Below are 72,089 nucleotides of genomic sequence, written 5' to 3' on the forward strand. Positions count from 1 at the left end.
GTCTTGTGTTGTGGATGAACGGTTGTCCGGTTAGCGCAGTGGTTAGTGCACTCGCTTCTCCCCTAAGCGATCGAGGTTCGATTCCCGGCCTAGGCGCATGTGAGTTTGGTTTGTGGTCACCAAGATGGACAAGTGGGTTTACTCCGGGTACTCTAAGTGGCTTTTCATATAATATATTATCCAAAATATTACAGTAGAAGTCTCGATGTATTTAAAAAAACATTGTCAGTAAGTTTGAATATCTCGCTTGCACCGGAATATTAAAAGCGTAATTATATTTTCAATTAACAGTAAGATACATTTAATGATCCCTAACGGCCAAGTCCTCAAGCATTCACTGTCCACGTTTAGTGATCCCTGGGGACCAGTACCTCAAACATTCACTGTATATATTTAAAGATCTCTAAGGACCAGTACATCGAACTTTCACTGTATATATTTAGAGATCCCTAGGGACCAGTACATCAAACATTCACTGTCTATATTAAGAGATCCCTAGGGACCAGTACATCAAACATTCACTGTATATATTAAGAGATCCCTAGGGACCAGTACATCAAACATTCACTGTATATATTAAGAGATCCCTAAGGACCAGTACATCAAACATTCATTGTTTATATAAAGAGATCCCTAGGGACCAGTACATCAAACATTCACTGTATATATTAAGAGATCCCTAGGGACCATTACATCAAACATTCACTGTATATATTAAGAGATCCCTAGGGACCAGTACATCAAACATTCACTGTATATATTAAGAGATCCCTAGGGACCAGTACATCAAACATTCACTGTATATATTAAGAGATCCCTAGGGACCAGTACATCAAACATTCACTGTATATATTAAGAGATCCCTAAGGACCAGTACATCAAACATTCATTGTTTATATAAAGAGATCCCTAGGGACCAGTACATCAAACATTCACTGTATATATTAAGAGATCCCTAGGGACCAGTACATCAAACATTCACTGTCTATATTAAGAGATCCCTATGGACCAGAACAGAAATCATTCACTGTATATATTAAGAGATCTCTAAGGACCAGAACAGAAAACATTCACTGTATATATTAAGAGATCCCTATGGACCAGTTCATCAAACATTCACTGTATATATTTAGAGATGCCTAGGGACCAGTACATTAAACATTCATTGTTTATATTAAGAGATCTCTATAGACCAGAACCAAAAATATTCGAATAATTATTTTTTTTCAAATGAGAGACCAACACATATGAGTATGTATTCATCTAAAACATCTTTAATTCAATCTTATTAGTAAATACATATACAGTCGACTGAGGACACAAGCATATAATTCAGGTTGTTTTGCATTTTGAAAATAGTTTCAGCTGTATACATAAAATGTTATAACACATGATAAAAGAATGTACATATCAACAAGAAAAATATATTTCAATAGATAGACTGCAATTAAAATGTATACAAACAGATGAAAAACACACTGATTCAATACATGGACAGAATTTTAAGCATATCGATGTAAGAAAAGAGTAAAAACTTGGACGGTAAATTAAGATTATATATTTATAAAAAAAACACACTACATTGTATTAAAATACATGGACGGAATTTATTGTAGCTCGCACATGTTTTGTACTTTTTTAATAACGAAAGAAAGTGTGATTAATCATAAGTAGTGTTTTTTACAAAAATGCCAAAAGATGGAACCATTCCGAATATGTTGATATTTGCATTTTCATTAGCATTTATATCGGCTGTGGTTTTACGTGATTGGTTGATTGACATTATCAAGTGATATTATGAATGTATCCTTAACAGGTCAACACATCCACCACCTTTATTAAAGTCCCGTTTACCGTGTGGACTAGCCGGCTGTTTTTTTAATATTTTTTGTTGATTTTACAGGCGTCGGTTCAAACCCCACAAAGCCAAAATACTTTTTTTATGCTAAAACTGAATTATTTCTGAAATTTCGATATCATATAGTAAAATAAAGATAAAATAAGTGTTTTTAGATGTATTACCGGGAAAACTAACTTTTGGTCGGAAACATGAGCGAGTCACTTTAAGTATTATATACCAATATAAAACACACATTTTTAATACATGGATGGAGTTTTTAACATGATGATAGCATCTGTTGTCACAATATCACAGTTTATACAATGCAAAAAATCTAAATAATAAATAGATACCTCTACTGGCGTTAACCACAGTGAACAATGACATCATTGTCAACATTCCAAATATACTATCAATGCAAATATAAACACGTAAGTAATATAATCTTTAATAAAACTAAATAATACAAAATTGTGTGTGGTACTATATAGTAATCTTTGTCACGCAAAAGCGTTTGTTATGGCCTTCATCTAGAATAAGTAACTGCAAAAACTTTAATTATCATTAAGACATAAACGTATACATTGGCATACACATGTATGTACACATCAACGTACACATCAACGTACACATGAACGTACACATGAACGTACACATTGGCGTACACATGAACATTCAGATGAATGAACATATGAACATATGAACGTACACATGAACGTTTACATTGGCATACACATGAATGTATACATCAACGTACACATGAACGTACACATAAACGTACACATGGGCGTACACATGAACGTTCACATGAATGAACATATGAACATATGAACGAACACATGAACGTATACATTGGCATACACATGAACGTACACATCAACGTACACAACGTTCACATAAACGTACACATGGGCGTACGTACGGACGTTCACATGAACGTACACATGAACGTTTCTTTGCGAGTTTGTCTCGACCTCGCTTCTCTGTTTACTATATATCCCCTATATACTGGGAAGTTTACAAGCCTACCTCGACGACACCCCAATATACTGGGAAGTTTACAAGCCTACCTTGAAGACACCTCTATATACTGGGAAGCTTACAAGCCTACCTCGACGACACCCCTATATACTGGAAGGTACACAAGCCTACCTCGACGACACCCCTATATACTGGGAAGTACACAAGCCTACCTCGACGACACCCCTATATACTGGGAGGTACACAAGCCTACCTCGACGACACCCCTATGTACTGGGAAGTACACAAGCCTACCTCGAAGACACCCCTATATACTGGGAGGTACACAAGCCTACCTCGACGACACCTCTATATACTGGGAAGTACACATGCCTACCTCGACGACACCCCTATATACTGGGAAGTACACAAGTCTACCTCGAAGACAACCCTATATACTGGGAATTACACAAGCCTACCTCGACGACACCTCTATATACTGGGAAGTACACAAGTCTACCTCGAAGACAACCCTTTATACTGGGAATTACACAAGCCTACCTCGACGACACCTCTATATACTGGGAAGTACACAAGCCTACCTCGACGACACCCCTATATACTGGAAGGTACATAAGCCTACCTCCACGACACCTCTATATACTGGGAAGTACACAAGCCTACCTCGACGACACCCCTATGTACTTGAAGGTACAAATGCCTACCTCGACGACAACCCTATATACTGGGAAGTACACAAGCCTACCTCGACGACACCTCTATATACTGGGAAGTACACAAGCCTACCTCGACGACACCCCTATATACTGGGAAGTACACGAGCCTACCTCGACGACACCCCTATATTCTGGGAAGTACACGAGCCTACCTCGACGACACCCCTATATTCTGGGAAGTACACAAGCCTACCTCGAAGACACTTCTATTTACTTGGAAGTACACAAGCCTACCTCGACGACACCTCTATATACTGGGAAGTACACAAGCCTACCTCGACAACACCCCTGTATACTGGGAAGTACACAAGCCTACCTCGAACACACCCCTATGTACTGGGAAGTACACAAACCTACCTCGACGACACCCCTATATACTGGGAAGTTTCTTGGTAGGTATAAGTCCACCTCAGCGGCATGGAATTCAGTCTCGCTCTCCAGATTGGAGTTGTACACAAACTGTATCCCCTCCTCGCCTTTTGCTCTTAATGTTGCCACGGAAACCAACTTCGATGACGTCACCCTCGTTGATGCTGAGAACCTGGATGAGACGTAAAACAATGCATGAGTTCATTATTTATTATTGTGCTCAGGAGGAAAAAAAGACAAATGTAAATTATATATTTAATTTGGCCGTAATAATAGGCTGCTAGATTGAAAATAATATTAGCATAGATAATAAGGTTATGTCAAAAGCAGCCATAAATCCTCCATGTAAGGATACACCACATCAGAAAGCATAATAAAGTAAGAACATAATACAATGTTTAATATCCTAAAATAATAGTCGATTTTTTTTAGAATTCACCATAATAGCAAAGTTAAGATAAAAAATAATAATAAAAGAACTGGGTGGGAGGGAGGGAGAAAACAAACGTCCAAACCAAATTAAAACTAAAGAACAAGTGAGGAAGGCACCAAATGAAGAGGTCTAGACAATTTGAACCTACAGCAATGAGAAAGAGTTCCCTTTCCTTAAAGCTGCACTTTAACAGATTAACCATTTGACAACTTTTTTTATTTTTGTGTCTTTGAAAGAGAAATTTATTGCGTAAATATCTGCAAACCAATGATATAAGATTGCTGACAAAAATCAGATTGCAGATTTGCATATTATTGTTAAAAAATACTGTTTTATGGCCTAAACCGTTACTAACGGTTAAAGAAAAACGCATAAAACATCAACTTTTGAACTTAAATATAAAAATATGCGATCATATTTTGGTCAGCAGTCTTATATAACTCATTTCCATGGATATTCTCAAAATTGACTCGTTCCAAATCAAAAAATAAAAAGTTGCCAAACGTTCAATCTGTGACAGTGCAGCTTTAATATTGATTAGATGTCCTTAACATGTTTACAATTCCTCATATAAAAACATATTTGTATTCACATGTAGCCACACATACACATGTGATTGTTTACAATATAGTAGGGTAGAGTTGTAGTAGTTGTGATATTTTACGAATTTACAGTTTTAACTACACTAAAATATAAAATAAAGATTTTTACTTCCCCCAAAAAACTGATAAAATTCCATATTTCATCGAAAAGCATGAAATAAATTAAAATATGGCTAATCCAGACCACATGGTGCATATTCTAAGTAAAGCAACTGGTACCTGCGATGGCTTCGATCCATCGTCATACCCCTCCTCCGAAAGCTTCTTCAGGGTTTTCTCATTCTTAGTAGATGGCACTACCGACATCACCGTGTCAAACGGGTCGTCGCTCCTCGAAACAACATTGTGTTTAGTTCATATTTCAAACAATGATAAAGATTACGCTACTGACATCACCGTGTCAAACTGGGCTTCGCTTCTAGAATCAACATTGTGTTAAGTTTATATTTCAAATTAGATAAAGATAGCGCTACTGATCGTCACCGTGTCAAACGGGTCGTTGCTCCTAGAATCAACATTGTGTTAAGTTTATATTTCAAACAATGCTAAAGATTGCGCTACTGATATCAACGTGTCAGACTGGGCTTCGCTTCCGCTCAATATAGTGTTTAGTTTAAATTTCAAATAACGATAAAGATGGCGCTACTGACTTCACCGTGTCAAACGGGTCGTCGTTCCTAAAATCAACATTGCGTTTTGTTTATAATTCAAACAATGCTAAAAATGGCGCTACTGACACCACCGTGTCAAACGGGTCGTCACTCCTAGAATCAATATTGAGTTTAGTTTATATATCTTATAGTGATTAATCGTATAGTAAATATCGTATAGCAACTGATCAAGTCTTCTTGAAATTGGAACGCATAAGTTACATCATTAATCAAATTTAAGCAAGTAACTTAATAAGTCAAAGAAAATTTGGAGACTGTTTCATTGTGATGAAATACAAATGTAACTCACCTCTGTTTAAGGATGACCTGCACCAACTTCTGGGAGAGGAAGTTTGAGACCTGTAGCCATGTAGCCTACAGTATCTTCCAGGACATTGGTCTTTGTACGCAGAACCATGAACCTAGGAAAACAAATAAATAATTAATTATTCGACTTCGAAAAAACGGATTGATAAATATGTGTGAAATACCAAATCGGGACCGTATTTTTTACTTCGAAATAGTGATTATATCGAAAAAGCGTTTTCGGAATATTGATGAAAAAAGTTAATTAAAGGTAGAAGTATTGAAATCGGGACCGAAAATTTCGAAAAAGCGATAATTTCGGATAAACGGTGTTCGGAATAGCGATGTTTAAATGAAAACAAAATGTTTTATACCGAACGTTCGGTTTTAACTTGATCTTCATGAAGATGATGATATTGATCTGTGTTAACAGAAGCATGAACTTGGGAAACAAATAAATCATGAATATAAATACTATATAGGTTGGGGTTTAACTTGATCTTTATGTAGTTGGGTACATTTGGGTTTTTTATTCATTGCCAAGTGCCACTATATTTGCGATATTATTTGGCCTTATATTTGCATCGTTCCTGAACTTTTAACAACGCTCCAATAATTTTCTACTTATTTTCGAGTGATTATAATAGGCTCGCAATGTTTCCTGTTAAACTCATTGTTCAGATGTCAAGACATACTACCCAATCGGCTTACAATTCCTTATTCTTTCAAAACTTTATAAAAAAATATTTTCCTAAGGGTCTCAATGCTTTCACTATAGTTCCCCAGTAAATCTAAGTGTTCTCAATTTTTCCATCATTTCCTAATGCTTTCATTCATTTTCCAAAATTTTCTCAATATTTCCTACTTTTTCCCAATGCTTTTATATATATTCCATTTTTTTTTCAATATTTCCTACTTTTTCCCAGTGCTTTCATATATATTCCTAAATGTTCTCAATATTTCCGACTTTTTCCCAGTGCTTTCATATATATTCCTAAATGTTCTCAATATTTCCGACTTTTTCCCATTGCTTTCATTTATTTTCCAAAATCTTCTCAATATTTTCTACTTTTTCCCAATGGTTTCATATATATTCCAAAATTTTCTCAATAGTTCCAACTTTTTCCAATGTTTTCACAATACAGTTCTACCCCGTTGGCTCGAACTCGCTTGGCTCGAATAACTCATTGGCTCGAACTAGATGTCAAGGATCGATTTATTTAAACCGAAGGTAAACAATCCCGCTAGGCTCAATTTTTTCGAGGCTCGATGATTTTTTTCCGATCCCTGGGAGTTCGAGCCAACGGGGTTCGACTGTGCATGTTTCTCAATCTGACTCATTTGTCTAAGAGTGTTTCCAGGTCAAACTGTAGCAGATCTAACTTCACCTGCATGATGTTTACGTTTTCAACAGGTGCCCACTTGTTGCCATGACTACTGATCAGGAAAAGGTTGTCGTTCTCGTCATCTGAACCGGAAAATTATTCAAAAATGTCCGGTGACAGGAAGCGAATGTGTCATACGGAAAAAAATGAGTATTTTTATTTTATTTTGAGTTTAACAAGCTTTTAAATGTTAAGGATAACAAAAGTATTTACATCCACTATGTGGTTAATTTTGGCTTTAATTATATCTCAACTTAGTCTTTTTGATCACCCTATGCAGAAATGGATCTCATAGTAAACACTATGTCATCATAGTCTATCGCTATCAAAAATAAAGCTAAAGCTGACCAATGGTGTGAAAAGTATCAAATTAACTGTTCCCTGCGTACTTTACACAAAGTTACAGTTAATAAAGCGATAAATGTAGATAATACAGAATACAATCATAGCAACCACTTGGTCGGTTTAGGTTCCTCCAATACATGTATACCTACCCTCGTTCACATCATAATCTCACATGTACCACTTCGTCGGCTTAGGTTCCTTCAATACATGTATACATACCCTCGTTCACAGCATAATCCCCCATTTACCACTTGGTAAGCTTACGTTCATCCAATACATGTATACCTACCCTCGTTCACAGCATAATCTCCCATATACCACTTGGTAGGCTTAGGTTCCTCCAATACATGTATACCTACCCTCGTTCACATCATAATCTCCCATATACCACTTGGTAGGCTTAGGTTCCTCCAATACATGTATACCTACCCTCGTTCACATCATAATCTCCCATATACCACTTGGTAGGCTTAGGTACCTACAATACATGCATACCTACCCTCGTTCACAGCATAATCTCCCATATACCACTTTGTAGGCTTAGGTTCCTCCAATACATGTATACCTACCCTCGTTCACAGCATAATCTCCCATATACCACTTGGTAGGCTTAGGTTCCTCCAATACATGTATACCTACCCTCGTTCACAGCATAATTTCCCATATACCACTTGGTAGGCTTACGTTCATCCAATATACATGTATACATACCCTCATTCACAGCATAATCCCCCATGTACCACTTACTCGGCTTAGGTTCCTCCAATACATGTATACCTACCCTCGTTCACAGCATAATATCTCATGTACCACTTGGTCAGCTAAGGTTCCTTCAATACATGTATACCTACCCTCATTCACAGCATAATCTCCCATGTACCTCTTGGTCGGCTTTGGTTTCTCCAATTCATGTATACATACCCTCGTTCACAGCATAATCTCCCAGGTACCACTTCGTCGGCTAAGAATTGTGTTCCTCCATTACATGTATACCTACCCTCGTTCATATCATAATCTCCCATGTAGCACTTAGTCGGCTTAAGTTCCTCCAATGCATGCATACCTACCCTTGTTCACAGCATAATCTCCCATGTACAGCTAGGTCGGGTAAGGTACCTACAATACATGCATACCTACCCTCGTTCACAGCATAATCTCACATGAACCACAAGGTCGGCTTAGGGTCCTCCAATAGATGTATACCTACCCTCGTCCACAGCATAATCTCCCATGTACCACTAATTCGGGATAGGTTCCTACAAAACATGTACATCTATTCTCGTTTAAGCTTTATCTCCCATGTACCACTTGGTCGGTTTAGGTCCCTCCAATACATGTATACCTACCCTCGTTCACAGCATAATCTCTCATGTACCACTTTGTCGGCTTAGGTCCATCCAATACATGTATACCCACCCTCTTCACAGCATAATCTCCCATGTACCTTTTGGTCGGCTTAGGTCAATCCAATACATGTATACCCACCCTCGTTCACAGCATAATCTCCCATGTACCTTTTGTTCGGCTTAGGTTCCTCCAATACATGTATGCGTACCTTTGTTCACAGCATAATACAAGGAAAATTGGAGTTAATCGCCTCTCACACTACATTGTAAGACGTATAAGGGGGGAAGTATTGAATTGTACAATTACGATATTGCCTGGAGTGAATTGCCTCTTATACTATATTGTAAGACGTATAGGGTGGGGATTGAATTGTACAATCAAGATATTGACTGGAGTTAATTGCCTCTTGAATTCGTATGTAAGAAGTTTAACGGGCTACAACTCTTGAATCTTACAAGGTAGATATTAACTGGAGTTAATTGCCTCTTGAATTCGTATGTAAGAAGTTTAACGGGCTACAACTCTTGAATCGTACAAGGTAGATATTAACTGGAGTTAATTGCCTCTTGAATTCGTATGTAAGAAGTTTAACGGGCTACAACTCTTGAATCTTACAAGGTAGATATCAACTGGAGTTAATTGCCTCTTGAATTCGTATGTAAGAAGTTTAACGGGCTACAACTCTTGAATCTTACAAGGTAGATATTAACTGGAGTTAATTGCCTCTTGAATTCGTATGTAAGTAGTTTAACGGGCTACAACTCGTGAATCGTACAAGGTAGATATAAACTGGAGTTAATTGCCTCTTGAATTCGTATGTAAGTAGTTAAACGGGCTACAACTCTTGAATCGTACAAGGTAGATATTAACTGGAGTTAATTGCCTCTTGAATTCGTATGTAAGTAGTTAAACGGGCTACAACTCTTGAATCGTTTAAGGTAGATATAAACTGGAGTTAATTGCCTCTTGAATTCTTATGTAAGTAGTTTAACGGGCTACAACTCTTGAATCGTACAAGGTAGATATTAACTGGAGTTAATTGCCTCTTGAATTCGTATGTAAGTAGTTTAACGGGCTACAACTCTTGAATCGTTTAAGGTAGATATTAACTGGAGTTAATTGCCTCTGGAATTCGTAGGTAAGTAGTTTAACGGGCTACAACTCTTGAATCGTACAAGGTAGATATTGACTGGAGTTAATTGCCTCTTTCACTCTAATTCTTTGTGCATACTTACTTTACTACATTACTTAACTGTTAAAATATAATTTTGATTTATTTATTATGTTATAATATGGTAAAACCTATTTTGAAGTTTGACGTATTTGTCTTTTTTTTCTAGTTTAAGCGTTACCTTTTATACGACAAATTTTCTCTTTATAAAAACAAGTTTTTGATAGTGGTGTATAAATTCCTTTACCACTTTTTAAATCCTATTATCATAAAAATCCGAATTATACTAAAAGTTTTATCTTATTTAAATTATTTAATCTACTTGCTTGATAATTTTACGTTGCATAAGGATTTGCCGAGGCAATAAAGTGTGAGTAGAGTACAAAGGTAACCATGGGGACCTCTCACATTCCCCATACCATTTTTTCCCTTCTACGTTTTTGTTCAAGATCATTTTTATCACTCGATTTTTTTCAATTCGAACTTAATGATGGTTTGTGGCGTGTTTATACTTATGTGAAAAACTACAGAAATAAGCTCAGTAGCAAATATTTTAAACATAAACCCGGTGTAATGGCACTAGGTAAACGCCAAAGAAATAGAACACAAAAGCAAAAAGTTACAAACAAGAAACATGGATGAACAGCACAAAACTCCACAAACAGCACAGTGCATACATACTATATATAAATATTACTAGGTATGTTTATCACGGTTTGTTAGGTACCGCCTTGGAACGGTCTTTTAATATAGATTTATTAGGGGTTTAAACCAGTTTACGTGCACAAACTTCACTCTTATCCCAACAATTCTTAATAAAGAAAAAAATACGTTAAAGGTAAATCTTATCAAAGAATGCATTAACTTGAGGAAATAATAAAAAAAAAAATTAAATTTATAGGTAAACCCCAAGTGTTTTAATGATAAGAGATCCCAACTCTATCTGCAGACGGAGGAATACAATTTAGAAAACCTAATGCAAAAACGTTTCAAAGATACGATGAAGTCAGTGTTTGAAACTATATGAGCATCACACACAGTCTGCCTTATTAAATAAAAAGGTTAAAACTGTTTAAGTCACATTTCACATTTCACATTGAGACAGTGAGCCCTGTCCACGTATGTATAACTTATTTGGCATGCGGCATGCTTTACGCTTTTATCGTCTTTGACTATGTTTATCTTATGCAGCTGTTGAAGTTCTTGCGAATCATAGTTTTTTCTTATTAATACAGAAAATTCATGTCTGAGAGGATATTATAATAAATTTGATGTAACGAACCAGATTTGAACTTATACATAGATTTGATATTATATATTTGAAGAAACACAATGCATAAATATATTACTTGTTATAAGAAGCATAGAAAGGTATTGCATATCCGATTTGTTTTGATGTGTAAATTAATAAAATCAGTTAAAAAATATTTGCACAGAAATTGCAATATCTTCATAGCTATTTCACATAAAAGAACACAAATATTCACATGCCCCTTTTCCCTGTCTGTCTGCCTGCGTGTGTGTTTGTCTTCTACCTTTTTTTCTGAAAACAATGAGATAGTGTAAAATTGAAATTCCTGTTTTCCAGTTATAGTAATTTAAAGTTATTTTTTTTAGATTCTTGATAGATTGATATATAAAGTTAACAACCCTACGTGTTAACATATCTCCTTTTTTACTCTAAATAATCGCAGTAAAATTTATCTTTAAGTTTTATTTGAAATCAAAATGCACATAATTGTTTCATAACCATTGAAACAGTTTAATCGTTTTTGTACAACTGTTTTATCATGTAACCTAAGTTGCCATATGAAATGCCCCATTTTCTATGCATTCCGCAGGGGTACCCTCGTAAAGACAAAAAACCCAGTTGAAGAATATGCAGAAAGGCGAGCCAGACAGTTTGTTGTACGCAGCGAAAGACCCAACACATACTGGTTTAAAGACCTCTTGCCCGTCGACATCTCGGACCAGGGTCGTTGTTGTGCCGAGCGAGCCGAAGGATATGGAGAGACCCAACACATACTGTCTTAAAGACCAGTTGTTCGTCGACATCTCGGACCAAGGCCGTTGTTGTGCCGAGCGAGCGCAATTGGTATGGAATGCAGTTTGAATGGTGGTAAGGGAGATAATTCTTATATTCTCCCAATGCTTTTTATCATATGATTTTATGTTATGCAGCTTGAAGCTTGTTAACACAGTTGCCCCGCGATATCTCTGACCCCAATAATCAGAAAACCATGATGGTGGTAGATAGAGGAAATGAGTATGCAATTATTATATGTTATGCAACTGGGGCTGCTTGACAATTTCTGTGCATAAAAGAAATCGTTTAAAGTTTATAGAGAGATGATTGCCTTTAATGGGGATAATTGCTTCAGAAGCAGTAAAATGATTTAACTTCTCTTCACTCCTACATTCTGCAGATCAGTGTCGATATTATATATTAGATTTACATTGTAGAGTGCATCATTCGAAAATGTTTTTAAATAAAAAATAGTTCATCAATTAAAGACAAAAATATATACCTAGTTGTGAAAGTAAGAATTTTAAACTTGATTTTCATTACCTTTTATTAAGATCGGTCCTTGACCATTGATAGTAGTCTAGAGGGGGCGTCGGGAAGCATAAATGTGTGGTTGTAGTCTTATGCTTCACCCCAGCGATTGTCTATGTGAAAGGTACATTTGGGATCATAAATAGACAGACAGACGACAGAGTTGAAATTGATATTACGCAGCTCTAAAATTGTGATATACCTAAAATTCAACTTAAAATATTAAAATAATCCTCTTGCACACTCAGAAAAAGAAATGAAATTAATTCATTTCAAAGCAGAGTGATGTTTATGAGGCTAAATCTGACTATTATCAACTGAGTTAGAAAATGTTTATATGCTAAGCACGATGTACTTATTTCTGCTCATGAAGCTCCATTTAAACATCGACATGTTTTAACAAATAAAACGTCAGCTTCACAAATCAATGCACAACATGCAAAAAAGTTATATCATCAAAAACATATGTTTGTACAACAAACTGGCTGCATCTTGTAGCACTTAACATCTTTGCATTTCATGTTAACATTTAATTTAAACAGATTTCAGAGCAAAAGATATCAAGGTTGCAGAATTGCATGGAAATGTTGCAGATAAGCAGCCTACTCCCGTCTGATAAGCACAAATCTACACCGAGCCTGTATATTTTACAGGTTTTCAACTATTTTCGTATCTGTGGAAACACATCATCATTAAACCTGATAGCACAGAAATATAGCGGCAAGATAGAAACAGAACCTTACACTAGGAAGTTTTGAGCTTCATATACTCTCAAAATAGCAGTTTCAGAATCTTTATATATTTCTTTACTGAACCTAATCATTTTTAAATAAGGGTGAAAATGAATATTCTCTTTTTGGCGAAAAGGTTTATTCGTGGAAATATCAGGCAACCTACCTTGATTTATGAACACTAAGTATAGTACGATATAGTATATACTCTTATTTAAAACAACATTTGGTTAAAACAACACTTTTAGATAAAATGTGAGCATTGAACATGTCATTGGGAAACAATCACTTTGTCCGTTTATTTGGTGGGCAAGCCATGATTAATCTGTCCAAATGTCACTTCAGCGATAAGAAAGACATGCACAAATAATAAATGCATTCCTTGTTCTAACGCCAAAGTTCGTTCAATCATACGTCACGATATAATTTTAATGAGATTGTGGTTCGTTATATGGACAGCGACAAAATCAACAATACTTACTTTCACATCACAACACAATATAATGCATACATCAAGAACAGGTGGGGAAAGTATATCATAAGTATAATCCATAGTAATTATAAAATGTTTTATAAATTATTTGTCCTTAAATACATACATCGCTAGTTTTCTATTCACATATATATTTTGATTGGTAAAAAGTTCTATTAACAAAGAATAATTTTCACACATTTGTCGGTATATAAAAAATCATATACATAAGTTTTGCTTATATCAGTATAAAGTTTACATTCAGTAAAACATGATATTAATCATCAATCACATGATGCGCGTATCTAGCCAGCAACCCTATGTATTATGAGATAATATTGGTTTCACATGTGCAAGATAAGAGCGTTTATATTTGATGTATACGTACGCGCATATCAGGAAACATCAGTTAACAAACTATCAAGTGTCTCAAGTTTTTCGCCGCTGAACACTTACAAAACATTAAGAGAGCTCTTAAGTTGACGTGCATAATTGAGATTTCTTCAAGCACGTTCTGTAAGTACTCAGTTTATACTTACAGTCAAGTGTAGATCCACAATAAGCCGAAACGGGGTCTAGTTGTATTACTTTTGTGTTTAACAGTGCCTTGATTATGATGCTTTGTGTATATTTTGGTCCTCGTAATGATATGAAAACTTGGAATTAAAGATATACCACATTTTAGTTGAGTTGAGTTGAGTTGAGGTTATTTCAAATCGCCATTGTTTGGTATAGGCTAAAGTAATTTCATGATCGGAAATTCGACTTCTGTTGTGTAGGTTTCAATGTTATACCCTGGAGGGACACGACATCAAAATAGAACAGCCAACATTACTTTTGTAAAATTTAACTATACATGTAAAATTTGTTTGGTAAAAAAATCCTTCATAAACAATTGTATTGACTGATTAAAGAAAAAAAAAGAAACATTAACACACAAAAATGTATGTCTTATACCTTTATTTAAAACCTTTGCACACTTTAAAGTATTTAATAACTTGTCCCAAACTCGTAGGCTACGGGTTTTTGATAGCTTTATTTACGATCCTCAATATCCAATATTCACCAATAAAAGCTCAGAAAATAAGTTCGGAGTTTGTTTTGCTTATCAAAAATAGTCTGATTTTTAAATTGTTTTAATGTTTGATGTTTATAGAATAACAATACAACTTAATTTTGTATTCCATTTATTCATCTACATATGTACTCAAAGAACGCAGCAAGACAACTGTGTGCCTAGCAGTATAACAGTTAATTAAACTCTAGATGTGGGAGTATCATATTACTTAAGTTTAACATTCAATATCAGAACATCTCCCTTCTTTAATTGAATTTAGATAATTCTTAAATGCATATAAATAAAAACAAATGACCGTGTGGCATTATTTTCATCAGTTCATATTGTTGTCTGGAAACGTCTGTTCTGTTAATCAACCACAAAAGTCACAGTGTTAATTTCTAATAAAATTACATTACTCAACAACACATTAAATAAACATGGTAACAATTTTCATTTCACTAGTAGCCAATTTTCCTATTTTCCTGCTAATGTCATACAACCAACAGTTTATCAAAACTTATGTGATTATAATTGAAACAATACACTTTCACATAGGAATAATCACTTTGGGTTTAACCTGTCTGCCATATTTTGTGATATACACTGCCTTGACAGATTCATTCACGAGCATCTTTGGAGAATTTGACGTGTGAACATTTTCACGTGGTGACAAATCTTGATTATCAAAGTTCGAGGGTGTCACAGGAGGGTTTTCAGCTTGTGCTGAATTGTCATTTTCGCTGTTACCCTGAAAGTCAATCTCTTGTCGTGAAATAAAGTGCTCATTTGTTTTTAAAAGGTGTTTTCTATTACGCCTTTAACAAACACCATCCTCCGTTTTAACAACATACGAGCGATCATTTTTCTTTCCAGTCACAACAGCTTTACGCTAACGGTTATTAGAGCCCGGAATTCTAGCTGAATCCTCTATATTCAAAATCGGCATTTTTTAGCATTTCTATTATAAAATACTTTCTCCTTGTTTTCTGCCAATTTAGATCTAACTTTATGTGAAGAAATATACTGAGGATGTATTTTCACTTTCTGAGTTGGCAAAAAATGACCTTAATTGCCTTCCCATTAATAATTCTGCAGGGGAGTAGTCAATATTAAGAGGAGTGGACCTGTACTCTAAAATGGCAATCAAAGGATCTTTATTTGTCCTTTTGGCTTTCATTAAGATTTTCTTGCACATTTTTACATAAATTTCTGCAAAGCCATTTCCTTATGGGGGGTTTGGGAAACTTGCATTGTATTGTGTTTAAATTCCCAATCATTAGAGAATGTTTGAAATTCTCTTGATGAATAGCCTGGCCCATTATCAGATATTACAATTTCTGGAATGCCATTTTTTGCAAATATGGCTTTCGTACGGCAGATAACCGTACTACTTTTCCAGCTTGGCAATTTCTTTATCTAAAAGAAATGTGAGTAGTAATCTACAACAAGTAGATAATTCTGAGTGTCTATTGAGAACAGATCTGTGGCTACCATTTGCCATGGATATTCTGGGATATCATGTGATTGCAATGGTTCTTTTGCGCTCTAAGCATATTGGACATCTCAAAACTAATCTTTTAATTTCCTTGTTTTTCTAAGTGAACTTGTTATAACAACTTTTTTCCCTTCATAATGATTCCATCAACTGCCGTAATTTCATCTCTATGATTCCAGTAGTCAATTTTTTCTGACCTACAATTATTTCTGTTGTTAGGCCAACCTCGTTAAATAGCTTGTTCCAATAGCATGTGTTGCAGCCTTGCTGGAGCGTTATTCAAGTTTTTCTTAAATATCGGTATAAGCGGCATATGGTCAGTTTTAACAATAACCTTACGTCAAGTTACCCAGTCATGGTGACGTTTGAGGCCAAATAATATACCTAAGCACTATCATATCATAATTCTTTTGACTTGATGTCAATGATTTCGATGCATAGGCTGACCTTCTTGCAACAGTGTAGGACCCAGTCCTGTTCGACTACTGTCTGTTTGCAATATCAAAGGTTTCTTTGGGTCGTAGTAACCTTGTACAAGACCTAGCATGGTGATAATTTCGTTCACCTTGTTATTTTCAGAAGGAGTTAAATTAAACGAAATTTACATAATGCCTTACATAGCTACAATTGTTACACACATTTTAGTTCAAACAATAAATAGAATCATACCTACAAACAGATACTAGTTTGAATTTAATGTTGTCATAATTTCCAGTTTTACAGAGATTGAGCAAGATAGTCTTTAGTTTACATACTCGTAACCTTGTTGTCTTTGGAGTTGCCATTAAACTGGGTATAAACCTCTGTGCTTGTTTGTCATATAAATATTAATGCAAATGCAACTTAATCATATGCGGGTTGTGTTCCAGCAATAAAGAAACAATAACTGGTATGTTTTAGGGGTGCATTATAATACAATATATTTGGAATAACCTGTAAGACCTCTTCAGACTAATAAAAGGGTATAATTGTTTAACTAAATATATTAACAGTTGTATTTGTAGTTCACACAGATACAGGTAGTAAATATAGCAGCACAATCTTTTTTTATTCTATTAATGAATTACTTCATTTTCTGTTCAAAATACCGACAAGTGATACCAAACTTTTGTTGCTTTCAAAAATACTTGCACATACGTATAGATATTGATCGTGAAATAGCCATCATGAAAAACAAATTAATTAGTCTTTCGCATATATTATTTTTTTTTACATGAAATATAGCAAGATAAACAACCACACATAAATACTAGTATGTTGTTCCCCCCCCCCCCCCACTCTCTTTAAAGTAAACTTATGCAGAACCATTCAATGTCTAACATGAAAAGATACCACGACGAATAAGCTTCATATCGATGCAACATTAACAAATATGATGATCTGAAATGATATTGCCTTTTTCCTCTTCTATGTATGTTGTACTTTGTTTTGTACTGACATTGCTATTGTTTACATATAAAGTATAATAAAAAACCCACACCAGCTTGCTTTAATACTTGAACTTTGTACGCGCTCTTTGAAGAAGAAACTTGAATGTGTACTTAAATATAAACTACGTAGAAATATTTCGATCATTAGGATCATAATGTTATGAGAACACTTAACACAATAAGTAGGCAAGCCGAGGACTTCTAAGTGTCTTTACATGTTTGCGAGTATACATGCCATGAGTCAAAGTGCTTAACAGATCCTAAACACAATGTTTGATCGATAATCATTGTTTAAAGATGCACTCTTACTACCATATAAGAATTGCCTCACATAATACAATTGTTTTAATATACCAAAATGGATGAATAAATGTATAAAACAATGGTTCTTATGAAGGATACCGAGTTTAATTTCAAAGAAAGGTGCAGAAAACATGGTATTTCTACCTTATGAAACGATAGTATATCACAGTAAACTTTATAGCACTCACCAATCATTTAATATATTTGCTTTTTTAGCTATTAAATACACGGTTACAATCTCATTATCAGTAATTAATGTTTTCCACCAATGTTATATGCTAGAATCTGTTACCACAAGATTTCCCTCCCCCCGGTAGTTGTCCTTTAATTGATGAAACTTTTTTTACTGCTAGACATTTCTTTAAATATAAAACCTGCATCAAAAGATTGTTGCTAAAATGGTATGTGTTGGTCGGAAAGTTTTTATAGGCGCAAAAGTAATAATTTTAAGTATTAGGTTGTTATAATGCATACATGACAACAATAATAGCGACGATGACACAAACAAATAACACACAACACTCCGAACAACCACCACCACCATTACCCGCACCACCAATACCACAATCCGAACTACCAATACAACCATTACTCGCAACACCACCACAACCACCGCCAACATAACCACTACCACCCCACCACCCCCACCACCACAACCGCCACCATTACCCGCAGCACCACCGTCACCACTACCATCGAAACCAACACGACAACAACGACCACAACCAACGCCACCATTACCCGCACCACAACCACCACCATTAACTGCACCCAAACCACATCCAACACCACCACAACCACAACAACAACAACCACCACCACCACAACCACAACCATTTCCAGAATATCAAACACCATTATTAATTGCATAACCATCATCATCATTATAGGCACAGCCAGAACCACCACATTAAGCACATAAACAGCATCACCATTACCCGCACATCAAACAACAACATTACCCACACCACCACCATCACCATTACCCGCACGACTACCATCACCACTATCACCATTACCAGCACCACTACCATCAATATCATCATCATCATAATCACCATTACCTTACAACTACCATCATCACCCTTACAACCATCAGTACCACAATTTTCCGCACCATCACCATCATCACCATTACCAGCACCATCATCATCATCACCCGTACCACCACTACCACCACAATCACCACCACTCGTTACAGCACCACCTTTTCCCGCATTACCACAATCACCACCTTCCACGCACAACTGACACCACCACTATCACCAGCACCACCACAATCACCACCATTACCCGAACAACCAATACCACCACCATTATCTGCACCAACACCATCATCAGCCCCCCCCCCTTTTATCCGCACCAACAAAATCACCACCATCACCACCATTTCCAACACAACCAATACCAACACCATTACCCGTATCATCTTCACCACTATCATAAACCACACTACCACCTTTACCTGCATCAAACCCCACCACCACCATCACATTCACCACCACCATTACTCTCACAACCAACACTACCATTACCCGAACCAACATTATTACTTGTACCACCACCACCACCACAACCATCACCATTACTTGCACCACCACAACCACCACCACAATTATCACCATTACTTGCACCACCACCAACACAACCATCACCATAACTTGCACCACCACCACCACCACCACAACTATTACCATTACTTGCACCACCACAACCACAACCATCACCATTACCAGCACAACAAACACAATAATTACTCACACAACCAACACCACGATAACTCGCACAACAATATTCACCATTACACGCACAACCAGCACCAGCACCACCATTACGCACACAACCAGCATCACTATTGCCCGCACAGCATTATCAGCACAACCACCACGACTATTACTCGCACCACCACGACCTCCATTACCCGCATCGCCACCATCACCACCGTCACCATTACCCGCACAATTACCACCATCATCATCATCACCCATACCATCACAACCACCACTATCATCCGCACAACCAGTACCACTAACACTTCCCGCACCACCACAATCACCAACATTACCCACAAAACCACCACCACCATCACCATCATCACCATTACCCTCACCATCACCATCAACACCATAATCATTACCCGCACAAATAACACTAACATTACCCACACCACCACCATCACCACAATCACTATTTACCGCACAACCAACACCATCATTACCCCTTCAACCACCATCATCCACACCTACACCACCACCATTACCTGCACAACCACCATCACCACCATCGCCATTACTCGCACAACCAACACCAACATAACCCGTACCATCATCACTACCATTAATTTGCACCAGCACCATCACCATTACAGCCATAACCCGTGTATGCCCTAGACTGTAACTGATTGTAGGTTATTTATATCGCAAACTGTCACCGCCATAAAGTTATTGTATGTCGCGCGCTTCCACTACCATACAGTTGTATTATTGTGCAGATTACAACTGTCGCACATTCTCTATGTCGCCAAAGATCACCACCAGTCATATCCTACCCAATTTGACATATCTTCATCAAAAATGCCATTACTTATGTCGGTACCTTGGATTATAAGGTATCTTGTAGAATACTGCCATGATTATAAAAAAAAAAATGTAATGATTCTATGTCAATCCGTAAAAGAAGTAAACACTAAGATTTCATACGAGATTTGGAGTTCATTCGTTAATCTTGAGCCGTTTTATAAATTTGTTTAAAAAAATTGACGAAAATCATGACTAATATAAAAATTATATAAGTGAAAATAATACCAATCTCACGAAAACGTAAGAAACGATGTTGCTTAAACACTGCAATATCGAACAAAGCAAGTCAATATCATACTGTTGTATGTGGATATATCAGTTTCACAGATCCCAGACAAAGTAGCTCAAATTTGAAATTTACGTTCAAGTATATCAGGAAACACCTGATAAGGCATGTGTTTCAGGCTTTCCACAGCTGAACACTTAAAAACCATTAAAACAGCACTCAAGTTGGCAGGCATAATCAAGATTGCTTCAAGCATGCCTCTCAACTATACAGTCTGAATAATTGTAGGACCACAACAAGCAGAAACGTGCCATGTTTTTCTTTGCTTGATATCTTTGTTGTTGTTTGTCTTTTATTCATCCTTGTAATTGAATGCAAACTGGACGTAAAATTAAAGCTCTTCTTAGTTGAGTAGATTTGAGTTGAATCTTTGATGTACATGTAAACAGGTCATATTGCTTTTCTGTTTGAATTCGAGTTGTATGTCTTGTATTCGTCCTCACAAACTGGACACAAAATTAAACTTGTTTTTAGTTGAGTTGAGTTGAGTTGAAACGTTCAGGAAAACCGTTTTTGGCATTGAGTACCTAATGCGTGTCATTTAAAAAAACAAGGGTCAACTAACTTAAATGTGACATAGACTTGGCTAAATACGCAACACTATTGACGCCTCGATTCGGTTGTAAATCAAAGGTTACCATTACAGCATATTTCACGATCGCGCCAAATTAATTATAAGACTCATTTCTGCTCATTTTTGCTCATAGCGGCTCATCATAAATTTTGTGCGAATTCCATTTGGTCTCATTTGTAATTTCACCTGGATTCTCACCAGAAGGTTTCAACATGGCTGTGTGTAAGGCAAACATGCTTTTTGTGATACTAACAAGTTACACTGTGCTGTTAAACCGATGCGCAAATACCAATGAGTTGTTGATGCAAACATTTTCAAAAGTGTTATCGCTTGATAACGAATTCAGAAAGTCACATGCCTCGCTTGATGAAAGAATGGATAAACTGGAGATAAAACTCGAGAATTCGCTGTCTGCTTTGCAGACGCAGTTAACGGAAGGACTGGAACGTATTGCACAGACACAGAAAAACTACGAACCCAAACTAGGTGGAATTACAAATAATTTTCAGTCGACAATTTCCAACACCGTGACGCAAATGATGAAGTCCCAATACACTGCAATAAATACTGCGATGAAGCAAGAAAAAGTGGCTTTAATGAGTTTGAAAACTGAGATGAAAAACCATATGAAAAACATAGATGACGAGTTTCAAAATGCACAAAGCAGTTTGGATGAGCGTTTGGCAAATCAAACCAACGCAATGGACTATAAGCTTGAAAGACATTCTAAAAGTTACAAGTCGTCATCCGATTCGATTAAGTCAGATTTAAGGAGTCTTACGAGCCGCGTATCCTCAATCGAAAACATGCTTCCGGGTAAACACTTATATTGCCATCTCAGATACGTAATGAACACTTTTTCGTGCAAATGCCAATGTCCTAGTTTTTATGATCTATTACTACGTTGAAACAACAGCAGCAACGGTATTTTAGCTTTTTCAAGTGAAATAGAAAATGCTGCACTGATAAAACATGATTTTATAATAATGTAATTTTTAACCAAGAATATTTTTTTTTATATTATTCATAGTAATGTTATCACTTGCAGCGTTAAATACATAAAACGTCGCTATATTCTCATGTTCAACGTTATGCCGTAATGCTGTCACATCAAACGTAATTACACTGATTATTTATAGAAAATATCTTATAAAGTTCTTGGCTAGTCATTTGAATTAATATAAGTAATTATTTGCATTGTTAATATAAAGAATGACCTCTTTTTTGTGTGTGCGCAAGCTGTATAAACGCTAAGACGGTATACATGGAATTTGATCACAAGCCATTACACATAGTTCCTTTTCGCCGTATTTTGATAACAAACACCAATACCAGGCCATTTTTGGAAATGAAGAGTATATCAAAAGTTCCGGGTCGTTCAATGGGAAGTATTTTACTAATTTTGAAAATATAGTTTACCATTGACATGAAACAAAGGAGGCTACGCATGCATTAACAAGTACATATGTTTTAATACATAAAGGGGCTACTTACCGATTTCGAACGGTAACCGAAAAAGGTTCACTTGGGATTTAATTTACAGATATTAATGATTTATTTTCTGCTAGTGGATGGCCAATGGGCAAACTGGATGGGATGGACGAAGTGTGACACCCGATGTAAGACAGGACAAATGTATCGTTTAAGGGAGTGTAACAACCCTGCCCCGCTATACGGAGGCGCCAGTTGTCCCGGAGAGGATCTAGAAATCCGAGGTAAGAATCGTGTTTGAATTTATTAAAAAACCGCATGATTGATCTTGCACATTTGTTTTGCCTTCCTAAAAGAAACGAGATATCTGTGGAAACAATTTCAAGAGGAAAGTTTATCTGAACACAACATGGTCCTAGTCACAACATCTATCAATAGTATCACAATAACAAATATAACCCTAACAAATTATATTCTGCTAGTAGACGGACAATGGGGAATTTGGATGGGATGGACAAATTGTGTCACTCACTGTGAAAAGGGAAAACAATTTCGAACAAGAGAATGTAACAATCCCGCCCCGCGACACGGAGGCTCCAATTGTACAGGAGATGGAACAGAAATCCGAGGTATGCTTCGTGTTTGATCAAATTAAAATGATATAAAAATAACTTGAATAAACATGCTAGAATCGTTTGCCCTGGTCATAGTATTTTGGTAGTTTTTTTTATAGTATCCGTTGCCCGTGAAATGTTGTTTTCATAGTTAATCGGATTCATTACATACGATTCGTGGTTACATCCGTTGCCCGAGCAATGGTCTTCGTTAAGTTTTGAAATATATTACATCCACTTAATGCTTGTCTTCGTTGTCCTGAAAATAGTATTCTTGATAGTTTTCAAATTTATTACATTGACTTTATGCAAGCCTACGTTAGTGCTACAATTGATAAAAGGGCATTACTTGTAATATGGGGATGTTTTTGATGATATGGGAGTGTTTCTAGTGATTTAGAAAGTGATATATCTGCGTTGCTGGTGATATTTGGAAGATGCTGGATACATTGGAGCGTTGCTTGTGATATGATGGGCGTTTGTGATGATGTTAGGGCGTTGCTAGTAATATGTATGCGTTGTTTGTCATAAGTGGGCGTTAGAACTAAATTGAAGACGTTGCTGGGAGCATGGAGGCGCTGTTCAAGATATTAGGGCGTTGCTGGGGATATGATGAAGTTTATGGCATTTATGTGTGGTCATAGGAACTTTGGTAGTCATATCTGGGCACTGCGGTTCAAATGAGGCCGTTGTTAGTAATATAGGGACGTCGGTGTACATATTAAGTCGTACCATGTGTTAAAGGAGCGTTTTGTGCGTTCAAAATTGAATTGAATGGGGCGTAATATATTGGCGTTGCTGGTGATATTGGGCCTTGTTCGTGATACGGGGACATTGCTGGTGATAGTAGGGCCTTGCAAAGTCTATTTGGGCGTTGCTGGTGATATGGGGGCGTTGCTATTGAAAGGCGGCGTTGAAAGAAGCATTGCTACATTGACGCTGATGTGGAGACGTTGCGTGTGGTATGGGTCTATGTTGGTAATATGAGGGTCTTGCTGATGATATGGGGCCTTGCTGATGATATTGGGAGTGCTGATGATATGGGGGCATTGCTGATGATAGGGAGGCATTGCTGGTGATATGGAGGCATTGCTGGTGATATGTAGGCATTGCTGGTGATAAGGGGGCATTATTGATGATATGGAGGCATTGCTGATGATATGGAGACATTGCTGATGATATGGAGGCATTGCTGGTGACATTTAAGCATTGCTGATGATATGGAGGCATTGCTAATTACATGGAGGCATTGCTGGTGATATGGAGGCATTGCTGGTGATATGGAGGCATTGCTGGTGACATGAGGGCATTGTTGATGATAAGGAGGCATTGCTGGTGATATGGGGGCATTGCTAGTGATATGGAGACGTTGCTGATGTCATGGATGCATTGCTGATGACATGGGGGCCTTGCTAATAACATGGAGGCATTGCTGATGATATGGGGGCATTGCTGATGGTAGGGAGGCTTTGCTGATGACATGGGGGCATTGCATGTGATATGGAGGCATTGCTGATGATAGATATGCATTGATGATGACATGGGGGCATTGCTGGTGATATGAGGCCTTGCTGACGATATTGGAAGTGCTGATAATATGGGTTCTAGCTGATGATAGGGAGGCATTGCTGTTGGCATGGATTGCTGGCGATATGGGGCATTGCTGATGATATAGGGGCATTGCTGATGATAGGGAGGCATTGCTGAAGACATGGGGGCATTGCAGGTGATATGGAGGCATTACTGATGATAGATATGCATTGCTGATGACATGGTGGTATTGCTGGTGATATGAGGCCTTGCTGATGATATTGGAAGTGCTGATAATATGGGTCCTAGCTGATGATAGGGAGGCATTGCTGATGGCATGGGGGCATTGCTGGCGATATGGGGCATTTCTGATAATATAGGGCTTTGCTGACGATATAGAAGCCTTGCTGGTGATATGGGGGCCTTGCTGATGATATGGGGGCCTTGCTGATGATATGGAGGCTTTGCTGTTGACATGGGGGCTTTGCTGATGATATGGCAGCCTTGCTGATGATATGACAGCCTTGCTGATGATATGGGGCTTTGCTGATGATATGTGGCATTTCTGATGATATGGAGGCTTTGATGATGATATCGGGCCTTGCTAATGACATGGGGCCTTGCTGATGATATGGAGGCATTTCTGATGATATGGAGGCTTTGCTGATGACATTGGGAAATTCTGTTTATATGGAAGCATTGCTGATTATATGGGGGCATTGCTAGTGATATGGAGGCGTTGCTGATGTCATGGATGCATTGCTGATGACATGGGGCCTTGCTAATGATATGGAGGCATTGCTGATGATATGGGGGCATTGCTGATGATAGGGAGGCATTGCTGATGAGATGGGGGCATTGCAGGTGATATGGAGGCATTGCTGATGATAGATATGCATTGCTGATGACATGGGAGCATTGCTGGTGATATGAGGCCTTGCTGATGATATTGGAAGTGCTGATAATATGGGTTCTAGCTGATGATAGGGAGGCATTGCTGATGGCATGGGGGCATTGCTGCCGATATGGGGTATTGCTGATGATATAGGGCTTTGCTGATGATATAGAAGCCTTGCTGGTGATATGGATGCATTGCTGGTGATATGGAGGCATTGGTGACGACATTGGGGCATTGTTGATGATATGGCAGCCTTGCTGATGATATGACAGCCTTGCTGATGATATGGAAGCCTTGCTAATGATCTGGCAGCTTTGTTGATGATATGGAAGCCTTGCTGATGATATAAAAGCCTTGCTAATGATATGGAAACTTTGCTGATGATATGGAAGCCTTGCTGATGATATAAAAGCCTTGCTAATGATATGGAAACTTTGCTGATGATATGGCAGAATTGCTGATGACATGGGAGCTTTGCTGATGATATGGCAGTCTTGCTGATGATATGGAGGCATTGCTGATGATATGAGGTTTTGCTGATGACATGGGAGCTTTGCTGATGATATGGCAGTCTTGCTGATGATATGGAGGCATTGCTGGTGATATGGGGTTTAGCTGATGATATGGGGGCATTGCAAATGACATGGGACTTTGCTGATGATATGGGGCATTTCTGATGATATGGAGGCATTGCTGATGACATGGGACTTTGCTGATGATATGGAGGCATTGTTGATGATATTGGGCTTTGCTGATGATATGGGGCATTTCTGATGATATGGAGGCTTTGATGATGATATCGGGCCTTGTTAATTATATCGGGCCTTGCTGATGATATGGAGGCATTTCTGATGATATAGAGGCATTGCTGATAACCTTGGGAAATTCTGTTGATATGGAAGCATTGCTGATTATATGGGGCTTTGTTGATGACAGGGAAGCATTGCTGGTGATATGGCAGCCTTGCTGATGATATGGGGCATTGCTGATGATATGGAAGCCTTGCAGATGACATGGGGCATCGCTGATGACATGGGGGCATTGCTGATGACATGGGGGAATTGCTGATGATATGGAGGCATTGCAGATGATAAGTAGCCTTGCTGATGATATGGGACATTGCTGATGATAAGGAGCATTTCTGATGACATTTGGGCATTGCTGATGATATGGAGCATCGCTACATTGACGCTGATGTGGGTTCTAGCTGATGATAGGGAGGCATTGCTGTTGGCATGGATTGCTGGCGATATGGGGCATTGCTGATGATATAGGGGCATTGCTGATGATAGGGACGCATTGCTGAAGACATGGGGGCATTGCAGGTGATATGGAGGCATTACTGACGATAGATATGCATTGCTGATGACATGGGGGTATTGCTGGTGATATGAGGCCTTGCTGATGATATTGGAAGTGCTGATAATATGGGTCCTAGCTGATGATAGGGAGGCATTGCTGATGGCATGGGGGCATTGCTGGCGATATGGGGCATTTCTGATAATATAGGGCTTTGCTGACGATATAGAAGCCTTGCTGGTGATATGGGGGCCTTGCTGATGATATGGGGGCCTTGCTGATGATATGGAGGCTTTGCTGTTGACATGGGGGCTTTGCTGATGATATGGCAGCCTTGCTGATGATATGACAGCCTTGCTGATGATATGGGGCTTTGCTGATGATATGTGGCATTTCTGATGATATGGAGGCTTTGATGATGATATCGGGCCTTGCTAATGACATGGGGCCTTGCTGATGATATGGAGGCATTTCTGATGATATGGAGGCTTTGCTGATGACATTGGGAAATTCTGTTTATATGGAAGCATTGCTGATTATATGGGGGCATTGCTAGTGATATGGAGGCGTTGCTGATGTCATGGATGCATTGCTGATGACATGGGGCCTTGCTAATGATATGGAGGCATTGCTGATGATATGGGGGCATTGCTGATGATAGGGAGGCATTGCTGTAGTTGTGTAGTTGGTGATATAGGTGCGTTGCTAATAATATCAGGGTGTAGTTGGTGATGTAGGGTTTTTGCTGGTAACTTTAGTGTGTAGTTGGTGATATAGTGGCGTTGCTGGTAATATGAGGGTGTAGATTATGATGTTGGGGCGTTACTGGTAATATGAGGGTTTAGTTTGTGATATAGGGTTTTTGCTGGTAAATTTAGTGTGTAGTTGGTGATTTAGTTGCGTTGCTGGTAATATGAGTGTGTAATTGATGATGTTGGGGCGTTACTGGTAATATGAGGGTGTAGTTGGTGATATATTGGGCGTTGCTGGTAATATGATGGTGTAGTTGGTGATATAGGGACTTTACTGGAAATATGAGGTTGTAATTGGAGATAAAGGAGCGTCACTGGTATATGAGGGTGAAGTATGTGATACAGTGGCGTTGTTGGCAATATAAGGTTATATTCAGTGATATAGGAGCGTTGTTTGTACTATGAGGTTGTAGTTGGTGATATAGGAGGGTAACTGGTAATATGAGGTTGAAGTTTGTGATATAGGGGCTTTGTAGGTAATGTGAGGTTGTAGTTGGTGATATAAGCGCGTTGATTGTAATATGAGGGTGTAATTGGTGATATAGGGGCGTAAGTGGTAATATGAAGGTGTTGCTGGTGATATAGGAGCGTTGCTGTGAATATGAGTATGTAGTTGGGGATACAGGGGCGTTTCTGGTAATATGAGGGTGAAGTTTTTGATATTTGGGCGTTAATGGTAATATAAAGGTGTAGTTGGTGTTATATGGGCGTTACTGGTAGTATGAGTGTTTAGTTTGTGATATAGGGGTGTTGCTGTTAATAAGGGAGTGTTGTTGGTGATATAGGGACGGATTAGGGTGAAGTTGGTGATATAGGGGAGTTCGTGTTAATATTAGGGTGTAGTTGGTGATAAAGGGGCGTTACTGGTAACATAAGGGTGCAGTTGGTGATGTAGTAGCATTACTGGTAATGTGAGGGTGTAGTTGGTGATGTAGGGACGTTGCTGGTAATATGAGGTTGTAGTTGGTGATGTAGGGGCGTTGCTGGTATTGTTAGGGTGTAGTCGGTGAAATAGGGGAGTTGCTGGTAATATGAGGGTGTAATTTGTGATATAGGGGCATTACTGGTATTATGAGGATTAAGTTGGAATTATAGGGGCGTTGCTGGTAATATGGGGGTGTATAATATTTCAACATTTTCCTGATGTTCAATAAAAAATATTCTTTTTAAACAACCAATCTAGATAATTACATTTCCAATTTATTTTTTGTTCCTCCAACTGGAAAATGGTGTGTTGTGGTAATACAGTATACATTCTATGTTAATAAAGCTTTCGTGTTCAAACGTGCAATTCCGGCATTTGTTTTCTTTCATTATACATTAAATTCGTAAACAATCACATAATGCTAATTGAAATGAAGCAATGAACATGCTTATCATGCTTACTATAAGTATAACTACATTGTAAATTGACATGACAAGGCCAGCAAGTCAAACCAGCCATTCGATACCTGAATGAACAATCAGTGTCTAGATTTGTCGCCGCTTGTCAGTTGCCAGTTGCTATCCGCCTTTACCTGCGTCAATCTGCACGTATCAACAGTAGCGTAATACGTCGATTTATATGTACTTATTTTCTAAGTAACACAACGGCATAAAATAAGATATATTCCTTATTACTGTGAGAAAGTTTAGACAAATATGACTTTGTTACAAAGTTTCGATGTTATTAAGTAATGGATTATGTTCACGTTTACAAATCAAATTTGTCTTTCTGAATATGGAATTTAATTATTATTAAGCTAATTGAATGTATACTTGCTTTAATTGTTTCGGGTTACTACTTTTAATTATATTTTTGATATCTGATTGCCAAGTATATTTTTTGTATATCATTATCGTCTGCTTCTGCGTCAGTAAACTAAAATCGTTTTTATGATCTTTATGCTATGCCCATATTCATACATTTGGCTTCATTGGAAAGGAAACCTTGCGCATATTTTAAATGTATTTGTTCTTTCTTATCTCATTCCGCTTGCAAAATATTTTGATTTGACCCGTTTATAATTGGGATCATACGTATTTTGTATTGCATGTAATATTTCGTGTCCAATTGTTCATACTTCTCACGGTAAGTTGTAAATGAATCCGTATGATGATAGAAATCATTCCATGGACGATCTCAGTGCTAAATAACTTCACTTAGTGTGGCTGGTGATATATGGGTATTGCTTCAATATTAGGGTATTGCAGGTGATATATTGGGCATTGCTGATGATATATGGCTATTGCGTTTGATATTAGGAAATTACGGGTTATATAGTTGGCATTGCTGATGATATATGGGTATTGCGTTTGATATTAGGAAATTACGGGTTATATAGTTGGCATTGCTGATGATATATGGCTATTGCGTTTGATATTAGGAAATTACGGGTTATATAGTTGGCATTGCTGGTGATATATGGGTATTGCTTTAATATTAGGGAATTGCGGGTGATATATTGGACATTGTTGGTTATATTTAAGACGTTGCTTATGATTTATGAGCGTTCCTGATTATATTTTGTCATTCACTTTAGATAAAGGCGTTCTATGTGATATGTGTGCGTTTTAAGTTATAATGGTGCGTTTCGAAGTGATAAAGGGGCGTTTCTTTTGATTTCAGGATTATGTATGTGATATATGTGCGTTTCTTATTATATGGGGGCCTTACATGTTATAACGGGACGTGACTTCTAATGTGAGGGCCTTGCTGTAGATATGGGGCCGTTGCTTGTGATATGGTGTCGTCTCTTGCGATATGTTGGCGTAGCTAGTTATATTAAAGCGTTACAAATGATAAAGGACGTTGCTCGTAATATGGGACTCTGCATTTTATATAGACGCGCTGCCTATGATATGGGGGCGTTGTCTGTGATATGGGTGCGTTGCTTGTAAAATGGGAACGATGCAAAATGAAGGGGGCGTTGTAGGTGATGTGCACACGTTCCAGGTGAGTTGGAAACATTTGTGTCTAAATTTGAGGGCGTTGCTGGTGATATGCGGTGGTGCACGTGTTATCTGCTTTGCTGTTGATATGGGGTGGTGCACGTGGTATTGGCGTTGCTGGTGATATGGGGGGGGGGGGTGCTGGTATAGTTTTTATTTAAATCATATGTTAATACAAACATATCTTTTTTCCTCATTTTTTGTTCTTTTTATCCATTTTTACAGAGATGGAATTATTGGAGGTTATCCCGCAGTGTTACGTCTGTAAAAAGTCGCCAACTGTATAATGACATGGATTTCTTTTCTGGTGTTTCGGAACCATTTGAAACGTCATATTTTTTCTTGAAAATAAAATTAAGGTTTTCGCTGATGATTGGATACGTTGCTTCAGGTAATGAGCAGTTTCAAAAGATGTTCTTCTTTATTTCACTTTGTGTTTCTAGGTTACACACCACCATTGTTATTCCCTATATAATTCAATGTAAAATTATAATTTTTAGACAACATTTAAAGGCATTTCGAGCGAATGCAGGCTCTAATAACCACATATATTCTTAAAGTACAAGCTTTAAATTACCTTTTAAGCCAATAAAAAAGGGCGGTCAAGTTATTCCTAAGAAAAATCACTCCACTTGAAAAACAAACTCTAAAAAAAATTGCACCGTCCGCCATGACAGATCTTCCAAAATGACCTTTCAACTATAGGGCAGCGGTTTATGCTTTAATCTCTACTCTAAATGATAAATCAAGCAAGAATAGATACTTAAGGTATAAAAGTTTCAGGAATAATAATAGTTTTGATTTACAGTGTATTGAGCATGTGAAAACATGTCTATCAATCATAAGAACATTTTATTTTTATTGAGAATTTTCCACACAAGGGAAGTACATATGACGTAATGGTGACGTCATTCCAATATAGGATCCATCAACATTTATTTTCTTCCAGCTTTTGCTGACTGTTCGGAAATAAGGCAGAACCTTGGAAGTGTGCCCTCTGGCGTCTATCATATCACAACATGGAAAACAAACCAACATGCGAAAGTGTTCTGTGATATGGATACCGATCAAGGAGGCTGGACCGTGAGTGTTTACATAATTATTCACAGTGTATGTAGTAGATACTATATAAAAAGATCATGGTTTTATATGAACACATGTTGTTTAAAAGTCAGCAAAAGACATCGTGGTTTAACATCTTTAACGTTTGAAGGTGTTTCAACATCGTGTGGACGGAAGTGTGGATTTCTATCGCAATTTCTCCTCATACGAGAATGGGTTTGGATCTCTGCAGGGCGAATTCTGGTTGGGTATGTAAGCGTAGTGATCAAAATATATATACACATATTAATTATATTCGATTCTTTGACGAAATGTTGGTGAAATGCTTTTACCTCCCTATTGGATTTTAATATTGTTTGAATGTAGATCATCCGAATAACTTTTTTATTACATATTGCTGATTAAAGAAGTATAATCGTTTTAATTCTGATACATATTTTTCGGAAATAAAATAGAACAGTTTCAATAAAATGAATGACAATCAAAATACAAGTGAGTTAACAAATGCTGAATTTTACATTGGCGAATTCCGATTTAAAAAACTGCAAAGTTCACATTTTTTAAATAAACTAAATATAAATCGCTGAGTATAATAAAGCGTGAAGTAGGAAAATACATAAATGATACAAAGGCCAACTGGCACCACACAAATCTGATTCAAATATCAATGTTTCTCAGGTCTGAAATTGATGCATGAGATGACATCCCGGACAACACATGATTTAAGAATTGACATCACACGCGCCAATGACAGCACCGCCTATATCGTATACGCTGACTTCAGTGTAGGAGCCGGGTCTAATTATACCTTACATGTAGGAGATGCACTGTCAGAAAGAGGACGTAAGTATACTTCTGAAAAACTTTGAATTGTGGTTAAAGGTCAAATAAGTACATAAAGGTAAGATGTTGATAATTCAAATTATCAGAATAGCATTGGAAATCAAACTATAATAATAAACGATTGTTGCGATGTCGCAATTTTGGTTATGACGATACCATTTTACCATATCGATGCTTTACGGATCCGAAAAGCGTAGGAAACAAGTTGTTTTCCTTGTGTATTGAACACTCAAAATGACATAATATCAGAATTTTTTTGAAAACTGAGTCAAAGAGTTGAAATAAAATTTGCAAATTAATCACGTAGTTGTTTCATTTTATAAATCATTTTTTGTAGCTTTGAAGTGCACTAAAATATTATAATAATATCTTATTAGCATGGAACTGCATTACGTGCCGTAAAAAACTCTATGTAAACATAAAACGTATATAACCATTATGTCAAAGCAATATTAGTTCAATGTAAACGTTTACAATGCCACCTTTCGAATAAAAAATATCAATTGCAGTACATATGCAAACAATTAACATTTGTTTAATAAATCCAAATATTAATGTTTAGTTCCAGTGGTTCCGGATAGGTATCAGTTTAATTCCTATGCAAACGGTTCTGCCTTTTCCACATTTGACCATGACAATGACCATTCGTGGAGTAATTGTGCCGTTGACTATCATGGAGCATGGTGGTACAGAAACTGCATCTATTTGGCGAACCTGAATGGCTTGTATTACACACCCGGAACTTATGTCAGCAACAGAACCGCTATGATATTTGATAGCTTCGAATCTTTAAAAACTAGCAGAATGATGTTTAGACCTTCTGTGTAGTAATAATTCAATCAACACGTGCTATTTTTTTTTCTAGCTAAATATTAGTTTACATTCAATTGAGAATTGTTCTACACAAATGATAAAGGGCAAATTTTTCATAAAATTAATTAAGAATTTTGTACACAAATGATTAAGGGGCAAATTTTCATAAAACTTTATCAGGAAATGTTTGTTTGTTCTTAATAGTTCTAAAACTGCACTTGCACAGATACACCATTTTTACAACTTGTTTTGCACAGATACACCATTTTTACATCTTTTTATTTTTATTTTTTTTGTCTTGGAAAGAGCAAATATTTTCGTAAATATCAGCAAACCAATGATAAAAGATTGCTAACAAAAGATAAGATCACAGAGTTTTATATTTTCGTTCGAAAATCAATGTTTTGATGCTTAAACTGTTACTTACGGTTTAAAAAAATGCACGGTTTCCAATGATTTTCGCAAAAGATGGCACGATCCCAGACTAAAAAAAGTTGTCGAAACGTTCAATCTGTGAGAGTGCAGTTTTGTACAATGACAGGTGTGACTTCATATTGCCACGTGTATATTTAAACGTTAAATATATAATACCAATATGGTTGAATCAGAGTATAACTTTTGTGCAGTTGTCCTTTGTTTACTGACATGAGAACTAAATATATCCTGATTTAATCTATTAACACTATAAATAAATTTGTATCCATCATGTCTAGTACTAATAGTCGGACTATTAGAAATCTTTCAAAATTTAATCCCAAGACAAAACGTACTGATGCTCTTGCTGTCGTTTCTTCTTTATTTCATGCATTGCTTTATTCATTTGAGATACAGTAGAATCCCGTTGGCTTGAACTCACACGGATCGGCAAAATTTCCTCGATCGGAAAATTCGAGCCAAGCGGGAATGCTTACCTCTGTATATAGACATCGGTCTTTTACATCTCATTCAAGCCAACGAGGAATTCGAGCCAATCGATCTGGAGCCAACGGGCTTCGACTGTTTATAAGTAGTTTGTTTATACTTGTCAGATATTACTTTGTTTATTTTTTTCTTTTGAATAGCGATATGTGTATACATTAGGATGATTGTGTTTGGCAAAAGGCGTGTATTTGCTGCTATTGCCACTAGCCTGAAACTGAAACTGTAAACGCATTGAGCGATTGAGGTCTGACGTCACCAAGTTTTTTAATAGCAATATGTTTTTCCTGTAAGAAAATCATTGGCTAGATTTAGAACCTATTGTTATAACTCCATATTAAAAATGGTCGATTTTTTAGTATTGATAGAGATGATCGCTTCTGTATTTATTGTTTATTTTACAAAGACATACTTGTTATTGAAGATGAATATCAAGTTTTTTTAAGTGTTCAAGATTTAATGACATCCGCGAAAATTATTTGTTTTTATGGTAGAAATACTGACATTTTTCATATCTATAATGTGATGGCATTGGAAAATGTTACCCATATTATATCTTTTGGTTTTTACGTTCATAAACTCAAGTTAGCTATAGATAACACTTAACTTTTTTTAACCAAGAGACACTACTCGTATTTAGCTACAAATATGTATTTTTGATATTTGAATTGCAGTGTAACATGTATTATGGGCTGGAGGCCTTTTAATGAATAAACTTTCGTTTGTTCGTTCGATATAGGAGAAAATGGTGACTGTAAATTTTAATAAATTATAAAAGTCAATATGTACACAGTTGAAAACAAATGTTTGCCAACATGCATTATCTGAAAGTAATCCCTTTCATTTTGTATTTTGACATGTTTTTGTACTATGTATTATTTCTTATATTTAGGATGTGTTTAGTCATTCTCATAAATATATATGTTGGATGAAGGCTTTTGATCCTGTTGTATCACCAGTTGCTGTTTTCAAAAAAAACCCAACATCTTAGTGACATAGGGATTTATTTAAAAAAAGTTGAATTCGACGAAAATAAACTATGTTTTTCCACCAGAAATGTGTACAAACCCTTCTAGAATTAAAAAAAAATCGACTCAAACGCGATAATTACCAATTCAAACATTTTGATGAATGTTAATAATAAAAATAAAAATTGCTTAAGCGTAACTTTTGAATGATTATCAAATCACTATCTTGAACTTGTATAGACTTTGTTTCGTGGCGTAATGTTGATAATCATTGCAATCAAAACATGTGCATCTTTATTTTGCAAACACAATTGGCTGTTGTTATGTAGCAACATTAAATCGATTACTTTTATGTTGTGTTGTTGTTGTTGATTTTATTCAGCTAGTCTTGTTGTCCGTGTTGACATTTCGAATGCTTGTTGTGTTCGTCCATGCTGGCCGCTCTCTAACTTTGACCGGTGATAGAAAATCGTAAACAAATAATTCTGGCGTCGCACGTAAAACAGTAGACTGGTACCCTGATAATCTTGACATATTTTGAAGAAGTAATCGTCCGTATCTAGATCATAACATTTTGAAAACTTAAATATCGGGCATGTAAATACCATCTTAACAGCAAAGTGTGTTAAAAATCAATACATACACATGTATAACAGAAATCAATTTTGAATGATACACCTTTTAATATGATTATTAATGCAATAATGGAAATTATTGTTAACTGATAACCAGATTTTATCCGTGTATCTAATAGCTGAACACGTAACAATATTTAATGATTGATGAGTGCTAAAATATTTATTGTGATTACTTTCGAAATACGTGTGTATTCAGCACATTTCTGTCAAATAAACTCAATTGTCTTCACCATAACCATTTTCTTCGACATTTATTCATCAAATTTGGTATTTTAAAACATTTGTATTTATCGTGGCTAATCTTATTTTGGAGTTCGAGTGCATCTTCACTGTTTTGATCTACTTGGCGTGTGCCAGTAGTTTAGGTTTATTTATGACGTAAAATATAAAATATTGAAAAATATTGAAGGTTCATGCTAAGGCACCTTGTATTAAAACTTGTACAGGCCATTGGATACCTGATTAAGCAGGGACGATATAATTGTGCTTATTAGTTTAGTTTAAACTTATTTAATTTTACAACGAATGTGAAACAAGCTATTACACCTTAAATTTATCACTCTTGTTGGCATAATGTTGCGAGTGAGTGTGGTCTTGAGTTGTGGGGAGGAAAGGTTGTACGGTTAGGGCAGTGGTTAGTGCACTCGCTTCTCATCTAGGCGACCCAGGTTCGATTCCCGGCCTGGGGGCATGTGAGTTTGGTTTGTGGTCACCAAGTCGGACAGGTGGGTTTCCTCCGGGTACCCTGGTCTCCCCCACAACAGCGCTCATTATAAACACATTATTCCTATTTATGAGAATTTCATTAGAAAGTGATTGTTGATATATCTAAACTATTACAGTAGAGTCTCGATGTGTTTAAAACAATCAATAACAGTAAGTTTCAACACCTCGCTTTAACCGGAATATTAAAAGCGTTATTAAGTTTTCAATTAACAGTAAGATACATTTAATGATCCCAAAGGGCCAGTACATCAAACATTCACTGTCCACGTTATGTGATCCCAAAGGGCCAGTACATCAAACATTCACTGTCCAAGTTAAGTAATCCCTAGGGACCAGTACATCAAACATTCATTGTCCACGTTAAGTGATCCCTAAGGACCAGTACTTCAAACATTCACTGTTCATGTTAAGTGATCCCTAGGGACAAGTACATCAAACATTCACTGTCCACGTTAAGTGATCCCTAAGGACCAGTACATCAAACATTCACTGTCTACGTTAAGTGGCCAATACATCAAACATTCACTGTCCACGTTAAGTGATCACTAAGGACCAGTACATCAAACATTCATTGTCCACGTTAAGTGATCCCTAAGGACCAATACATCAAACATTCATTGTCCACGTTAAGTGATCCCTAAGGACCAGTACATCAAACATTCACTGTCCACGTTAAGTGATCCCTAAGGACCAGTACATCAAACATTCACTGTCCACGTTAAGTGATCCCAAGGGACCAGTACATCAAACATTCACTGTCCACGTTAAGTGATCCTTAGGTCCAAGTACATCCAACATTCACTGTCCACGTTAAGTGATCCCTAAGGACCAGTACATCAAACATTCACTGTCCACGTTAAGTGATCCCTAAGGGTCAGTACATCAAACATTCAATGTCCACGTTAAGTGATCCCTAGGGACCAGTACAACAAACATTCACTGTCCACGTTAAGTGATCCATAAGGACCAGAACATCAAACATTGACTGTCCACGTTAAGTGATCCCTAAGGGCCAGTACATCCAACATTCACTGTTCACGTTAAGTGATCCCTAGGGATCAGTACTTTTAACATTCACTGTCCAGGTTAAGTGATCCCTAGGGACCAGTACATCAAACATTCACTGTCCACGTTAAGTGATCCCAAAGGGCCAGTACATCAAACATTCACTGTCCAAGTTAAGTGATCCCTAGGGACCAGTACATCAAACATTCATTGTCCACGTTAAGTGATCCCTAAGGACCAGTACTTCAAACATTCACTGTTCATGTTAAGTGATCCCTAGGGACAAGTACATCAAACATTCACTGTCCACGTTAAGTGATCCCTAAGGACCAGTACATCAAACATTCACTGTCTACGTTAAGTGATCCCTAAGGGCCAGTACATCCAACATTTATTTTCCACGTTAAGTCATCCCTTAGGGCCAGTACATCAAACATCCACTGTCTACGTTAAGTGGCCAATACATCAAACATTCACTGTCCACGTTAAGTGATCACTAAGGACCAGTACATCAAACATTCATTGTCCACGTTAAGTGATCCCTAAGGACCAGTACATCAAACATTCACTGTCCACGTTAAGTGATCCCTAGGGACCAGTACATCAAACATTCACTGTCCACGTTAAGTGATCCTTAGGTCCCAGTACATCCAACATTCACTGTCCACGTTAAGTTATCCCTAGGGACCAGTACATCAAACATTCACTGTCCACGTTAAGTGATCCCTAAGGGTCAGTACATCAAACATTCACTGTCCACGTTAAGTGATCCCTAGGGACCAGTACATAAAACATTCACTGTCCACGTTAAGTGATCCATAAGGACCAGAACATCAAACATTCACTGTCCACGTTAAGTGATCCCTAAGGGCCAGTAAATCCAACATTCACTGTCCACGTTAAGTGATCCCTAGGGATCAGTACATTTAACATTCACTGTCCACGTTATGTGATCCCTAGGGACCAGTACATCAAACCTTCACTGTCCACGTTAAGTGATCCCTAGGGATCAGTACATTTAACATTCACTGTCCACGTTAAGTGGTCCCTAGGGACCAGTACATCAAACATTCACTGTCCACGTTAAGTGATCCCTAGGGATCAGTACATTTAACATTCACTGTCCACGTTAAGTGACCCCTTTGGAGCAGCACATCGAACCTTCACTGTCCACGTTAAGTGATCCCTAAGGGCCAGTACATCAAACATTCACTGTCCACGTTAAGTGATCCCTAAGGGCCAGTACATCAAACATTCACTGTCCACTTTAAGTGATCCCTAAGGGCCAGTACATCAAACATTCACTGTCCACTTTAAGTGATCCCTAGGGACAAGTACATAAAACATTCACAGTCCAAGTTAAGTGATCCCTAGGGACCAGCACATCGAGCATTCACTGTCCACGTTAAGTGATCCCTATGGACTAGTACATCGAACATTCATTGTCCACGTTAAATGATTCCTAAGGACCAGTACATCAAAAATTCACTGTCCACGTTAAGTGATCCCTAAGGACCAGCACATCGAACATTCACTGTCCACGTTAAGTGATCCCTAGGGACCAGTACATCAAACATTCACTGTCCACGATAAGTGGCCAGTACATCGAACATTCACTGTCCACGTTAAGTGATCCCTAGGGACAAGTACATCAAACATTCACTGTCCAAGTTAAGTGATCCCTAAAGACCAGTTCATCAAAAATTCACTGTCCACGTTAAGTGATCCCTAGCGACCGGTACATCCAACATTCACTGCCCACGTTAAGTGATCCCTAGGGACGAGTACATCAAACATTCACTGTCCACGATAAGTTGTCAGTACATCAAACATTCACTGTCCACGTTAAGTGATCCCTAGGGACGAGTACATCAAACATTCACTGTCCACGATAAGTTGTCAGTACATCAAACATTCACTGTCCACGTTAAGTGGCCAGTACACCAAACATTCACTGTCCACGTTAAGTGATCCCTAGGGACAAGTACATCAAACATTCACTGTCCACGTTAAGTTGCCAGTAAACCAAACATTCACTGTCTACGTTAAGTGATCCCTAGGGACAAGTACATCAAACATTCACTGTCCACGTTAAGTGATCCCTAGGGACGAGTACATCAAACATTCACTGTCCACGTTAAGTGGCCAGTACACCAAACATTCACTGTCCACGTTAAGTGATCTTTAGGGACAAGTACATCAAACATTCACTGTCCACGTTAAGTGATCCCTAAGGGCCAGTACATCCAACATTCACTGTCCACGTTAAGCGATCCCTAGGGACCAGTACATTAAACATTCACTGTCCACGTTAAGTGATCCCTAGGGACAAGTACATCAAACATTCACTGTCCACGTTAAGTGATCCCTATGGACAAGTACATCGAACATTCACTGTCCACGTTAAGTGATCCCTAGGGATCAGTACTTTTAACATTCACTGTCCAGGTTAAGTGATCCCTAGGGACCAGTACATCAAACATTCACTGTCCACGTTAAGTGATCCCTAGGGACCAGTACATCAAACATGCACTGTCCACGTTAAGTGATCCCTAGGGACCAGTACATCGAACATTCACTGTCCACGTTAAGCGATCCCTAGGGACCAGTACATCAAACATTCACTGTCCACGTTAAGTGGCCAGTACACCAAACATTCACTGTCCACGTTAAGTGATCCCTAGGGACCAGTACATCGAACATTCACTGTCCACGTTAAGTGATCCCAAAGGACCAGTACATCGAATATTCACTGTCCACGTTAAGTGATCCCTAAGGACCAGTACATTGAATATTCACTGTCCACGTTAAGTGATCCTTAGGGACCAGTACATCAAACATGCACTGTCCACGTTAAGTGATCCCTAGGGACAAGTACATCAAACATTCACTGTCCACGTTAAGTGATCCCTATGGACAAGTACATCGAACATTCACTGTCCACGTTAAGTGATCCCTAAGGACCAGTACATCAAATGTTCATTGTCCACGTTAAGTGATCCCTAGGGACCAGTACATCGAACATTCACTGTCCACGTTAAGCGATCCCTAGGGACCAGTACATCAAACATTCACTGTCCACGTTAAGTGGCCAGTACACCAAACATTCACTGTCCACGTTAAGTGATCCTAGGGACCAGTACATCGAACATTCACTGTCCACGTTAAGTGATCCCTAGGGACCAGCACATCGAACCTTCACTGTCCACGTTAGGCGATCCCTAGGGACGAGTACATCAAACATTCACTGTCCACGTTAAGTGATCCCAAAGGACCAGTACATCGAATATTCACTGTCCACGTTAAGTGATCCCTAAGGACCAGTACATCGAATATTCACTGTCCACGTTAAGTGATCCCTAGGGACCAGTACATCGAACATTCACTGTCCACGTTAAGTGATCCCCAGGGACCAGTACATCAAACATTCACTGTCCACGTTAAGTGATCCCTAAGGGTCAGTACATCAAACATTCACTGTCCACGTTAAGTGATCCCTAGGGACCAGTACATAAAACATTCACTGTCCACGTTAAGTGATCCATAAGGACCAGAACATCAAACATTCACTGTCCACGTTAAGTGATCCCTAAGGGCCAGTAAATCCAACATTCACTGTCCACGTTAAGTGATCCCTAGGGATCAGTACATTTAACATTCACTGTCCACGTTATGTGATCCCTAGGGACCAGTACATCAAACCTTCACTGTCCACGTTAAGTGATCCCTAGGGATCAGTACATTTAACATTCACTGTCCACGTTAAGTGGTCCCTAGGGACCAGTACATCAAACATTCACTGTCCACGTTAAGTGATCCCTAGGGATCAGTACATTTAACATTCACTGTCCACGTTAAGTGACCCCTTTGGAGCAGCACATCGAACCTTCACTGTCCACGTTAAGTGATCCCTAAGGGCCAGTACATCAAACATTCACTGTCCACGTTAAGTGATCCCTAAGGGCCAGTACATCAAACATTCACTGTCCACTTTAAGTGATCCCTAAGGGCCAGTACATCAAACATTCACTGTCCACTTTAAGTGATCCCTAGGGACAAGTACATAAAACATTCACAGTCCAAGTTAAGTGATCCCTAGGGACCAGCACATCGAGCATTCACTGTCCACGTTAAGTGATCCCTATGGACTAGTACATCGAACATTCATTGTCCACGTTAAATGATTCCTAAGGACCAGTACATCAAAAATACACTGTCCACGTTAAGTGATCCCTAAGGACCAGCACATCGAACATTCACTGTCCACGTTAAGTGATCCCTAGGGACCAGTACATCAAACATTCACTGTCCACGATAAGTGGCCAGTACATCGAACATTCACTGTCCACGTTAAGTGATCCCTAGGGACAAGTACATCAAACATTCACTGTCCAAGTTAAGTGATCCCTAAAGACCAGTTCATCAAAAATTCACTGTCCACGTTAAGTGATCCCTAGCGACCGGTACATCCAACATTCACTGCCCACGTTAAGTGATCCCTAGGGACGAGTACATCAAACATTCACTGTCCACGATAAGTTGTCAGTACATCAAACATTCACTGTCCACGTTAAGTGATCCCTAGGGACGAGTACATCAAACATTCACTGTCCACGATAAGTTGTCAGTACATCAAACTTTCACTGTCCACGTTAAGTGGCCAGTACACCAAACATTCACTGTCCACGTTAAGTGATCCCTAGGGACAAGTACATCAAACATTCACTGTCCACGTTAAGTTGCCAGTACACCAAACATTCACTGTCTACGTTAAGTGATCCCTAGGGACAAGTACATCAAACATTCACTGTCCACGTTAAGTGATCCCTAGGGACGAGTACATCAAACATTCACTGTCCACGATAAGTTGTCAGTACATCAAACATTCACTGTCCACGTTAAGTGGCCAGTACACCAAACATTCACTGTCCACGTTAAGTGATCCCTAGGGACAAGTACATCAAACATTCACTGTCCACGTTAAGTGATCCCTAAGGGCCAGTACATCCAACATTCACTGTCCACGTTAAGTGATCCCTAGGGACCAGTACATTAAACATGCACTGTCCACGTTAAGTGATCCCTAGGGACAAGTACATCAAACATTCACTGTCCACGTTAAGTGATCCCTATGGACAAGTACATCGAACATTCACTGTCCACGTTAAGTGATCCCTAGGGATCAGTACTTTTAACAATCACTGTCCAGGTTAAGTGATCCCTAGGGACCAGTACATCAAACATTCACTGTCCACGTTAAGTGATCCCTAGGGACCAGTACATCAAACATGCACTGTCCACGTTAAGTGATCCCTAGGGACCAGTACATCGAACATTCACTGTCCACGTTAAGCGATCCCTAGGGACCAGTACATCAAACATTCACTGTCCACGTTAAGTGGCCAGTACACCAAACATTCACTGTCCACGTTAAGTGATCCCTAGGGACCAGTACATCGAACATTCACTGTCCACGTTAAGTGATCCCAAAGGACCAGTACATCGAATATTCACTGTCCACGTTAAGTGATCCCTAAGGACCAGTACATCGAATATTCACTGTCCACGTTAAGTGATCCTTAGGGACCAGTACATCAAACATGCACTGTCCACGTTAAGTGATCCCTAGGGACAAGTACATCAAACATTCACTGTCCACTTTAAGTGATCCCTATGGACAAGTACATCGAACATTCACTGTCCACGTTAAGTGATCCCTAAGGACCAGTACATCAAATGTTCATTGTCCACGTTAAGTGATCCCTAGGGACCAGTACATCGAACATTCACTGTCCACGTTAAGCGATCCCTAGGGACCAGTACATCAAACATTCACTGTCCACGTTAAGTGGCCAGTACACCAAACATTCACTGTCCACGTTAAGTGATCCTAGGGACCAGTACATCGAACATTCACTGTCCACGTTAAGTGATCCCTAGGGACCAGCACATCGAACCTTCACTGTCCACGTTAAGCGATCCCTAGGGACGAGTACATCAAACATTCACTGTCCACGTTAAGTGATCCCAAAGGACCAGTACATCGAATATTCACTGTCCACGTTAAGTGATCCCTAAGGACCAGTACATCGAATATTCACTGTCCACGTTAAGTGATCCCTAGGGACCAGTACATCGAACATTCACTGTCCACGTTAAGTGATCCCTAGGGACCAGTACATCGAACATTCACTGTCCACGTTAAGTGATCCCAAGGGAACAGTACATCGAACATTCACTGTCCACGATACGTGATCCCTAAGAACCAGTACATCGAACATTCACTGTTCACGTTAAGTGATCCTTAAGGACAAGCACATCATACATTCACTGTATGTATTTAGAGATCCCTAAGGACCAGTACATCAAACATTCACTGTATATATTTAGTGATCCCTAAGGACCAGCACATCAAACATTCACTTTATATATTTATAGATCCCTAGGGACCAGTACATTGAACATTCACTTTATATACTTAAAGATCCCTAAGGACAAGCACATCAAACATTCACTCTATATATTTAGAGATCCCTAATGACCAGCACATCAAACATTCACTGTATATATTTAGAGATCCCTAAGGACCAGCACATCAAACATTCACTGTATATTATTAGAGATCCCTAAGGACCAGTACATCAAACATTCACTCTATATATTAAGAGATCCCTAAGGACCAGCACATCAAACATTCACTGTATATTATTAGAGATCCCTAAGGACCAGTACATCAAACATTCACTTTATATATTTAGGGATCCCTATGGACCATTACATCGAACATTCACTTTCTATATTTAGAGATCCCTAAGGACCAGCACATCGAACATTCACTTTCTATATTTAGAGATCCCTAAGGACCAGCACATCAAACATTCACTTTATATATTTAGAGATCCCTAAGAACCAGAACATCAAACATTCACTGTATATATTAAGAGATCCCTAAAGACAAGAACCTCAAACATTCACAGAAAATATTTTCTTTCAAATGAGATACCAACACATATGATTATGTATTCAGCGAAAATTATTTAATTTAATCTTATTAGTAAATACATATACAGCCGACTGAGTACACAAGCATATACTTCAGGTTGTTTTGCATTTTAAAAATATTTGTATTTGTATACATAAAATGTTAAAACACATGATACAAGAATGTACATATCAACAAAAAAAAATATTTCAATAGATAGACAGCAATTAAAATTGATACAAATAGAAGGAAAACACACAATTCAATACATGAACAGAAATTTAAACACATCAGTGTAAGAAAAGAGTGGACGGAAATTTAAGTATATATCAATAAAAACAAACTATTACAATACATGGACGGAATTTAAAGTAACTCGCACATGTTTTGTACTTTTTTAATTGCAAAAGAAAGTGTGGTAAATCATAAGGGGTGTTATAACACAAATACCAAAATCTGGAACCCTTCCGCAAATGTTGAAATTTGCTCAAATATCGTCTTTGAAGACCACACTTTTTATTAGCGTGTATAACGGCTGTGGTGTTGCGTGATTGGTTGATTGACATTATCACGTGATATTATGAATGCATCCATAACAGGTCAACACATCCACCACTTTTGTTAAAGTCCCGTTGGCTGTGTGGACTAGCCGGATTTTTTTATTGACTTTACAGGCGTGAGTTCGAACCCCACTAAAACCAAAATCCTTTTTATGCTAAAACTGCATCATTTCTTCCATTTCGATATCATATAGTAAAATAATGATAAAATAAGTGGTTTTAGATGTATTACCAGGAAAACTAACTTTTGGTCGGAAACATGAACGAGTCACTTTAAGTATTATATACCAATATAAAACACACATTTTTAATACATGGACGGAGTTTTACACATGATGATAGCATCTGTTATCACAGTATGACTGTTTATACAATGCAAAAAGAAGTCTAAATAATAAATAGATACCTCTACTGGCGTAAACCACAATACACATGGACATTATTGTCAATAATTTAAATAAACTATCAATGCAAATAACTAACGTGTGTAATATTAAAAAAAAACAATACAATATTTTGACTGGTTCTTAATAATAATCGTTGTTACGCATTTTAAACGCGTTGGTTAATGCCTTCATCTAGTTCAAGTAACTGCACTAACTTTAATCAGAATTAAGATGTATCGATAATCATTCATATTGTGACGTCATTTCCTGCATGACTTCAAGTCGTATATGATGCCAGTCATGTAAATGTTGAAAATGTGAACGTAATTTTCTTTATAAGGCCTTTAAAAGAGTACACAAAAGGAAAGTTAAACGTTATCACTGAATATATTCTGGATATGTTCATGACCTATTATATATAACTCCTCTCTTTTAATGGCGGAAGCGTTTTAATCTATTAAGTTTCGACGCAAATTCGACAGAAATATACTTGCACACATTTTACATTCAACTACAATAAAGCTGACATAGCAACAATGTGTACAGAACGTATTGTAGCATGGTAGCACATTTTCATGACGTCATCAGCAACTAATGCGCGCGCAGATGTTCTTTGAACTCCCTGTCACGTGACTTGATTTCCTCCGCTAGATCTCCACGCCCACTTTTTAATAGCGCGTTACTGAGGCAAGAAACCTGGAAAAGGTAAATAGTAGAAAAAATAATCACAAAAGGTGTTTTTATAATTCAAAGCAATAGGTCTTGAAAAACATTACATAATCTTTACAAGTATGGGATCTGCATAATCAGTATATGTATACCACGTGATAAATTATATGATACGTCGGAAGGCAATATTTTTAAATATTACTTTAAACAAAGATAACTATTAGTTTTCTTCAGCATATTAAAAGAAACAAAAGTCAGTCTATGACGTTTAAAGAGTCCCGCCTTCGTTTATAAACGGAGTTTGATAAGGTGATTTGTTTCCTCAAACAAACTTTTAAAATTTAGTGGCAACCTGCATATCTAAAATCTGCAGTATAGCAGTTAAAACATTATTTGATTGATTTTAATGTAGATTTTGATTTCATGATGGATAGAACAGTTGAAGAAATATCAAATGACTATGATGAAGATATATTTCGGAATTTGGTATTGACATTTTGTAAAGAATAAAGCATCTGACAAAACATGAAATCAAGGAAATGAAACAATAACATATTGTTGTGCACCTAGCAACGTCCAGAAGAAAAAGCTCAGTGCAACACTTAGTCTTCTCGCGTCCTCTGGATTTTACCGAAAAATCGGTACTGACCTTGTCAACGGCTTTTGGCGTCTTTTTCAACCAGATCATAAGCATGTCATACTTCGCGTCCACTTCTGAACAATCACCATACGCCAGATTACGTAGGATCGCCTGGATCCGGGGCTTACTCACGCTCAGGTAGTTGCCGACCTGTTAATGTAAGATAATTAATACAATCGAACCCAGTTGGCCCGAACACCCAGGGACCAGCGAAAATACCTCGAACCTTGGAAGTGTCGAGCCAAGCAGAAATGTTTACCTCCATTATAAAAAATCAGTTCTTAACATCTAGTTCGAGCAAACGAAGAACTCGGTACAAGCGAGTTCGAGCAAAGGGGTCTTTGACTGAAGTCGAACTTTAAAGCGGAAAACAAAAATATGCATCTTAGATGTACGGAAAGGTTATTTTTATTTGAACCAGTTTATTACAGGGGTATATTATGTAACGCACGGTACTGGGAAGCCACCTACTGTCTTCCACTCATATCCGAGTTCCTCCGCCAAAAATCGGACAAGATCGTCATTCACCGGATCTGTCGTGTTCCGGATGGTGACTGGTGCGCGGTGAACCGTTGAGTTCTGCTCAACGTGGTACTGAAATATCGTGTCAGGTCGGAACTAATGAAATAAATCGGGTGTTGCCGTGAATAAGAGTTCGGGACCAATGAAATATTTCGGGTATTTCCGTAGCACAATTTTAAAAAACCTGAACAAGATTTTTTCTCTTTAATTGATAAATAAAAAAGAAGATAGAAAAGTAAGGGACCATAAATCGGAATATTTATGAATAATTATGAGCAAATACACACAACAGCTCATGCTATATTTAAATGGCGGCTCATTTTTGTGTTACAGAAAATTAAAAATCATTAAGAAAACGAAACAAACAAGGACAAAACATTTGTTATGTTTGTGACCTATACACACGTCAGATCCCGTTTAAGTTCGGAAAAGATCGGCGCTCATGAAATATTTCCAGTCCTGTCGGGACTACTTTTACGTAAAAGGTCGGAACCAATGAAATTATTCGGGTGTTTCCGTAGCAACGTCATTAAACTTCGGAATGTTAATAGCCAATTCATCACACATTAGCTCTCGCTTGTGTTCATACGTCTTGGTCGTCCGTCGAGTCGTGTCGTTTCCGTTTCGTCTGGTTCTTCACCTTGTAGTTCCGGTACACCTGCATTTGAAAAATGGTAAAATTGATTTTTTAATTATTAATATTATTATTAATTTTGACAAGGCAGGACCGGACTTGTTCAAGGATTATACATGAACATTTACAAACATTATCATACCTCGACAATATCACGGTATACATGAACGTACACATGGATGACATGAACGTACACATGAGCGTATATATGAGCGTACACATGAGCGTACACATACAGTATGAACGTACACACGAACGTACACAAAAACGTACACATGAACGTAACGTAAACATAAATGTACATATGAATGTAAGCGTACACATACACGTAACATACACGTGATAGTACACATGAACGTAACGTACAAATGAGTGTACACATAAACGTACCTTTAAACGTACACATGAATGTTCACATGGACGTATACATGAACTTACACATGAAAGTACACATACATGTACATATGAACGTACACATGAATGTACACTTGAACATACACATGAACGTATACATAAACGTACACATGAATGTACACATCGGCGTAAACATGAATGAAAATATGAATGTTCACATTAACGTATACATTGGCATACACATGAATGTACACATCAACGTACACATGGACGTACACATGAACGTTCACATGAACGTACACATGGGCGTACGCATGGACGTTTAAATGAAAGAACACAATAACGTTTTTTTGCGAGTTAGTCTCGACCTCGATACTCTGTTAACTAACTAACCCCTATATACTGGGAAATATACAAGCCTACCTCGACGACACCCCTATATACTGGAAAGTTTACAAGCCTACCTCGACGACGCCCCTATATACTGGGAAGTTTACAAGCCTACCTCGACGACACCCCTATATACTGGGAAGAACACAAGCCTACCTCGACGACACCCGTATATACTGGAAAGTTTACAAGTCTACCTCGACGAAACCCCGATATACTGGGAAGTTTACAAGCCTACCTCGACGACACCCCTATATACAGGGAACTACACAAGCCTACCTCGACGACACCCCTATATACTGGGAAGTTTACAAGCCTACCTCGAAGACACCCCTATATACTTGGAAGTTTACAAGCCTACCTCGACGACATCCCTATATACTGAAAAGTTTACAAACCTACCTCGACGATACACAAGCCTACCTCGATGACACCCCTTTATACTGGGAAAATTAAAAGCCTACCTCGACGACAACCCTATATACTGGGAAGTTAACAAGCCTACCTCGACGACGCTCCTATATACAGGGAAGTTTACGCGCATACCTCGATGACACCCCCATATACTGGGAGGTACACAAGCCTACCTCGACGACACCCCTATATACAGGGAACAACACAAGCCTACCTCGACGACACCCCTATATATTGGGAAGTTTACAAGCTTACCTCGACAACACCCCTATATACTTGTAAGTTTACAAGCCTACCTCGACGACGCCCCTTCATACTGGGAAGTTTACAAGCTTACTTCGACGACGCCACTACATACTGGGAAGGTTACAAGCTTACCGCGACGACAACCCTATATACAGGGAACTACACAATCCTTCCTCGACGACACCCCGATATACTGGGAAGTTTACAAGCCTACCTTGACGACACACCAATATACTGGGAACAACACAAGCCTACCTCGACGACACCCCTATATACTGGGAAGTTTACAAGCCTACCTCGAAGACACCCCTATATACTTGGAAGTTTACAAGCCTACCTCGACGACATCCCTATATACTGAAAAGTTTACAAACCTACCTCGACGATACACAAGCCTACCTCGACGACACCCCTATATACTGGGAAAATTACAAGCCTACCTCGACGACAACCCTATAAACTGGGAAGTACACAAGCCTACTTCGACGACATCCCTATATACTGGAAAGTTTACAAGCCTACCTCGACGACGCCCCAACATACTGAAAAGTTTACAAGCCTATCTCGATGACACCCCTATATGCAGGGAAGTTAACAAGCCTACCTCGACGACGCTCCTATATACAGGGAAGTTTACGCGCATACCTCGATGACACCCCCATATACTGGGAGGTACACAAGCCTACCTCGACGACGCCCCTATATACAGGGAACAACACAAGCCTACCTCGACGACACCCCTATATATTGGGAAGTTTACAAGCTTACCTCGACAACACCCCTATATACTTGTAAGTTTACAAGCCTACCTCGACGACGCCCCTTCATACTGGGAAGTTTACAAGCTTACTTCGACGACGCCACTACATACTGGGAAGGTTACAAGCTTACCGCGACGACAACCCTATATACACGGAACTACACAAGCCTTCCTCGACGACACCCCGATATACTGGGAAGTTTACAATCCTACCTCGACGACACCTTACATACTGGGAAGTTAACAAGCCTACCTCGACGACGCCCCTTCGTACCGGGAAGTTAACAAGCCTACCTCGACGACGCCTCTACATACTGGGAAGTTTACAAGCCTACCTCGACGACGCCCCTATATTCTGGAAAGTTTACAAGCCTTCCTCGACGACACCCCTATATACTGGAAAATTTACAAGCCTACATCGACGACACCCCTATATACTGGGAGGTTTACAAGCTTACCGCGACGACACATCTATATACTGGAAACTTTACAAGCCTACCTCGACGACTACCCTATATACAGGGAACTACACAAGCCTACCTCGACGACACCCCTATATACTGGGAAGTTTACAAGCCTACCTCGACGAAACCCCTGCATACTGGGATATTTACAAGCCTACCTCGACGACACCCCTATATACTGGAATGTTTACACGCCTACCTCGACAACACCCCTATATACTGGAAAATTTACAAGCCTACTTCGACGACACCCCTATATACTGGAAAGTTTACAAGGCTACCTCGACGACATCCCTTTATACTTGGAAGTTTACAAGTTTACCGCGACAACTCCCCTATATACTGGAAAGTTTACAAGCCTACCTCGACGACAACCCTATATACAGTGAACTACACAAGCCTTCCTCGACGACACCCCTATATACTGGGAAGTTTACAAGCCTACCTCGACGACGCCCCTACATACTGGGAAGTTTACAATCCTACCTCGACGACGCCCCTGCGTACCGGGAAGTTTACAAGCCTACCTCGACGACGCCTCTACATACTGGGAAGTTTACAAGCCTACCTCGACGACGCCCCTATATTCTGGAAAGTTTTCAAGCCTTCCTCGACGACACCCTTATATACTGGAAAGTTTACAAGCCTACATCGACGACACCCCTATATACTGGGAGGTTTACAAGCCTACCTCGACGACACCCCTATATACTGGAAAGTTTGCAAGCCTACCTCGACGACTACCCTATATACAGGGAACTACACAAGCATACCTTGACGACACCCCTATATACTGGGAGGTTTACAAGCCTTCCTCGACGAAACCCCTACATACTGGGATATTTACAAGCCTACCTCGACGACACCCCTATATACTGGAATGTTTACACGCCTACCTCGACAACACCCCTATATACTGGAAAATTTACAAGCCTACTTCGACGACACCCCTATATACTGGAAAGTATACAAGCCTACCTCGATGACAACCTAATATACTGGGAAGTTAACAGGCCTACCTCGACGACTCCCCTATATACTGGGTAGTACACAAGCCTACCTCGACGACACCCCTATATACTGGGAAGTTTACAAGCCTACCTCGACGACTCCCTTATATACTGGGAAGTTAACAAGCCTACCTCGACGACTCCCCTATATACTGGGAATTTAACAATCCTACCTCGACGATTCCCCTATACACTGGGAAGTACACAATCCTACGTCGACGATACCCCTATATACTGGGAAGTACACAAGCCTACTTCGACGACACGCCTATGTACTGGGAAGTTTACAAGCCTACCTCGAAGACACCCCTATATACTGCCAAGTTTACAAGCCTACCTCGACAACACCCCTATATACTGGGAAGTTACCAAGCCTACCTCGACGACACCCCTACATACTGGGAAGTTTACAAGCCTACCTCGACGACACCCCTACATACTGGGAAGTTAACAAGCCTACCTCGACGACGCCCCTACATACTGGGAAGTTTACAAGCCTAACTCGACGACGCCCCTATATACTGGAAAGTTTACAAGCCTTCCTCGACGACACCCCTATATACTGGAAAGTTTACAAGCCTACCTCGACGACACCCCTATATACTGGAAAGTTTACAAGGCTACCTCGACGACACCCCTATATACTGCCAAGTTTACAAGCCTACCTCGACAACACCCCTATATACTGGGAAGTTACCAAGCCTACCTCGACGACACCCCTACATACTGGGAAGTTTACAAGCCTACCTCGACGACACCCCTACATACTGGGAAGTTTACAAGCCTACCTCGACGACGCCCCTACATACTGGGAAGTTTACAAGCCTACCTCGACGACGCCCCTATATACTGGAAAGTTTACAAGCCTTCCTCGACGACACCCCTATATACTGGAAAGTTTACAAGGCTACCTCGACGACACCCCTATATACTGGAAAGTTTACAAGCCTACCTCGACGACACTCCTATATACTGGGAAGTTTACAAGCCTACCTCAAGGGCTGATCGCGAAACTGTTCCATTTGACATATTTTCAGAAAAACACTTTTTAGCAATAATATATATTTAGTACTGTGATACATATCCATATAATGTAAATTGTTCTATTTGAATAAAAGTGTTTTTTGTCATTCTTTTCTTAGATTTATATGAATGAAAAGTGTGGATCTAAACTTATATGGCTAAAATATATCATTTTTATCAAAATACTTCTTCTGTTTTTCAAATGGTACAGTTTCGCAGTATTTTTATCTTTGATAAGAATTACATTTTACTGCGAAACTATACTAAGTGCAGCAAATTTCTCAATATTTGTCACATTTTGTATCAATAATGATATTTATATCATTAGAGTATAAATATATAGTTACTATATGATCATTAAATCAATTGAAATTAGAAAATATTCAAAAAATAAAAAAGATGCAATGTCATTATGATCATATCTGCATGATGTGATGTGAATTGATATGTTTATGTTAATAAAAGTTTGGATATTATATAGTCTGAAAAGAAAAATCCTTATTATTACTTTATTGATAAACCTTTATTTATCTAGTATCACTTAAAGTGACACTCATATTCAAAATTCAATTAATAAGACATACACAAAAAAGTCATGTATAATAAACATACATTTTGAGTGATAAACCTTTAACTACTTACTAAATAATGCATATATGAAAACTATTAAAAACTGATAACAAGATTGTAACTGTGTATTTAATAGCTGAAAAATATTAAATGATTGGTGAGTGCAAAAGGATTTACTGTCTTCTCATTAGGTAGAAATACCGTGTTTTCTGCACCTTTCTTTTAAATTAAACCCAGCATCCTTCATAAGAAACATTACCATAACTCTGCAACAATGTGGTCTAAAGTTTGAGTTTAAAAAATAATAACTTGTGCTGTATTTCGAAATAAAGAACCGGCGTATGAATCAGACTACTTAATCCTTTTTCTGTATACTTTTAATATTAATATCCATACAGATCAAGCCTAAATGATATAATGTAATCCAAAATTTTCAAAAAATGTTTTATACATAAGATATTCTCAAAAGGTGGCTTATGGGACTTATATAAATGTTTTGCATTTCCGATTTAAAATGCATGCATGGCATGACAATCAAGCAACATATTATTTTTAAAAAACTTTATGAAATAAAATTCTAAGACAGATCGACTGAGACAAAAAAGGCATTGGTATAAGTAAATATTGGACTACATTTGAAAGGTGTTTCTTTTTTTTTGTCTAATCATTAATCAGAACAGTTTCCAGTAGGCAAAGCTTTTACCGTGCAATAAGTTGCATGCAGATATATAACAACAATGTTTATGTGTAGGATATGAAGGACTTGGCGTTATTTTCAACTATTTAAAGTGTGAACTAGTACATTTTGCTGCAATATTGGCATTTAAAGTTAACTCGGAAAATTAATTAAAAACGGCTTTGGGGTGCCGACCGGAATGGTCCCCTCCATCATCCCCCTACAATACAACACACACACTACTTATCCGTCAGACCACTAATTCTAGTTGTTTATTAAACTGACTATTTGTTATTGTTTATAAGGTTAAATTGATTCCCAAAAAGTGTGGTGAAGTGTTTTATTGTACAAATCATTAAGATTCATATCAAGGGTGAATAAAAATGACTAAGCAATCTTCAAGCATAAGTTAAATTTCCAAATGCATGTACATCAGATGTTATTTGGAAAGAAAAGGGTCGAGGTGTTCTGATTGACTATTTAGAGAGTGCGAAAATTGACAATATGTTACTAAACAGTTACAACACCCATTACCCTTGTAATTTTAATACATTATAACAAATAAAATGAACTAGTTGTTTTATTTTAACAATTGAAATATAAAATCAGCTAATATCAGAAACAGGCTGTTCACTATCAAATACTTTGTCAATAAACTTTCAGAATGATGCACGTAAAACTGGATGAGCCTCAGTTTAAGAATTAATATAGCAATGCAAAATTTGCATTTAAAATAACTAATAACAAACCAACTTGTTAACTCTGAATTTTTAATCAGACTTTAGCCTAGCTCTCTGAGTCACAACAATGATCCCAAAAATTATTTCATAATAAATTATAAAAATGATTAAATATGTTGAATTGGGAGGTAAAGGTCCTGATTCTGCCAGGCAGATTCATTTCAAATGCACAAAGATATGTGACCACAATCATGCTTGGATTGAAAGACAGATCTGATGAAAGTAATCGCCAACTTTTAATTACCGTAGTTCATTTATTGGTCATATATATACAGTTTTTTAATATCTAGACGTTTTGCATGCGCGCTGGCTAGTAAAGAGATATCCTTGTCAAACACTAATAAATAAGTGTTTTTTACTTCATTAACTATTATTAAAATTGTTTAGTAGAGATATTTTACTGTAGTATTTGGATGATACACAGGGTAGTTATTACTGGCCACCAAAAACAATATGATTGTTCATATCAGCTGAAGACTAAGTGAATAAATATCGAGTCCAGGATATCCATACAAAATTTCACACGATTCACTAGACTTTGACTGATGTGACATTGCAGTGATTTGGTCATTATCGCAGATATAACGAGTACACAAATATTTGTAGTTTTTTTAACTGATGTTGTCACACTTTTTTAACCGATTGTTGTCACACTTTTGGTTTGTTCTGTTTTGTACAACTGTACAGATGTTTAGCTCAATCGCAAAAAAAATATCCATAAAGAGGCTTTTTCAAAATAAAAAGAAGGTTAATAGTTCAGAGTTTACTTTAAAAACTTACATCATAGATAAGTTGGTACAGGTCATCCTTAAACAGAGGTGAGTTACATTTGTATTTCATCACAATGAGACAGTCTCCAAATTCTCGAAAGTTACAGATTTAAGTCTAAGCTTTGACTTGCTTAAACTTGATTAAAAAGTAGCTTATTAGTTCGAATTTTAAGAAGTCTTGATCAGTTTCTATGCGATATTTACTATACGATGAATCACTATAAGAAATATAAACTAAACACAATGTTGATTCTAGGAGTGACGACCCGTTTGACAAGGTGATATGGATTAAGGTGTTCTGAATAGCGGTGTTTAAATGTAAAAAAATGTTTTATACCGAACGTTCTGTTTTAACTTTATCTTCATGAAGATGAGTATATTGTTTTTTATAAACAGAAGCATGAACCTGGGAAACCAATAGATCATGAACATGAGTGTTATATAGGTTTAAACTTTATTTTTATAAAGTTTGCGACATTTTGTTTGCAATGCCAAATGCCACTATATTTGCGAGATTATTTGGCCTTATATTTGCATCGTACCTGAACTTTTCACAAAACTCCAATTACGTTTCTACTTATTTTCGAGTGATTATCATAGGCCGCCAATGTTTCCTTTTAACACATCATTCACATATTTTCCAATTGCATAACACTTCCTTAATCTTTTAAAACTTTATAAAAAAAACTTTCCCTAAGGGTCTCAATGCTTTCACTTTAGTTCCCGAGTAATTCCAAACATTTCTCAATTTTTCCTACTTTTTCCCAATGCTTTCATATATATTCCATTTTTTTCTCTCAATATTTCCCACTTTCTCCCAATGCTTTCATTTATTTTCCAAAATGTTCTCAATATTTCCCATTTTTCCCAATGCTTTTTTATATATTCCAATGAATTTTCAAAATTTCCCACTACTTTCATTCATTTTCCAAAAAGTTCTCAATTTTTCCATCATTTCCCAATGCTTTTATTTATTTTCCAAAATGTTCTCAATATTTCCCACGTTTTCCTATGTTTTCACAATACAGTTGAACCCCGTTGGCTCGAACTCGCTTGGCTCGAATTACTCGTTGGCTTGAACTAGATGTCAACAATCGATTTATTTAAGCTGAAGGTAAACAAACCCGCTTGGCTCAATTTTTTAGAGGCTCGATGTACTTTTGACGGTCCCTGGGAGTTCGAGCCAGCGGGGTTCGACTGTACATGTTTCTCAATCTGACTCACTCGTCTAAGGGTCTGTCCAGGTCAAACTGTAGCAGATCCAACTTCACCTGCATGATGTTTACGTTTTCAACAGGTGCCCACTTGTTGCCATGGCTACTGAACAGGAACAGGTTGTCGTTTTCGTCATCTAAACCGGAAATGTATTTAAAAATGTCAGGTGACAGGAAGCGAGTGTGTCATACGGAAATAATTGAGGAAAAGTATTTTTATTTTATTTTGAATATAAAGAACTTTAAGATGAAAAGGATCACAACAGTGTTTGCATCCATTAGGTGGTTAATTTTGGCTTTAATTCTATCTCAACTTAGTATTTTTGATCACCACATGCAGAAATGGATCTCATAGTAAAGACTATGTCGTCATAGTTCCTCGAAAAATAAAGCTAAAGCTGACCCATGGGGTGAAAAGTATCAAATTAACTATTCCCTGCGTAGTTTACACAAAGTTACCGTTAATACAGCGATAAATGTAGATAATACAGAGCTCAGTCAAAGCAACCACTTGGTCGGCTTGGGAGGTTCCTCCAATATATGTATTCCGATCACCTACCCTCTTTCACAGCATAATCCTCCATGTACCACTTGGTCGGCTTAGGTTATACCAATGCATGTATACCTATCCTCATTTACAGCATAATCCCCCATGTACCACTTGGTCGGCTCAGGTTCCTCCAATACATGTATACCTACCCTCGTTCACAGCATAATCTCCCATGTACCACTTGGTAGGCTTAGGTTCCTCCAATACATGTATACCTACCCTCGTTCACTGCATTATTTCCCATCTACCACTTGGTAGGCTTAGATAACTCCGATACATGTATACATTCCCTCGTCCACAGCATAATCACCCATGTTCCACTTGGTCGGCTTAGGTTCCTCCAATACATGTATACCTACCCTCGTTTACAGCATTATCCCCCATGTACCACTTTGTAAGCTTAGGTTCCTCCAATACATGCATACCTACCCTCGTTCACAGCATAATCCCTCATGTACCACTTGGTTGGCTTAAGTTCCTCCAATACACGTATACATACCTTCGTTCACATCATAATCTCCCATGTACCACTTGTTTGGCTTAGGTTTCTCCAATACATGTATACCTACCCTCGTTCACATCATAATCCCCCATGTAGCACTTGATCGGCTTAGGTTCCTCCAATACATGTATACCTACCCTCGTTCACAGCATAATCTCCCATGTACCACTAGGGCGGCTTAGGTACCTACAATACATGCATACCTACCCTCGTTCACAGCATAATCTCACATGAACCACTAGGTCGGCTGAGATTCCTCCAATACATGTATACCTACCCTCGTTCACAGCATAATCTCCCATGTACCATTAATCCGGGGTAGGTTCCTCCAAAACATGTATATCTACTCTCGTTTTAGCTTAATCTCCCATGTACCACTTGGTCGGCTTAGGTCCCTCCAATACATGTATACCTACCCTTGTTCACAGCATAATCTCCCACTTGATCGGCTTAGGTTCCTCCAATACATGTATATCCACCCTCGTTCACAGCATAATCACCCATGTACCACTTGGTAGGCCTAGGTTCCTCCAATACATGCATACCCACCCTAGTTCACAGCATAATCTCCCATATACCACTTGGTCGGCTTTGGTCCATCCAATACATGTATACCCATCCTCGTTCACAGCATGATCTCCCATGTACCTTTTGGTCGGCTTAGGTTCCTCCAATACATGTATGCGTACCCTTGTTCACAGCATAATACAAGGAAAATTGGAGTTAATTGCCTCTCACACTACATTGTAAGACGTATAAGGGGGGATTGAATTGTACAATTAAGATATTGACTGGAGTGAATTGCCTCCTACACTATATTGTAAGACGTATAAGGGGGGGGGGGGGTATTGAATTGTACAATTAAGATATTGACTGGAGTGAATTGCCTCTTACAATATATTGTCAGACGTTTAAGGGAGTAGTATTGAATTGTACGATTAAGATATTGACTGGAGTTAATTGCCTCCTGAATTCGTATGTAAGAAGTTTAACGGGCTACAACTCGTGAATCGTACAAGATAGATATTAACTGGAGTTAATTGCCTCTTAAATTCTTATGTAAGTAGTTTAACGGGCTACAACGCTGAATCGTACAAGGTAGATATTAACTGGAGTTATTTGCCTCTTTCACTCTAATTCTTTGTGCATATTTACTTTACTACATTACTTAACTGTTAAAATATAATTTTGATTTATTTATTATGTTATAATATGGTAAAACCTATTTTGAAGTTTGACGTATTTGTCTTTTTTTTTCTAGTTTAAGCGTTACCTTTTATACGACAAATTTTCTCTTTATAAAAACAAGTTTTTGACAGTGGTGTATAAATTCCTTTACCACTTTTTAAATCCTATTATTATAAAAATCCGAATTATACTAAAAGTTTTATCTTATTTAAATTATTTAATCTACTTGCTTGATAATTTTACGTTGCATAAGGATTTGCCGAGGCAATAAAGTGTGAGTAGAGTACAAAGGTAACCATGGGGACCTCTCACATTCCCCATACCATTTTTTCCCTTCTCCGTTTCTGTTCAAGATCATTTTTATCACTCGATTTTTTTTTTCAATTCGAACTTAATGATGGTTTGTTGCGTGTTTATACTTATGTGAAAAACTACAGAAATAAGCTCAGTAGCAAATATTTTAAACATAAACCCAGTGTAATGGCACTAAGTAAACGCCAAAGAAATAGAACACAAAAGCAAAAAGTTACAAACAAGAAACATGGATGAACAGCACAAAACTCCACAAACAGCACAGTGCATACATACTATATATAAATATTACTAGGTATGTTTATCACGGTTTGTTAGGTACCGCCTTGGAACGGTCTTTTAATATAGATTTATTAGGGGTTTAAACCAGTTTACGTGCACAAACTTCACTCTTATCCCAACAATTCTTAATAAAGAAAAAACTACGTTAAAGGTAAATCTTATCAAAAAATGCATTAACTTGAGGAAATAAAATAAATAATATTAAATTTATAGGTAAACCCCAAGTGCTTTAATGATTAGAGATCCCAACTCTATCTGCAGACGGAGGAATACAATTTAGAAAACCTAATGCAAAAACGTTTCAAAGATACGATGAAGTCAGTGTTTGAAACTATATGAGCATCACACACAGTCTGCCTTATTAAATAAAAAGGTTAAAACTGTTTAAGTCACATTTCACATTTCACATTGAGACAGTGAGCCCTGTCCACGTATGTATAACTTATTTGGCATGCGGCATGCTTTACGCTTTTATCGTCTTGGACTATGTTAATCTTATGCAGCTGTTGAAGTTCTTGCGAATCATAGTTTTTTCTTATTATTTCAGAAAATTCATGTCTGAGAGGATATTATAATAAATTTGATGTAGCGAACCAGACATGAACTTATAGATAAATTTGATATTATATATTTGAAGAAACACACTCCATAAATATATTACTTGTTACAGGTAGCATAGAAAGGTATTAAATATCCGATTTGTTTTGATGTGTAAATTAATAAAATCAGTTAAAAAGTATTTGCACAGATATTGCAATATCTTCATAGTTATTTGACATAAAAGAGCACAAATATTCACATGCCCCTTTCACCTGTCTGTCTGCCTGCGTGTGTGTTTGTCTTCTATCTTTTTTCTAAAAACAATGAGATAGTGTAAAATTGAAATTCCTGTTTTCCAGTTATAGTAATTAAAAGTTATTTTTTTAGATTCTTGATAGATTGATATATAAAGTTAACAACCCTACATGTTAACATTTCTCCTTTTTTACTCTAAATGATCGCAGCAAAATTCATATTTTAGTTTTATTTGAAATCAAAATGCACATAATTGTTTCATAACCATTGAAACAGTTTAATCTTTTTTGTACAACTGTTTTATCATGTAACCTAAGTTGCCATATGAAATGCCCCATTTTCTAGGCATTCCGCAGGGGTACCCTCGTATAGACAAAAAACCCAGTTGAAGAATATGGCGAAAGGCGAGCCTGACAGTTTGTTGTACGCAGTGAAAGACCCAACACATACTGGTTCAAAGACCTCTTGCCCGTCGACATCTCGGACCAGGGTCGTTGTTGTGCCGAGCGAGCCGAAGGATATGGAGAGACCCAACACATACTGTCTTAAAGACCAGTTGTCCGTCGACATATCGGACCAAGGCCGTTGTTATGCAGAGCGAGCGCAATTGGTATGGAATGAACAAACATATATTGGTTTAAATACCACTTTCCCGTCGACATATTGGAACCCAGTTTGGATGGTGGTAAGGGAGATAATTCTTATATTCTCCCAATGCTTTTTATCATATGATTTTATGTTATGCAGCTTGAAGCTTGTTAACACAGTTGCCCCGTGATATCTCTGACCCCAATAATCAGGAAAACATGATGGTGGTAGATAGAGGAAATGAGTATGCAATTATTATATGTTATGCAACTGGGGCTGCTTGACAATTTCTGTGCATAAAGGAAATCGTTTAAAGTTTATAGAGAGATGATTGCCTTTAATGGGGATAATTGCTTCAGAAGCAGTAAAATGAATTAACTTCTCTTTACTCCTACATTCTGCAGATCAGTGTCGATATTATATATTAGATTTACATTGTAGAGTGCATCATTCGAAAATGTTTTTAAATAAAAAGTAGTTCATCAATTAAAGATAAAAATATATACCTAGTTATGAAAGTAAGAATTTTAAACTTGATTTTCATTGACTTTTATTAAGATCGGTCCTTGACCATTGATAGTAGTCTAGAGGGGGCGTCGGGAAGCATAAATGTGTGGTTGTAGTCTTATGCTTCACCCAAGCGATTGTCTATGTGAAAGGTACATTTGGGATCATAAATAGACAGAGTACAAAGTTGAAATTGATATTACGCAGCTCTAAAATTGTGATATACCTGAAATTCAACTTAAAATATTAAAATAATCTTCTTGCACACTCAGAAAAAGAAATGAAATTAATTCATTTCAAAGCAGAGTGATGTTTATGAGGCTAAATCTGACTATTATCAACTGAGTTAGAACATGTTTATATGCTAAGCACGATGTACTTATTTCTGCTCATGAAGCTCCATTTAAACATCGACATGTTTTAACAAATAAAACGTCAGCTTCACAAATCAATGCACAACATGCAAAAAAGTTATATCATCAAAAACATATGTTTGTACAAAATACTGGCTGCATCTTGTAGCACTTAACATCTTTGCATTTCATGTTTACCTTTAATTTAAACAGATTTCAGAGCAAAAGATATCAAAGTTGCAGAATTGCAGGGAAATGCAGATAAGCAGCCTACTCCCGTCTGATAAGCACAAATCTACACCGAACCTGTACATTTTACAGGTTTTCAACTATTTTAGTATCTGTGGAAACACATCATCATTAAACCTGATAGCACAGAAATATAGCGGCAAGACAGAAACAGAACCTTACACTAGGAAGTTTTGAGCTTCATATACTCTCAAAATAGCAGTTTCAGAATCTTTATATATTTCTTTACTGAACCTAATCATTTTTAAATAAGGGTGAAAATGAATATTCTCTTTTTGGCGAAAAGGTTTATTCGTGGAAATATCAAGCAACCTACCTTGATTTCTGAACACTAAGTATAGTAAGATATAGTATATACTCTTATTAAAAACAACATTTGGTTAAAACAACACTTTTAGATAAAATGTGAGCATTGAACATGTCATTGGGAAACAATCACTTTGTCCGTTTATTTGGTGGGCAAGCCATGATTAATCTGTCCAAATGTCACTTCAGCGACAAGAAAGACATGCACAAATAAAAAATGCATTCCTTGTTCTAACGCCATAGTTCGTTATATAGACTGCGACAAAGTCAACAATAATTACTTTCACATCACAACACAATATAATGCATACATCAAGAACAGGTGGGGAAAGTATATCATAAGTATAATCCATAGTAATTATAAAATGTTTTATAAATTATTTGTCCTTAAATACATACATCGCTAGTCTTCTATTCACAAATATATTTTGATTGGTAAAACGTTCTATTAACAAAGAATAATTTTCACACATTTGTCGATATATAAAAATCATGTACATAAGTTTTGCTTATATCAGTATATAGTTTACATTCAGTAAAACATGATATTAATCATCAATCACATGATGCGCCTATCTAGCCAGCAACCCTATTTATTATGAGGTAATATTGGGTTCACATGTACAAGATAAGACGGTTTATATTTGATGTATACGTACGCGTATATCAGGAAACACCAGTTAACAAACTATCAAGTGTCTCATGTTTTCCGCCGCTGAACACTAACAAAACATTAAGACAGCTCTAAGGTTGACGTGCATAATTGAGATTCCTTTAAGCACGTTTTGTAAGTACTCAGTTTATATTAACAGTCAAGTATAGATCAACAATAAGCCGAAACGGGGTCTAGTTGTATTACTTTTCTTGTTTACAAGTGCCTTGATTATCAAGCTCATATTAAATAATGTTTAACATTTAGGTATTGAATGAGAGACTTTAAATGCAATAACCTTTATTATAGAAAAAAATCCACTTTATTCTAATTTAATCAACTGTATTGAAGTAAAAAGAAATAATATAGTATGAGAAAGAACGAAGAAGAAAGGAAAGAGATGCAAGGTTAAAGATGGGTGAGTGTTGTTGGTTTGAGTCGATCACTGGCTTTCGAATATTTTATAGAGATAAATAAAACGATGAACTGCATCCATCAGAGTACTATTTTGCTCTTCAGTCAGTGTGTCATCACCATATAGTAAGCAACGGAGGGTAACCTCAGTTAGAAATTGAACAGTATTAAATATGTTCTGCCTTTGTTCAGTAAAGAGAGGACAAATAAAGAGATAGGGGTATGTAGTGTCCTGTCTACCACACCTACAAAATGGTGAGGGAACAATATTTTTAAATAGAGATGGTGGTTCAGGGAACTACAATCGTTTGGTAGGCGAGTGTGCAGGACCTGAAGCCGGCCTTTCCCGTAATAAAATATTCTTAGTGTTTTGGGCTTATCAGAATATCTTTTATTTAACACTTCATAGCATTGATACAGCAAATAACAAGAATAACCATTTCTCGTTTTCACGTGCGCTCTAGCGCTCATACAGGATAAACATGCTTGTAAGTTCAATTCTCGTTATCCAGTGCCCTCCAGTATCCAGTGTGTTCATACAGCATAACACACGAATGAAAGGTCATCACTGGTCTCGTTATGTAATGCTTTTCTGCACCCAAACAACATAAATCACGAGTGTAACGTCCTCATTTCTAACACAATGCCCTTCTGCGTTCATACAACATAAAACATGAAGGTGATGTGACCACTCGTTATCACTAGCTGTTATGTGACGCCATTATTGTGTCATTTGTTCATACCTTCAATTTTTGTTTAAATACAGAAAGGGTTGAAGGTTTTTCCATTAAATGTGAAAGACATATTACAATTTAGGTTGTCAATGAACCAAAGAATAAATCATTAAAACAAATACACTCTGAAATACTACAAAATAAGCATTGATTTCTGTTCCAATTATTTTTTTACTCAGATGCACAGTGATATTCTGTTCTGACAAAAAGAAATTGAGTCACGTTATATTGCACATACGTGGTGGATATTTTAAACGGGGAAGATGGTACATTATGTGATAAACAAAGGATATTACATGTGTGGTCGTCTAATACAAAATTGATTAAACATGTTTTCTAAAATTGATAGAAAGGTGCCTTCAGGAATCTTTTCTATCAATTTTAGTAAACGAGAATGTGACAAATACAAAAAAGTGTGACACCATGGAGGGTCAGTTTACCAAAATGAACCAGCCAACATTGTTATTGTAATATGACACTAGAAAATATGTTTGAAAAAAAAAAAACTAGCTGTATTTTTGCCGTATTGTATGATTCAAATGTCCAATGTTAAACCTGTGATAGAGACCGATTCGCGTGAAAATGTTCCGAATAAAAATCGGGATCGCAAAACGCTCTAAAGCTTATGTGACATCAATTATCTCTAATAGCCATGATCAATTCTCGTTTGTTTACAAACAAAACATCAAAATGTTGTCAAAATCCAAATCGCCTAACGGTTCGTCCAATGTGGTTTTCCCGGCTGTGTACTCGTCCAAAATATAACTTCGTATAGTAAAGAACAATGTTAAAAACCTTATGGCTGTATGTACATATAAATATAATGTCTTGGTAAATCTCGATCATGGGGTGAAACATATCAGTACCTGCAGACTAATGCCCCTTTTACATTAAAATACATCTGCTTTACTTCTTGTTAAAAAGGTATAAAATCAGAGGAATTTCTCATATAACGAGAAACTAATGAACATTTTATATTAAAGTTTGTATCAAAATGATAAGCGCCCTAGACAGGCTAGACATCCAAACCGCTGAAATTTAGTTATCTGTAATCGCTCATCTTCTTGAGTATTTCTAGGAGTCTTAATATTTGTTAGTGGGTAGCCTGCCGAACTCTAGTTCAAAAGCAGATGATGCCTAACACTGAAGTGTGCGAGTTTTGGAATAAAAATCTCGCTTTGCAGTCGCTTATCATGAGTCTAGTATTATCCTTCATGATGTACGTTTTGTACGAGATGAATAACATACTTAATATCAACATAAAAACATTATATTGGTTTCTCTTCTAGACATTAAGTAATAATTGATAAATCCTAAAACAAATGTACCACTTGACACAAATACACTCTTATTCCCTGTTCATTTCAGGAAATTAACCAGAGTAGTTCACAATTACACAGGGACCTGAACAGTTGTTATGGCATCATTGCAAATGTTAATGATTTTGTTAGATTTCATGGTAAATCATTTCTGATTAAAAGTTTAAAATCAAGTAAAAGGCATCCATGATAGAACATTAGGAGTGAAGTGCAAGTACCTGAAACAAATGCATAACATAAAGAAAATAGTTGCATTTTTCATGTTTTACCTTTTATCTATACAATACAAATATAAACATTCTGAAACAAAATATCTTTAAATTAGTGCTATTCTCCAAGCAGAATAAACAAACAAATACTAAAAGAACTTCATAATATTATAAAAAAAGTTGCATTTTCCATGTTTTAGCTTTAATCTGTTGTGTTATTGTGCACACAGTTTTGTTCATTTCAGGAGGTTAGCAATCTACCTACTTAAGGAGGCAATTATTGGAAGGAAAATAATTAAGGACTTCGTCTGTTTGACGGCATTGCCGACACTTTTAGACCAGATTGTGATGTTAGATTTTAATGACTGCTTACATCGCTGTTCTTAAAATGATACGCAATTGTTATGAACACGACTTAGACACTTGAAGTCGTTCAATAAGCTATTTCCTACGATTTATAACATGTGGGTAATATTTACACTGTATGAAAAGAACTTCTATATACCAAAACGTTTACTTGAACTTTTAGCTTATTTCAATGTGGTTGTACGTTTCATATCTAGTTCTAATCTATTATTCTTTGTAATAAGCATTTAACCCTTTTAGTTTCCTTAGTAAAGTGAATGACACATGCCGTGAGCTTGTAATGTTTTGTTTTGCCTGTTTTGCTTGTTTCGTTGTACAACGATCGTGATTTGTTTGTTTCGTTGTATAACGATCGTGTATTGTTTGTTTCGTTGTATAACGATCGTGTTTTGTTTGTTTCGTTGAACATCAACCGTGTTTTTGTATGCTTCTTTTTACAACGATCGTGATTTGTTTGCTTCGTTGTATAATAATCGTGTTTCGTTTGTTCCGTTGTACAACGATCGTGTTTTTGTATGCTTCTTTCTTCAACGAGCGTGTTTTGTTTGTTTCGTTGTACAACGATAGTGCTTGTTTGTTTTGTTGTACAGAAAACATGTTTTTGTTTGTTTCTTTGTACAACGATCGTCTTTTGCTTGTTTGGTTGTACAAACCGTGTTTTTGTATTTCCTTTTACGACGATCGTGTGTGTTTGCTACTTTCTACAGAGATATTGTTTTGTTTGTTTCGTTGTACAACGATCGTGTTTTGCTTGTTTCCTTGTACAACGGTCGGGTTTTTTGTTTCTCATACAAACCATAACTGATGATATTGCATTTGCATCGAACTGCATGTAATTCTGAAATCTATTTTTTTTGTAAATGGACATTTATTATGATCCTATTGTATATGCCTATTTCTGATGTTTACGGATATGTCACATGTAATAAAAACACTAAGCACGACCGTCCCTGTCAGCTTTTCCTAAAATCGTCCAGGTATGCTACGACGACTTACAATGGGATGTCTAAATGTCTGCCATGCTACGACGACTTTCCATCGGATCTCTTTATGTCTGCCATGCTACGACGACTTTCAATGGGATGGCTATATTTCTGCCATGCTACGACCACATACAATGGGAGTCCTATATGTCCGCCATGCTACGACGACTTTCAATGGGGTCTCTATATGTCTGCCATTCTACGACGGCATACAATGGGATCTCTATATGTCTGCCATGCTACGACGACTTTCAATGGGATCTCTTTATGCTTGCCATGCTACGACAACTTTCAATGGGATGTATCTATGTCTGCCATGCTACGATGACTTACAATGGGATCTCTATATGTCTGCCATGCTACGACGACTTTCAATGTGATGTATCTATATCTGCCATGCTGCGACGACTTACAATTGGATGCCCATATGTCTGCCATGCTACGACGATTAACAACTAGATCCCTGAATGTTGCCGGACATCATCATCCCTGAATGTCTGCTTTGCCGGACATCATGCTCACTGTATATATGTTGTCTTACGAAGGCGTTATGGTAATGGTAATAATAAATACAATATAATACGATGGTCGTTAAGTCTGTTGTTAAACACTGATTCATAAAAGTGATACTTTAAAGTAAGAAAACAAAATGAACACATCGCAAAAAATAAAACGTGGTAAAATGCCTGTTATACCACAATCAATGAGCATCGTGTAATATTTATCAAAATGTACCTGTAAAGACACTTAAACACACCAGCGAGAAGAACGCTGGAACTGGTTTTAAATATTTATATTTATATTATATTTGAACGTGAACTTGAATAAAAATGGCATTAAGAATATGTGTGGTAATAACGTATTTATTCGCAACATCCTATACTCGTTGAATTTACTTAATACTCAAACAATTCATCATATGAAACACTTCAGGAATCAAATACAATAATACAATTTTAATATTATAACGAATGGTATGAAAAGGACATATTGTACCTCGAACACATTTTCGACTTTAGAGAAAGAAATAATACACTCATTCGTTAACATGCAATTTGTAAACCAAATTCCTAACGGTGATTTTATGAAATACATTCAATTGACTAATAATATACAGATATATATGAAGAATGACCTCAAATCTTCAAATATAACAACTTCAGCGGAATTTACGTCAATGCTTAAACAAATCAAATCTAAGACAAAAAAAACGAAAATTACTTTATAATACACAGTTAAAAAATGATAAGTATTTTGAATTTAATCAAAAACAAAAAAAATGGGAAAGTTGTTTTCAGAAGGAGTTAAATTAAAATAAGTTTAAGTAATGCCTTACATGGCTACAATTGATACATGTAAACAAGCATTTCAGTTCAAAGCATACCTTCAAACAGATTTTAATGCAAATTAGCTAACTCCAACATATGCGGCCTGTGTTCCAGCAATGAAAGAAGAATAACTCGCATGTTTTGGAAGTGCATTATAATTCAAGTTATTTGGAATAACCTGTAAGACCTTTTCAGACTAAGGGTATACTTCTTAAACTATATATATTAACAGTTGTATTTGGGGTTCACACAGATACATGTAGTAAATATAGCAGCACCATCTTTATTATTCTATTTATGAAATATTTTCTGTTTGAAATACCGACAAGTGATACCAAACTTGTGTAGCTTTGAAAACCACTTAGAAACACGTTTAAATAATGAACTTGGAAATAGCCATCATGAAAAACAAAATAATTATCCTTTCGCATAATTTTATCGATTTTTTTAATATAAAACATAATAAAATAAACAACCACACATAAAATACTAGTATGTTGTTTCCCCTCCCCTCCCTTTAAAGTAAACTTATGCAGATCAATTCAATATCTAACATGTAAGATGCGACAAGAAATAAGCTTAATATAGATGCAACATTAACAAATTTGATGATCTGAAATGATATTGCATTTTTCCTCTTTTATATATGTTGTACAATGTTTGGATTGATATTGCTGTTGTTTACATATAAATGATAATAAAAATATGAAATATAATAAAAATAAAATATGCACAATTAGCAGGTTTTTATGAAAGATAAAGTACAAAATAATTATGTAAACTAAAACATTTTGTCTACAGGAAACAAACAATAAATGTTCACTTGGCCTTAAACTGAAAACACTTTTTAATCTTCTAATTCTTGTCTGTTGTATTTTGGTATGCATAATAAGACGCCGCTGAAACAATGCTAGGCGCTCCAGCAAGTTAATCACAAGATAAACACGTCTTTTGCCCAACAGCTAGGACTCAAATGCCACCCAAGCACGATTGTTTATCTAGCACAGATCCATCGCAACAGGTCGTCGTTGGCAAAGTTTAAATCCAGTGAGTCACTGAATTCATGTAGCTCCAGTACAATGAATAAAATTTTCACATTTCCAACTCGTGCACCAAACAAATCACATTATAAATTTTAAAACTGTTCCATTCTTCAGTAAACAGCCTGATCCCGAATTTTCGAAACACTGCATCTCTTTACGTACGAATGTATCAATTCACAAGAGTACGACTGTAACGGCTCGTTATCTAATGCCATTAAAAAGACAGACTTAAAACCACAGTGTTGTTTGATCGTTTATTATGTACTACAATAGTCTACGTCGAACTGAATGAAACAATTATAAAAATATTTAAAACAACTTTAAGTGAGATAACTTTCAATATGATTATATGAAAGTACAAAAGTACATGTATAACATACGATCTAAAAATTCAGCTTTGGAATTAAAATAATTTAAGAATTATCACATAGTAAAATGTACCTCTTTTAGGAATTAAACTCTGTCTATATGTGTTTCTTTTCACAGAACCAATCGAAATGTTTTGTGAGCGCACCCCCAGTGTATTATAACCTATATATAATACACTGGGGTGTCGAGGATGTTTTTTTAAGCGCACAATAAAACGATTGACTGCGAATTTCCCCCAAAACGAACCCAAGCTAAAACCTATGCATGCCCAATGAATGTAAACACATTTAAGGCAAAACAAAATAATGTTAGCGGCTGCCGTCGCATTACCCACACAACCAACATCACCACAATCACCCGCACCTACACCTTTACCATTACCCGCACCATCACCATTACCACCTTACCCGTGTATATCGCAGACTGTCTCCGCCGTAAAGTTATTGAATGTTGCGCGCTTCTACTACCATACAGTTGTATTATTTTGCAGGTTACAACTGTTGCACTTTTTCCATGTCGCTAAAGATCGCCACCAATATATTTTACCCAATGCAGCATATTTTTTCAACAATGCCATTACTGGCTGTCGATATTTTCGATTACAATGTCTCTGGTACAATACTGACATTGATATATAAAGAAATTATGTAATGGTTCTGATTAATCCGTAAGAGAAGTTAACGCTAATATTTCATACAAGTTTTTGGACTTGATTTGTTTATCTTTGTTATAAAATTCGACGAAAGATCAAGACCAGCATACAAATAAGAACGCGATAAAAATACCAATCTCACGAAAACGTAGGAAACGATGTTGCTTAAACACTGCAATATCGCGCAAAGCGAGCCAATATCATACTGTTATATGCTGGTAAATCAGTTTCAGAGATCCCAGACAAAATAGCTCAAATTTATGTTCAAGTTTATCAGGAAACACCATATAACCAACGATGTTAAGATAAGACATTTCATGTTTGAAATAAACGTTCAAGTATATCAGGAAACACCTGATAACCAGGCATGTGTTTCAAGTTTTCCACAGCTGCACACTTAAAAAACATTAAAAGAGCACTTAAGATGGCAGGCATAATCAAGATTGCTTCAAGCATGCCTCTCAACTATTCAGTCAGCATTATTATACAACCACAACAAGCAGAAACGTGCCATGTTTTTCTTTGCTTGATTTCTTGTTGTTTGTATTTTATTTATCCTTGCAATTAAATGCAAACTGGACGTAAAATTAAAGCTCTTCTTAGTTGTGTAGATTTGAGTTGAATCTTTGATGTACATGTAAGGGGGTTATATTGCTTTACTCTGTTTGAATTCGAGTTGTATGTCTTGTATTCGTCCTCACAAACTGGACGCAAAATTTAGCTTGTTTTTAGTTAAGTTGAGTTGAAACTTTCATGTTCAGAAAAACCGTTTTTGGAATTGAGTACTTGATGCGTGTCATTAAAAAAACAAGGGTCAACAACCTTAAATGTGACATGGACGTGGCTATATACGCAACACTATTGACGCCCAAATTCGTTTGTAAATCAAAGGTACCATAACACCATATTTCACGATCGCGTCAAATTTATTATAAGACTCATTTCTGCTCATAGCGGCTCATCATAAATTTTGTGCGAATTCCATTTTGTCTCATTTGTAATTTCAGCTGGCTTCTCACCAGAAGGTTTCAATATGGGTCTGTGTAAGGCAAACTTGCTTTTTGTGATACTAACAAGTTACACTGTGCTGTTTAACCGATGCGCAAATACCAATGAGTTGTTGATGCAAACATTTTCAAAAGTATTATCGCTTGATAACGAACTTGGTAAACTAGATACCGAATTCAAGAAGTCCCTTACGTCGCTTGATGAAAGAATGGACAATCTGGAGATTAAACTCGAGAACTCGCTGACGGACTTGCAGACGCAGTTAGCGGAAGGGCTGGAACGTATTGCAGAGACAC

General features: G+C 37.3%; 2 protein-coding genes and 2 long non-coding RNA genes across 6 annotated transcripts in view; 2 read left to right on the forward strand and 2 right to left on the reverse strand.

The window, feature by feature from the left end:
• Nucleotides 1-3,788: 3,788 nt before the first annotated feature.
• On the reverse strand, nucleotides 3,789-5,982 carry LOC128221241 (uncharacterized). Its single transcript, XR_008258927.1, has 3 exons — nucleotides 5,902-5,982; nucleotides 5,161-5,272; nucleotides 3,789-4,078 (listed from the first exon to the last, which is right to left on the reverse strand). It is a non-coding gene; the product is annotated as an uncharacterized LOC128221241 (long non-coding RNA).
• Nucleotides 5,983-11,638: 5,656 nt separating this feature from the next.
• Nucleotides 11,639-14,045, reverse strand: LOC128221907 (uncharacterized). Its single transcript, XR_008259027.1, has 3 exons — nucleotides 13,915-14,045; nucleotides 12,715-12,815; nucleotides 11,639-11,688 (listed from the first exon to the last, which is right to left on the reverse strand). It is a non-coding gene; the product is annotated as an uncharacterized LOC128221907 (long non-coding RNA).
• A 7,762-nt stretch (nucleotides 14,046-21,807) lies between these two features.
• Nucleotides 21,808-36,043, forward strand: LOC128221377 (angiopoietin-4-like). Of its 3 annotated transcripts, none has more exons than XM_052929985.1 (7): nucleotides 21,808-22,448; nucleotides 23,201-23,347; nucleotides 23,546-23,692; nucleotides 32,037-32,170; nucleotides 32,301-32,397; nucleotides 32,828-32,992; nucleotides 33,555-36,043. In XM_052929985.1, the coding sequence occupies exons 1-7, from the start codon at nucleotides 21,845-21,847 to the stop codon at nucleotides 33,818-33,820; spliced, it is 1,560 nt and encodes a 519-aa protein (XP_052785945.1). In that variant the 5' UTR covers nucleotides 21,808-21,844; the 3' UTR covers nucleotides 33,821-36,043. The 3 variants fall into 3 exon arrangements, with proteins under 3 accessions (XP_052785945.1, XP_052785946.1, XP_052785947.1); XM_052929986.1 differs by having other exon boundaries at nucleotides 23,549-23,692; XM_052929987.1 differs by lacking the exon at nucleotides 23,546-23,692.
• A 35,774-nt stretch (nucleotides 36,044-71,817) lies between these two features.
• LOC128221376 (fibroleukin-like) overlaps nucleotides 71,818-72,089 on the forward strand; it is a 17,553-nt gene continuing 17,281 nt past the window's right edge. The window contains exon 1 of the mRNA XM_052929984.1: nucleotides 71,818-72,089. This exon is cut by the window's right edge and continues 591 nt beyond it. Within this exon, the coding sequence (XP_052785944.1) occupies nucleotides 71,819-72,089 (271 nt within the window). The 5' untranslated portion in view covers nucleotide 71,818.

The sequence above is a fragment of the Mya arenaria genome, chromosome 16, assembly GCF_026914265.1.
Source record: "Mya arenaria isolate MELC-2E11 chromosome 16, ASM2691426v1".
Classification (NCBI taxonomy): domain Eukaryota; kingdom Metazoa; phylum Mollusca; class Bivalvia; order Myida; family Myidae; genus Mya; species Mya arenaria.

What these genes read in the sequence shown, in the direction of transcription:
- LOC128221377 (XM_052929985.1), top strand. Translation starts at nt 21,845, where the DNA reads ATGGCTGTGTGTAAGGCAAACATGCTTTTTGTGATACTAACAAGTTAC. An exon ending in AATCGAAAACATGCTTCCGG is followed by an intron (nt 22,449 to 23,200) that starts GTAAACACTTAT and finishes ATTTTCTGCTAG; the next exon opens with TGGATGGCCAATGGGCAAAC. An exon ending in TGCACTGTCAGAAAGAGGAC is followed by an intron (nt 32,993 to 33,554) that starts GTAAGTATACTT and finishes ATTAATGTTTAG; the next exon opens with TTCCAGTGGTTCCGGATAGG.